At 36.5% G+C, this 72089-nt stretch overlaps 3 protein-coding genes across 4 annotated transcripts; 1 reads left to right on the plus strand and 2 right to left on the minus strand.

The window, feature by feature from the left end:
• Positions 1–10784: 10784 nt before the first annotated feature.
• LOC128559306 (uncharacterized) lies at positions 10785–17214 on the minus strand. The gene is made up of 5 exons (XM_053550605.1): positions 16764–17214; positions 15808–16704; positions 15368–15496; positions 11584–14442; positions 10785–11215 (listed from the first exon to the last, which is right to left on the minus strand). Exons 1-5 carry the CDS (start codon positions 17212–17214, stop codon positions 10785–10787), a joined length of 4767 nt encoding a protein of 1588 aa, XP_053406580.1.
• Positions 17215–27572: 10358 nt separating this feature from the next.
• LOC128559552 (uncharacterized) lies at positions 27573–31622 on the minus strand. The gene is made up of 2 exons (XM_053551565.1): positions 30528–31622; positions 27573–30421 (listed from the first exon to the last, which is right to left on the minus strand). The coding sequence occupies exon 2, from the start codon at positions 29045–29047 to the stop codon at positions 27608–27610; it is 1440 nt and encodes a 479-aa protein (XP_053407540.1). The 5' UTR covers positions 29048–30421; positions 30528–31622; the 3' UTR covers positions 27573–27607.
• Positions 31623–42782: 11160 nt separating this feature from the next.
• On the plus strand, positions 42783–67737 carry LOC123547290 (sodium- and chloride-dependent taurine transporter-like). Of its 2 annotated transcripts, XM_045334270.2 has the most exons (14): positions 42784–43286; positions 51581–51715; positions 53520–53664; positions 56615–56719; positions 57162–57294; positions 57613–57747; positions 60109–60212; positions 61268–61392; positions 61866–61978; positions 62933–63070; positions 63627–63729; positions 64230–64330; positions 65088–65258; positions 65775–67737. In XM_045334270.2, the coding sequence occupies exons 1-14, from the start codon at positions 43061–43063 to the stop codon at positions 65832–65834; spliced, it is 1794 nt and encodes a 597-aa protein (XP_045190205.2). In that variant the 5' UTR covers positions 42784–43060; the 3' UTR covers positions 65835–67737. The 2 variants fall into 2 exon arrangements, with proteins under 2 accessions (XP_053407541.1, XP_045190205.2); XM_053551566.1 differs by lacking the exons at positions 65088–65258; positions 65775–67737 and having other exon boundaries at positions 42783–43286; positions 63627–63798.
• The last annotated feature ends 4352 nt before the right edge of the window (positions 67738–72089 follow it).

Here is a 72089-nt window from a genome sequence, read left to right on the forward strand (position 1 = left end):
TGATAAAAACGGCGTGTTACTCGTTCTTGCAAGAAAGCCATGGTCAAAAAGAGCTTAATGTGTGAACTAAATCATTCTACCACATATCAACCAAACACAGAATACCTACTTTCGTTTCGGTTATATCTGACAGATCTCCAAGAAAGCTGTATTTGGGAGATGACTCCTTTCCACAGCTTAACATCGACCAAGAAAATAAATATTGCATGAAAATGGCTATATATTTTATTACACCCAAGACGATATATTCAAAATCGATTTGCCTGAAAACCACACCTTTTAATGTAACATGCTGTATGCTCTAGTTACATAATATATCATAAGATTGTAACTATTAGACATATTAATTTTATTATATTATTTATACATGCTAGTATAGACTTGCTGAATGTACGAACCGACACATACCTTTAAAACTGTAAACAGCGCATTCAGGATGAACGCATCAGTGTTTCGCTAGAGAGAGTGTGAAAAAAAAGCACTTGCATCCAATTGGGAAAACGTTTGCATAAATCTTACCTGTAGTTAAACATTCATATGACACATAATCAAGCAATCTGATTTGCCAACTAAGGTGCGTGGTATAGGTCATTTTATGTCATGAAATCGAACATAATACGGCTGCGCCGAAAACAACACTACACACTGTAATCATACATGAGACTCGATAAACTTGACCAAATAAAGCAACTGATCTTAGTGGATCATACCCGGAAATCTAAGTCATTCTGACTTATTTGCGAAATTATCTCCCTTGAAAACAGTTGATCGAGTGTATCGATTAGCCCTTATCGGTCAATTATGCCTTTGGAAATCTTTAACATATCAAATGACATCAAAAAAGTTATCTGACAATATTTATTAAGTTATTGAAGTAATCTGCAATATTCGCACTTTCTTTCAATATTATTTTTAATAAAATAAGGAATGACATTCTTGAAATAAGTAACTAATATTGATCCCTAGTCCCGTTGATTTCTGTAGGAAATAACAGATTTTAAGCTTTACATGGTATTTTTAAATGATATATTCTCATATTCATACTCATCTCACAATATTTATTAAGTTATTGAAGTAAATTAGAAAAGTCAGTCTTTCTTTCAATCGGTTTATTATTAAGTTTTTTTATGTCTTCTTGCTTCGCTAAGCATTTGAATATCACTGATTTTACTGATGTTGATATTTTTGCCTGTCTTAGTATAGTACACGGGTGCTGATGACACCGGATAAACTGGTAAATGTATTGTATATTACGACAGCATTTAATCAGATAATAATGATAACAGATGACGAGAAAATTGGTTACTTATTCCTTGTTCCTTTTTCGAATAAGTAACTAGATACTTTTTGTTACTTATTCCTTATTCAAACGCGAATGAGAACAGAAAAATTAATACCAGATAAAGACTCATCTCGTTCACCATTTCTTCAACATGATTTAATTACTCACTATAAGACATACAAAACGTGTTCTGAACACATGTCATATCTTTTTCGCCCAGAAATGATATAAGTCGAATAAGGAATCAGTAACTGGTTTCATTTTGTTACTTATTCTTTATTCAAACGCGAATAAAGAACAGACACATTAATACCAGATAAAGTCTCATCTCGTTCACCATTTCTTCAACACGATTAAATTACTCACTCTAAGACCTACAAAACGTGTTGTGAACACATGTCATATCTTGTTCGCCGAGAAATGATATAAGTCGAATAAGGAATAAGTATCTAGTTTCATTTTCTTACTTATTCCTTATTCCCTATTCGAACGCGAATAAGTAACAGAGAAATAAACACCAGATAAAGACTCATCTCGTTCGCCATTTTTTCAGTATGTTTTAGTAACACACGTTTTAACCTACAAAACATGTTCCGAACACATGGCATTTTTCTTTCATCAGAAAATTGCAGAAGTCGAATAATTGGAACTCGAATAAGTTAAAAATGAATGAACACCAAATAACATCTCATCTCGTTCACCATTTCTTCAACGTGATTTTGTTACCCACTATAACACCTACAAAACGTGTTCTGAACACACGCCATATCTTTGTATGCCCAGAAATTATATAAGTCGAATAAGGAATAAGTAATAAGTAACTAGTTTCATTTTGTAACTTATTCCTTAATCAAACGCGAATAAGTAACAGACAAGTTAACACCAGACAAAGTCTCACCTTGTTTACCATTTTTTCAGTATGTTTTAGTAACACACCTTTTAACCTACAAAACGTGTTATTCGCACCCACTACACTTACAATATGCGACTTCATCTGGTAGTATATATTCTGATACTTATTCGTGGATGAAAGAATAACAAGAAACGTACGGGTTAGATATAATTCAGACATGTTCAAAATCAGTTATAAAGGTCTTATTGCTGAACATAATTATGGTCGATTTGGAATTTCATCTGGTGATATTTCATGTTACTTATTCGCGGCCGAATAAGTAACAAGTAACGTGCAGGTTCAATATAATTCAGACATGTTCAAAATCGGTTTTATACGACTTGTTAAAGGCTACTAAATCATGCTGAATATAAGATTTAGTACTGCATCTTGTGCTAGTACCTGTTTTACTTATTCATGCCCAAGTACGTAATAAGTAACGTACGGGTTCAATATAATACAGACATGTTCAGAACCAGATTTATATGTCTTGTTATAACATACTTAATCATACTGAATAGAAGTGTGTTCGATTTGCGGCTTCGTCTGGTGGTATTTCATCTGTTACTTATTCGCGGCCAAAGAAGTATCAAGTAACGTGCAGGTTCAATATAATTCTTACATGTCGAAATCGATTTTATACGACTTATTAAAGGCTACCAAATCATGCTGAACATAAGATTTGGTACTGCATCTGGTGCTAGTACATGTTTAACTTATTTGTGCCTTAATAAGTATTAAGTAACGTACGGGTTCAATGCAATACAGACATGTTAAGAATCAGATTTATGTGACTTGTTATACCTTACCTATTCATACTGAACAAAAGCGTGTTCGATTTGCGATTTCATTTGGTGGTATTTCATCTGTTACTTATTCGCGGCCGAATAAGTAACAAGTAACGTGCGGGTTCAATAATACAGACATGTTCAAAATCGGTTTTATAGGACTTGTTAAAGGTTACTAAATCATGCTGAACATAATATTTGGCACTGCATCCGGTGCTAGTACATCTTTTACTTATTCGTGCCCTTATAAGTAATAAGTAACGTACGGGTTGAATATAATTCAGTGTGGTTCAGAACCAAATTTATATGACTTATTATACCTTACTTAATCAAACTGAACATAAAGGTGTTCGATTTGCGACTTCATCAGGTGGTATTCCATCTGTTACTTATTCGCAGCCGAATACGTAACAAGTAACGTGCGGGTTCAATATAATTCAGACATGTTCGAAATTGGTTTTATAGGACTTGTTAAAGGCTGCCAAATCACGCTGAACATAAGATTTGGCACTGCATCTGGTGCTAGTACATGTTTAACTTCTTCCAAATAAGTAATAAGTAACGTACGGATTTAATATAATACAAACATGTTCAGAACCAGAGTTATATGACTTCTTATAGCTTACTTATTCATACTGAACAGAAGTGTGTTCGCTTTGCGATTTCATTTGGTGGCATTTCATCTGTTAATTATTCGTGGCCGAATAAGTTACAAGTAACGTGCGGATTCAATATAATTCAGACATGTTCAAAATTGGTTTTATAGAACTTGTTAAAGGCTACTAAATCATACTGAATATAAGATTCGGTACTGCATCTGGTGCTAGTACATGTTTTACTTATTCATATCCAAAAATTAATAAGTAACGCACGGGCTCAATATAATACAGACATGTTCAGAACCAAATTTATATGATTTGTTATAACTTACTTATTCATACTGAACATAAGTGTGTTCGATTTGCGATTTCATTTGGTGGTATTTCATCTGTTACTTATTCGCGGCCGGTTAAGTAACAAGTAACGTGCGGGTTCAATATAATTTAGACATCTTCAAAATTGGTTTTATAGGACTTGTTAAAGGCTACTCAATCATGCTAAACATAAGATTTGGCACTGCATCTGGTGCTAGTACATGTTTTACTAATTCGTGACCTAATAAGTAATAAGTAACATACGGGTTGAATATAATTCAGAAATGTTCAGAACCAAATTTATATGACTTATTATAAATTACTTGATCATACTGAACATAAATATGTTCGATAAGCGACTTCATCTGGTGGTATTTCATCTGTTACTAATTTTTATTCGCGGTCGAATAAGTAACCAGTAACGTACGGGGTCAATATAATTCAGACATGTTTATAATCGATTTTATACGACTTGTTAAAGGCTACCAAATCATGCTGAACATAAGCTGTGGCACTGCATCTGGTGCTAGTACATATTTTACTTATTCGTGCCCAATTAATTAATAAGTAACGTACGGGTTCAATATAATACAGACATGATCAAAACTAGATCTGTATGACTTGTTATAGCTTACTTATTCAAACTGAACAGATGTGTGTTCGATTTGCGATTTCATTTGGTGGTATTTCATCTGTTACTTATTCGCGGCCGAATAAGTAACAAGTAACGTGCGAGTTTAATATTATTCAGACATGTTCAAAATCGGTTTTATAGGACTTGTTAAAGGCTACTAAATCAAGCTGGACATAAAATTTGGCACTACATTTGGTGCTAGTACATCTTTTACTTATTTGTGCCCAAATAAGTAATAAGTAACGTACGGGTTGAATATAATTCAGATATGTTCAGAACCAGATTTATATAAATATACTCTATACTGATGCTATGTTACAAAAAACATTATATTGTTTAAGTTACTGGAAGTAAAGAATATGTTCTGTTCTGTTTCTGTATATGACTTGTTATAACTTACTTAATCATGCTGAACATAAGTGTGTTCGATTTGCGACTTCATCTTCTGGTATTTCATCTGTTACTTATTTGCGACCGAATAAGTAACAAGTAACGTGCGGGATCAATACATTCAGACATGTTCAAAATCGGTTTTATATGTCTTATTATAGCTTACTGCATCCTGCTGAACATAATTTTGGGACTTTATTCCCCTTTTGTTACATGATCGTGCCCGAATAAGCAATAAGTAACGTACGGGTTCAATATAATACGGACATGTTCAGAATCGGGTTTATTTGACTTATTATTGCTAACTAAATCATACTGAACATAAGTTTGGTCCATTTGAGACTTGATCTGGTGTTTATTTGCTGGTTACTTATTCGTGTTTGAATAAGGAATAAGTAACAAAATGAAACAAGTTACATATTCCTTACCCGACTTATATCATTTCTCCGCGAAAAAGATATGTTATGTGTTCGGAACAAGATTTGTAGGTCTTATAATGAGTAATTAAATCATGTTCAAGAAATGGTGAACGAGATGAGAATTTATCTGATGTTAATTTGTCTATTACTTATTCGCGTTTGAAATTGGAATAAGTAAAAAATGAAACCAGTTACTTATTCCTTATATGTAGTCTTGCACCAGGTGTAGGCTGCAATTTTGTCTGCTCTGCAAAATTGGATTATTGTGCAAAAACCAGTGATTCTAGAGATTGGATTTTTGGCTCAGTTTTTAATAAACTGGTGACCAACATACTGCAGAATTTCTTTTGTGGAATTATCATTGGATTTACGAATAACTTTGATGTAAAACAATTGTAATTTGACAAATATTGGAGTAACGTTTCAATAATTCCATTCATTTTTGGTGAACAACATCTCACCCGAAATTATGGCTAATCCGTGTGCAGGTAGACAATACAGTAGAGACCAATTACTGGATTATAGAGATATGCCTAGGAGGCATACAATACAGAATAAAGAAACATTAGCTACGTTGCAAAAGTATAATCTTTTGAAATACAGAGGTAAACGAGCTGGTCGCCCGAGGATAAAATCTCAAGCTGATATTCACTTGACAAATTCGACCCAAATTAAACTAGATCATACATTTATATCCAATGCACACAGAAAGAAACAACAGGAACGTTCAAATTTGATCCAAATTAAACTAGATCATTCATTTTTATTAAATGCCCAAAGAAAGAAACAACTGAAACTTTCAACTGTGAACAAAAGGTCTGTGCGAGGAAAGTCTGCTGACCTTCTCCAGCACATATTAGAGGAGGAAACTTGGCTACAGCCGGATTGTGATGACGTTGTCAGGGGGGAATTGTCTCCGGATGGTTACTGCTTTGATGATGTCCCGAGACCCGAACGTAAAGGTGGAGGACTTGCCCTGTTATACAGAAACAATCTCAAAGTGTCAAGATGCCCAGCAAAAACCTTTCAGTCCTTTGAATGTGCTGAATGGAAAGTATGTAGTCAATCATTCATCCTCTACATCTTTGGTATATATAGACTGCCATATTCGGAGAGACACCTAGTAACTCAGGCTATGTTTATGACAGAATTCACTGAGTTTCTTGAACAAATAACGACAAGATCTGAGTCTCTGGTCCTGTTAGGTGACCTTAACATCCGCATGGATAATAAGTCAGACTGCTACACAAAACAATTTCAGCAGTGTTTGAGATCTTTTGGACTGGTTCAACATGTCAATGCTCCTACTCATTCTTGTGGTCATATTCTTGACCTGATGATCACAAAGCTAGAAGACAAACGTGTGAATGTCTCAGAACCTTTGCCAGAGTATTATATCTCTGACCACTGCTTTATTAGTTGTAACATTGAACAGTGTCGTCCTCCCTTGATCAGGAAAGAAATCAAATCTCATAGTTCGAAATCTGTATTCAGTGACATGTTACAAGCAGAATTCGGTCAGTTAAATAACATTGTAGTGAACTCGTCCAATGTCAATGATCCTGTGTCTGAGTCACGTCAGACATTGTTCAGAAACATGCCCCTCTAAAGGAAAGAATTATTCTCTGTAGACCGACAGTTCCTTGTACTCAGGATACCTAAAACAGCTGAAACAATACAAACGATCAATAGAAAAAATCTTTATGAATGACAAATCTGACCTGTCAAAGAAAGTATATAGTGGTGTAAGAAAAATATGTAGTGCTGAACTTTCTAGGGCCAAGGATGAGTACTACCAGAACAAGATTGGAAAAGCAGAAGGAAACATCAAAAAGCTATATGCTGTAACATCCGATTTACTTGGTAGGTCGAATGACAATCCGCTCCCATTACACACAAGTGCAGTATCCTTGGCAAATGACTTTCTACGATACTTTGCTGATAAAATAATCAAGTTGAGAAATGATCTTGACAACATATCAACTGAAACACCCAGCAATGGTAATTCTTCCTACTCAAATCCACCTGTGATTATGAATACATTTACTGCGTTCAAACCACTTTCCGAAAACGATATTTTGAAACTTGTATATGCATCAAAATCTACAACTTGTGAACTTGATGTGATACCAACTAAGAAATTAAAGGAGCATTTTTCACAGCTTGCTCCCGTTGTGACAGAAATTGTAAATCGATCACTGCTATCTGGTGTGTTCCATGAGGAATGGAAAAGTGCTGTGATAAAACCTTTGTTGAAGAAGAAAGGTCTCCCACTTGAACTGCAAAACTATCGCCCAGTGTCAAATTTAACATTCCTCTCCAAAATGCTTGAAACCGCTGCACTAAACCTAATCAATAAGCATATTGAAGCTAACAACCTCCTCCCAGCTTACCAAAGTGCCTATAGAAAATATCATGGGATTGAAACAGCAATGGTCAAAATGTATAATGATCTTTTGGAAACCAAAGATGAAAATCAAATAACAATCGTGGTCATGATCGACTTGAGTGCAGCGTTCGATACCATCGATATCCCGATACTGATTCAAATCCTTCAAGGTGAATTTGGTATACATAGCACTCCCTTGAAATGGATAGAATCTTATCTCACGAACAGAACAATGAAAGTTTTAGTCGTCGAACAGTCAGCATCTGACACGGAGCCACTGAAGTTTGGTGTCCCGCAGGGTTCTTGTGCCGGACCAGTGATCTTTGACCCTGTATATATCGGCTCTCATACGAGTGGTGCAGAAATATCCAGCTGATCGCTATAGATACGCGGACGACCACAAGATTGCGTTAAAAATTTAAGCGGGAAATTCTAAAAATGAGACAACAGTTCTTCAACAACAGTCTAAAACTGAAATAATTATGTATGGAACCAGACAACAGTTAGCGAAATTGAACATCACAAGTGTAAACGTTGGTGGGTGTGACGTAAAATGCGTCGATCATTTCAGAGACATGGGTGTAACTATGACCAATACACTCAACTTTGACCATCACATTCAGAAAAAGTGTCGGATAGCTCATGTGCAGTTACGAAACCTTAGGGCTATACGGAAACATTTCACACAAAAGTCAACTGAATCATTAGAGCATGGATTGGTTCATTCTCACATTGACTTCTGCAACAGTTTTTTTTACAGAAATTTCAGCCTACCAAATCAATAAACTACAGCGAGTCCAAAATCATGCCGCTAGAGTAGTTAAGAATGCTTCCTATGAAACACCAAGTGCCGAACATCTGAAAGAATTACACTGGCTTCCAGTTAAGGCTAGAGTCATGTTCAAAGTTTTAGTAATAGTCTTCCGTGTCATAGTACAGCTCCAGTATATCTGAGGGAAATGTTTGTACCTACTCGGCGGCGATACAAAGTGACACTAATTTTAACATCCCTAGACGGCGAACAAAATTAGCAGACAGATCTATGGCAGTCGTTGGTCTCAAATGGTGGAACGATCTACCTAGCTATCTGATAAACATTCAGTCTGAAGCCAGCTTTAGATCAAAACTGAAAACATATTTGAACAATGAGTGTAGTCTTGTTAAAATACAAAATATCAGAAGTGGTGTAAAATAGTATTTGTCCAAATCTCTAAATCTAAGTTCTAGAATCCTGTTCATATTTTGTATGTATATGTTTCAAAGGTGTTTTATGTAATTTTGAAGCGCAATAGAATATTTTATAATTTTTGCGCTATATAAATGCGATGTATTTGTATTCGCCTTATATGATTTTTCGGTGAAATAGATATGACATATGTTCAGACCACGTTTTGTAGGTGTTATAGTGTGCAACAAAATCAAGTTGAAGAAATGATGAACGAGATGAGATGTTATCTGATGTTCATTCATTTTTAACTTATTAGAGTTCCAATTATTCGACTTCTGCAATTTTCTGATGAAAGAAAGATGCCATGTGTTCGGAACACTTTTTGTAGGTTAAAAGGTGTGTTACTAGAACATAATGAAAAAAATGGTAAACAAGGTGAGACTTTATCTCGTGTTAATTTGTCTGTTACTTCTTCGCGTTTGAATAAGGAATAAGGAATACGTAACAAAATGAAACTAGTTACTTATTCCTTATTCGACTTATAGCATTTCTGGGCGAAAACAGATATGACATGTGTTCTGAACACGTTTTGTAGGTCTTGTAGTGAGTTATTAAATCATGTTGAAGAAATGGTGGACGAGATGAGACTTGATACATGAACAAAATGAAACTAGAAGATGCTTTTGAGAAAAGCGCATGTCTCCCCCACTGCATATTAACTGGAGGCTGGACGCAAGTAGTGGCCAAGATGCTGTAAAGTGTTAAGGAAGGTGTGGAGTTGAAGAGGCACATTGTGGCGTGAAAAGGTTATAAAATGCTCTTTTATTAGCAGTTTGAGCCTTTTCCCTTTGTTAATACTTGGTTACAGATAAAGAGTGAACACAGGAGTGGAATATATCTATTTATTTCAGAAGTTGACAAAGTTTTACTCTTGATTCAGAAAACATAGGGTGAAGAGAAAAAATGCTTACAAAATGAGTAGCACAGTATTAAACATCAACATCGCGGAGTCATCAGAGATGACGTAGATGGTACCTGTTCCAAATCTGGAATGGTGAAAACTGCGTATGTCATGTCATGGTAGCTGTAATGTGTCGGAATTACACCACATTCTTTGCAGTTCATGTTGTTAATATAAATGTGATCTAAAAGAGTTCTAGTTGCAGTTGAAGGCTGTTGGATGATCTCCGAATAGTTTTGCAAGCACATGTTCAATTCAGTGTTAGTGGTATTTGTTTTAGATATGTCAATATTGAAATCACCAACAAGTACAGCTCTGTGATTTTGAGTGTTCTGTAGGAGATTGGCAAGCTGGTTTGCAAAATGCTTACGTGGAGTGCTAGGTGGTCTGTAAACACAATATACATTAACTGATATATCTGTAAGTTCAACTGCCACACATTCAATGGAAGCTGTGCTTGTATCTATTGACCTACAAGTGAAATCTTGATGGATGTATAAAGCAACTCCTCCTTTAGCACATATACCTCCTTCAGGTGTTTGATATTGCCTGCAGACCAAAAACTGTCTGTGGAGTGGGAATGGATTTGTAAATGTAAGTTGCGGTTTCAACCATGTTTCCTGTAGAGCTATAATGTCCATGTTTTCAGTAAGAGAGTGGAGCTGATATCTGGAAGATGAGGGATTAAACCTTCACAGTTATGACTGGCAATGTAAATACAGCTATTGTGATCAATGTCTTTCTTTGGCATTAGAGTATTCCAGTAAGGCAATGTTTTGGCTTTAGGCATACTTGACAGTTTGTCCTTTATGGTGTGATCAGAGTAGATAGCATCGGTGTTAAAATGGTCTTTGAACAGGTGGAGACCAGAAGAGGAGGTTACACGGCTAAGTGCAACATAAGCCATTTCTGGTTTGAAGGCACCATCAAGAGAGACAACTGCTGAATCAGTAGTAGCGCCTTGAATTTTTATGGGTTGTAACAGCCCAAGCAAGCATTAAAGGATATTGGTGTCTAGTAACCTGGAAGGGTCGGCTTTGAATAAGTTCTGTTTGAGGCACTATAACTGTTGAAGATCTGTCAACATTTTGAGGAGGTTTTACAGATGTTCTTGACTTAAGTCCAACTCTTTCTTCTTGGAACAAGACACAAACTGCATCAGGTAGTCCTAGGGGACAGGTTTGTGTAATGACAGATGTGACTGTTCCCATTGCACCATTGGTAAGTCCATCAGCTACATCGATATTCATGGTAAGCATCACTCTAGCTCCACAACAAATAATGATGTTTGCACGCAAGTTTGTGTTTTTTACATCAAGTGGCTGATTTCGTTTGAAAGTCTTTTGTGTTTTACTATCATGACACATATCTACTGCCTCTATGTTGTAGAGTGTTTGTGTTTCAGACTTTTTTGTAGCATGAAGTCATTGTGCTCCCTCAGGTGCCTATGAAGGGGTGCAATATGAAGTGTATTTTCCGGATAATTAGGATCATCTTTAATAATGATATGATCCTTGAGAAATTGGTCATCTTCTATGGAAAGGGGTTCGTCCTTCTTCCGCACTCGTAATCTATTTAGCAATGCTATAAATTCTTGGTCACCTTTTTGGCGTACAACTTCAGTGAGCTCCCAGATATGAAACAAACTCCAAAGGTCAGTAAGTGAAGTGTTGCTGGAGAGAAGTGATTTCTTAGCAACTGGTGGAATCTGATAGAAATCCCCAACCGCTTATATGGAAAGATTACCAAAGTAAGCAGATGACGAAAACGGCTGTTTTATCTGCTGAAGTCTACAATGTATTAAATTCAGAAGGTCTGCGGGAAACATAGATACCTCATCGATGATCAAGAGTTGGAGGTCTTGAAGGTTTGATCGTAATGTGTTCGCAGAATCTTCTGGTAATACTTTTGACATTCCTCTATTAATGGAGAAGGCAGAATGAATTGTCTGACCATTAATGTTGAACGCGGCTGTGCCTGTATAGGAAACTAGTAATACGACAGGCAAGTCTGGATTTCCACTTGGTCTGGTGAAGGTTCTATTGACTTCATGATAAATAGATTTAATGGTGAATGATTTCCCGGTACCTGCTCCTCCAGTTAAGAAAATGTAGAAAGGTTTTACATTGTCACCATGTTCTTTTATGCGTGCCCATGTCCTTACGAAGTGAAAGATCTGAGCCTGTTGATGATTGATATTTCTAAGTCTGTTCCTTTGTTCTATATGAGAATTTGAAGGAGCATGTTGGGAATCAATGTGGTAAGTGGAAGTAGCAGCTGTGTGGTTTGGAGAAAAGTCTGGTATGTCTTCTTCCGGTTTTTCTTGAGCATTATCTTTAAAAAGCCTCAGTGCATTTTGCAATTCTTCGTCGTCTTCACGTCTGGATGGTTCTTGATTTGGCGCTACATCTGCCCAGGCATCCTCAGGGAAACCGCGTTCTTGTAGCGACCTCCAAGCTTCATCAAGATCTTGTGAAAGTTTTTCAAATTGTGCTATCATTGGTAGCAGAATAGGTGACAGTTGTTGAAACATTTCTTCAAAAGTTTCAAAGTTGATAGGCTTCAGTTCTTTGGAACGGTGAGGGAAGTAAAGTCTCAAGATGTTGTGGTAATAATCTTCAGATTTTTTGTCCTTGTTCACTTTCATGTATCTAATGACTGCAGGTTTTTTCCTTTTCATGATGGTGCCCAAATTATTTTGTAATGTGTAGACATTAGATTCAGCAGTGTTTGTGGACTGTTCAGGGAGATGATCAGTGTTCTGATTAGTTCTGTCCTTTATGCAATAGTCACGAGCAAATTTGGCAAGGCATATCTGTTCAAAGTCAGATGATGTGGGCCTGGCAAGGTATCGGTCAGTCAAGCTGGTCATCCATATATTTTCATCTTGTTCTCTTAAGTATTTCAGTGGTTTGCTTAGTTTGATTGAATGTCTGTCTACAGGAATGAAGACTTGGCGTGAAGATTGCTTGAGATGCATTCCAGTAACACGATAAACTGCCTCCATGATGCTGACCTCTCGGGAGTTTAGGTAAACATTACCCAATTTTCTGAGTTGCTTAACAGGTTCAAGATGTCCTTCGTTTGCTTCTTTTTGGGCATTTCTAAGCAGGTCTCCGAGTTCTCTTTCAGCTTTTGAAATATAACTGACAATGTACATGATGCAACTATACACATCTAGAACTGGTTGGATATCCATGTTCCCATTCCATGCTCTTAGTAAGTGACTGTTATATGGGTTAACCCAGCATTCAGTAATGTTCCTCTTGAAAACAACAGTATTTTTTGTTGCCAAGGCGCAGTGAGCAGCTCGATATTGATCTGGAGTAATATTGACAGCTTCAAATATGGCAGACACTGTTACTTGAGTATCTTCTTCCTGGGAAGAGTTGATCATATCCCAAACAGCTGACAAGGTGTTGGTTGCAGCTTTTTTGTATGTTCCTAGTGGAATGTTATCAGGAGCATCTGTTGGTACAGCAATAAAAGTGTTTAAAGAAACTGGCCGAGGGAAGTTGAATCTGCACTGCTTGCTTCCTTTTCTGCATGATTTCGAGTGCCTTTTTGAGTGCATCTGGACACTTGTAACTATTTCAAACAATTCTGGATCTGACTGTTGGTCAGGAATGTTGCAAGTGATGTACTTATCAATATAATTAATGAAGTCTTCATTATTGCTAGTGTTTGGATCGAACGAAGGGGCATCAGAACACCAAAATAAGCAGTGAATATGTGGCCATCCTCTACTTTGGAATTCAGTTCTGTAGAAGAAATCTGACACTTCTCCAATAGGCTGTACTAGGGAGAGAATGAGGTCTGTAATGAAAGACAGGACACGATTTTGGAACATGCGGCATGCAGTCACTGGGTTACTGTTAATTATGTTTGTGTATGTAGGCCAGTCTAAATCTTCCGGAACAGGTTTACCTTGCTGTGTGCAAATAGCTGTTACAATCTCAGGCCAGCGTCTATCAGCAGCTGAGAAACTGCAGAAACATGTTGGATTGTTAAATTGTTTCACCATAGCAAATAAGTCTTTCAAAGTTTTCTCCCAGTATGGAGGTGAGCCTCGAGATGTAGACAGGAATTGATAACATTTATCAGAAGAGAGTATCTGCTTCCTTGTTTCAGGATCTCTCAGCTGGGTGGCTGTAAGGTGCTGTTGATCAAATGTAGTGGAAGAACTTTTCCGCATAGCTATTGAGACAGAGCTATTAATTGTGTTCAATTCAGACACATATTGGCTGTAAAAGATATACTGTGGGTCACTAGCGAATCGTGAATCAGCACTGAACAATCGATTGTTGAAGTATCGATTGAGTCCAAGCTTTATGTTTCTACTTTGACTGAAGGTGTTTTTGCCTGTGGGGAACAAATATGGAAATGCCTGAGATTCCATGTTAAAAACAGTCATTGGCAGGAATCCTTGGCCAGATGCAACACAGAAAACTGAATCTGGTGTTTCTTCAGGTCCTAAAGTTTGAGTTAAATCTTCTGGCTCTAGACAGGATACCATAGGGGCTGAAGTTTCATGGATGTCATCACTGATGTCATCTGAATCTGCAAGATAAAAGAAGTTAAGGGAAACAGAATTGATGGCAGGCTCTGTAACAAAAGGGAAAATTTGAAAAATTCAGAAGTATGAAATGGTTGTAAATGTTTTTTAACTAGGAAGCTATTCATTTTCAACTGCAATGAAAGAAGTCATAGTGCTTTAAAATTTAGACAAAGGGCATATTTCAACTGTAGGTATAGTTTCCTAAAAAAACAAAATCTACAGTGGAATCTCTGCAAACTAGTCTTCCTTCAAAATAAATTGCACTCTGATCCAACCACATTATATTTGTAAAATGTAACTGTTTTGATATAAGGATGAGTTCTAGTGAAAGAGTGACACTATTTGAAGTAAATGTTTACTGCGTAGAAATCACTTTTGGAGAAAAAAAGCCAATGATAAACTTGTCCAGTTTATATGAGTTCCACTGTAGAAGTGTTACGGAAATAGCTTTTGCATAAATGAAAGGGAAAGAAAGAAAAAAATACTAACCATGTGGACGGTTTTGTTGGTCAGCTGAATTTTCTGTTAATGGTTGTGTCACAGTAACAGGAACATGAGGAGGTGAAAGTAGAGGTTCTGTTGCGGAAGTATTGTTACTCGACTCTGTATCAATGCCTGCCTGGAAATATATTGTAGAGGATGAAGTACCAAGAGGTTCTCAAGTTATTGATCGGAAATGCCTGAAAATATATGGCAGAGGGAGGTAACAGTTAGAAATGCTCAGGAAGAAGGAATGCTGTAAAGCCATGGAAACACTGCGTTTTATGTGTGTAATGCGGTGTTGAATGCTGTAGCTGCGTCGAGAAGACATAATAATTTTGTATAAACGTACGTAAATCATTCAAGTAGCCACAGAAGTAGACGCTGAGAATAAGAAATATTGTATTTAATAATTCAACATACTAGCAAAATATGAATCTTCTGATTAAAGTAAAGTACAGCTATATTTATTAGAAATGAAAAATTACTAACCATGTTGAGAGTTTTGTTGTGTTGTTGGAGTACTGATTGTTTCTGGATGTGTCACTGTAACAGGAACATCAGGGGGTGCAAGTATAGGTTCTGTTGTGGATGTAACATTAGTCATTTCTATATCAATGCCTGAAAATATATGGCAGAGGAAGGTCATAATACTGAATTGATCTGAAACAAGAAATTTTGAAGATGTAATTAGTCAGCATAATGTACAAAAAAACAAATTCAAACAAAAATGCCACTTTCTACAATAGTGCAGTGATAGCTCTATAGTGAATTAAAGAAATAGTTTGCAAGAAGTTTCTAAATATTTAAATACTGTAGCTACTTTGATAGAATATTGAGCATTTTGTATAAAACAATTAGGAAAATTTCTTAAGTTGCAACGGAAGTTGCAGTTGTGAATTTGAAACATTCTATTTACACAACAAACATACCAGAGAAATGTGGACTCTTCTGCTTTAGGTACAGTAGAGCTTCGTGTATTTTGTTCACAGAAACTTGCTGGTAAAGGTGGTGGCCCTTATATTCTAACTTCCTTTTCAATTTCACTGTAATAATTGTACTGTCTGTAAACTGGCGTGGTAGCGTTTGAACAGTACTTGAAATATTTGATGGCACACAAACAACTGGACCATGTATTCCCTTCTGACTACCTTTAGGCAATGAAACGATCTTCATAAAAGGAATTACTGATGATACTAAATGTTTCTCTAAATTGTTTAAAGTTTGTAAGCAGTTTGGCTGTTTATCCAAGTTTAAATGGTTGAGAGAGGATTGATTCGGAATATTATTTTTCATAAGGTGGTGGTTACAGATGAAACATATCCACTTTGGACACTGTTTACAATCTTCTTTACATGTTGTTTGAGGTTTGTGCATGTTATTGGCATATATGCAACATAGTATAAGTTCTTTGTTTGGAAATTTCAGTATATTACAGCACTTTACTTGTTGGCGAAACAGAAGCCGGTTGCAAACACAGCATGTAAAAACTGGCATTTGAGAACACTTGTTTCTAAACTGTTCAATAGCTTCTTGAAAAGATGTGACAGATCTATTTTTCTGTTTTGACTTATTGTCAGTTTGTTTCTGTTTCTGATGTTTATCAGGATCAGCTCTATTCTTTCTTTTTGACTTTCTATCTGTCTGTTTCTGATTGTCGTGTTTATCAGGATCAACCCTATTCTTCCGTTTCGAGTTATTATCTATCTGTTTCTGTTTCTGATGTTTATCAGGATCAGCTTGATTTTTCCGTTTTGACTTACTATCTGTCTGTTTCAGATTTTCATGTTTATCAGGATCAGCTCGATTTTTCCGTTTTGACGTACTATCTGTCTATTTCAGATTTTCATGTTATCAGGAGCAGCTCGATTTTTCCGTTTTGACTTACTTTCTGTCTGTTTCAGATTTTCATGTTTATCAGGATCAGCTCGAGTTTTCCGTTTTGACTTACTATCTGTCTGTTTCAGATTTTCATGTTTATCAGGATCAGCTCGATTTTTCCGCTTTGACGTACTATCTGTCTGTTTCAGGTTTTCATGTTTATCAGGATCAGCTCGATTCTTCCGCTTTGATGTACTATCTGTCTGTTTCAAGTTTTTATGTTTATCAGGATCAGCTCGATTCTTCCGTTTCGAATTACCATCTATCTGTTTCAAGTTTTCATGTTTATGAGGATCAGCTCGATTCCTCCGTTTCGATTTACTATCTGTCTGTTTCAAGTTTTCATGTTTATCAGGATCAGCCCGATTCTTCCGTTTCGATTTACTATCTGTCTGTTTCAAGTTTTCATGTTTATGAGGATCAGCTCGATTCTTTTGTTTTGTCAATTGTTGTGTCATTTTTTCACGCAGGTATACATCTCTATTTTGTCTTGATGCACGTTTAATGTAGTAGCTGAAAGTTTACATGCCAGTTTCTTTTGTTGATCAGACAAATAGGTTTGCAGCCAATTGAAATTGTTATAATGTCTTTGACAGGGAACGAAATTACTTGTGCAGTAGACAGGCAATGTTTCAAGTGACGTCTAGCCCTTGTTATATCGTATTGTACTGTTTCTGGGTCTTGTCCTAAGAAACAAGTGAATGCATATGCTATAGCCATGACTCCACAGATTGGATCAGTACTTTGTTGGGAGACGGTTGCATATTTCAGGGCACTAACGATATTTTCTGGGTACATGCATTTCAACTGGAGTGTTACTTCCTTAAGATGGTTATCAGACTGTAAAGAGTCGTAGACATACAGTTCTTTTGTACAGGTTTTGTAAAATGAAGATACCCAATGTCTGTTCAGTGGATGAATATTCAAAATGTCTTGGTTCAGAGGGGCAGACGGCAAAACAATTGACCCAACTGATGCAAGATGTAACTGAGCTGGAATGTAAAGTCCTACACAAATGTTTGAATTCAGAGTGCAGTGGGCTTTCATGAGGTTCAATGAAGCAACGATAATATCATCTGGAATTTCAGAGTTGTCATCAGCAATCAAGTGTAGTAAACTTTCACAACTATAGGGAAGAGACATAGCATCCTGAAAAAGTATAAGGTCTTGATTTAGAGGCTGATCCAAGAAAATGTATCATCAGGTGACAGCCATGGGTCAGAGTTTGCATTGCTACTTAGATTTGTATCTTAGGAGAGTATGCAATTTCTTACCTACATATTGATCTACAATAAGAACTAAAGGCATTGAATTCATTGACTGAACAGTGCACATAACATTCTTTTCTGAACATGTGTTGAGAAAAAGAGAAATTGATTAAATGTGATACAGTTTTCTTAGAGAAGAAGGTAGTGTAAATTAATTAGAATCTAATTTTACCTGTAGTTGAAGAACTGTGGAAGTAGGTGGACCAGTACATGATTGACATTTTCTTTTCCGTTCAGGAGATTGAGAAATGGTACTTGCATTTGGACATTGTAATGTAACATCTCTACCAGTATTTGGACATTGAAATGTAGCTTCAATACCAATATCTTCTTCACATGAAAGGCACTGAAATGTATGGAAAGGTTTTATTGTAGGCAAATTAAAAGTAAGATATTTTCAACACATTATATATAAGGAATGAAAACTGTACGGAAGTACAGAGAATTGTCATTATGTGCAAGTTTCATGATGAAAGGGTAACAAATGTGCACTCTAGAGTGTAAAGAAGGCAATTGACGACAAACAACAATGTACAATAACAAACAATGACTGGTAACAGTAGCTGACGTGAGCACTTTGTGCTCTAGAGAGCTAAAAAGACACGAAAGATGAAATAAACCCTAAGGAATACTTAATGTTTAAAAAATTCCTACGTTGAACTGAAGTACAAAGGCATTTCTTCATGGATAGGAAATGACTGTAAGAAGTTTGTCAGAAATGTGGGAATATTTAGGAGAGCAGTATTCATGTGACAACCTGCAGTGGATACTATTTATCAAAAAGATGGCAAAACAAATTTTGGATCTACATGTATGGAGCTATTACCTGTCTTTGTTTCCGTAATCTGTCAGCAGCTTGCTGTTGTTGAATTGATTTTCTTTTTGTTTTAGGCATCGCTGTAGGCTTCACTTTGCTTTACAACACCTAAAATTTTATTTACAAATTGTACAAATTGTCTAATATTAGAGATACACTAAAAGTGAATACAAAAAAGTGTCTTACCAACCCATGTTACCACAGAAAAATGTATTTACTTTTTACATAGACCTTATAATAAAAAAGTTAGAAAAATACCTAAAATATTGAAAATCTAAAAATAAGATTTCTAAAAATAGACTAATTCCTGGAATTTAATGGGAAGAAACGCAGTACAAAAGTTAGAAAAAAGGTTATTTCCCTTTGGCTCTAAGCCAATCAGAATGAGATATAGTGAAAATGTATCAAAATTAACCTTAAATTCTAAGTAAAAGAGGACATAATTCAAGACAAATTGGTGTCAGAGTTATGCACCTTGTGTCACATGATGTGGGTGATGAGGTGGGACATCTTTTTTAAGTTTGAATCAAATCCATTCAATAGTAACTGAGATATAGTGGAAATACATCAAAATTAACCTTAAATTCTAAGTAAAAAGTGGCATAATTCATGAAAAATTGGTGTGAGAGTTAAGCACCTTGTGTCACATGATGTGGGTGATGAGGTGGAACATCTATTTTAAGTTTGAATCAAATCCATTTTGTAATAACTGAGATATAGTGAAAATACATCAAAATCAACCTTAAACTTAAAGTAAAATGGGACATAATTCATAAAAAAACTGATGTCAGAGTTAAGCACCTTATGTCGACCACATGATGTGGGTGATGAGGTGGAACAACTATTTTAAGTTTGAATCAAATCCATTTAGTAATAACTGAGATGACGCGACGTGACGCGACGCGACGCGACAAAACTGTCTGGTAAAAGTGATATAAAAGAAGGCTCAAAATATAATAATGCAAATTTTCTAAACCTAAATTAATACTATGTTTACCAAAGTATTTTATCGTAGACATCTTTAATCTGAAATGATGCAATGTGAAATGATAAAATATTTGATAACTTTTCATTAGTAACAGTTTAGGTTAATATATACATTCTTACCTTTTACAAACCATGAATGCAATGATTAAAATAAATACAAATTCCAATGCCTTTGTTTGAATACGTCGTCCCGTAACGCTGGCCCCTCTAGCTACTGCGTCTTTCACCCATTGCTTCTTTTTCCATTACATAACTAGGTCGTTTCCGAAATCTGAATTCTGGATCGTCGCTAAAAACCTTGCCTGAATGATCCATCATCGCAATGTTGGCAGTTAAACACAGTTATTTGCCTTAGAGGAAGGGATCTTTTCAAAGACGTTTAAAATGGGGGACCAAGTCAAAAGTCTTTAAAATAGGATAATTTGACAGGGCTGCAAAATCGGGGGACACTTGTCTCATAAACAGGGTTTCATTTAAATCAGCCAGTTTATATAGAAAATTACAAAAGGCAAACTAAAACCCAGTCACATAAGACAGGGCGTGACAGAGCGTGATTTATTTAAGTTAGTGACTCTGACAGTCTAACTTCATGTAAGAATACAAGTAGTAATACCTTGATGGAAACCTGCACTGACACGATGGTTAGTTCCATAATTAAAATATAATTCAGATCATGTACATCATCCATATAGAAATGTTGTCTTTTTTCTCTTTTTTTTTTTAAGGTTCAGGCCTCTGCATGCTTGACCTTTGATCAAGTCACCCCATATTCAATAGGGGTCATCTGCTCTGCAAGTCCAATCATGATATGAAGTTTACATCCAGTGTCAAGTGGTTCTCAAATTATCCATGATATCGGGTTTCATGATATGAAGTTTCAACATCCTGTGTCAAGTGGTTCTCAAGTTACTGACCGGAAATGGTTTTCAATGTTCAGGCTCCTGTGACTTTGACCTTTAATGGAGTGACCCCAAAATCGATAGGGGTCATCTACTTTGCATGTACAATCATCCTATGAAGTTTCAACATTCTGGGTCAAGTGGTTCTCTAGTTATTGATCAGAAATGGTTTTCAATGTTCAGGCCCCTGTGACCTTGACCTTTGACGGAGTGATCCCATAATCAATAAGGGTCATCTACTCTTTATGACCAATCATCCTATCAAGTTTCAACATTCTGGGTCAGGTAGTTCTCTAGTTATTGATCGGAAATGGTTTTCAATGTTCAGGCCCCTGTGACCTTGACCTTTGACGGAGTGACCCCAAAATCAATAGGGGTCATTTATTCTTGATGACCAATCATCCTATCAAGTTTCAACATTCTGGGTCAAGTGGTTCTCTAGTTATTGATCGGAAATGGTTTTCAATGTTCAGGCCCCTGTGACCTTGACCTTTGACGGAGTGACCCCAAAAACAGTAGGGCTCGTCTACTCCAGCAGCCCTACAACCCTATGAAGTTTGAAGGTTCTAGGTGAAATGGTTCTCCAGTTATTGCTCGGAAATAAAGTGTGACGTACGGACGGACGGACGGACGGAAGGACGGACGGACGGACGGACAGGGCAAAAACAATATGTCTCCTGGGGAAGACATAACTAGTTACTTATTCCTTATTTGACTTATATCATTTTTCGGCGAAAAAGATATGACATGTGTTCAGGTCCCGTGTTCACAAAACATTATTCGACTGTAATTATTGTAATCATTGCATTTCTGTACATGATTAAACCCCAAATCAAGGCTTAAGTTATATTGACTTTCAAGCGGCTTAGTCGCTACTTTATTTTACATTCTATATTAGAATAAAACTTTTCAAAAGGAATTTTCAAATTATCAGTTTCATTGCTTAGATACTTATTTTCCCGCATTTTCACACTTCGACAAAATATCTGGACAGCCGTGTTAAAAGTTGTCATTTTAGACACGCTGGAAAAAAGAAATATGATTAACCGGACTAAATCCTCTTGTTTAATGGCAAAACGATGAACAGAGATCTATAAAATATGCTGGAGGTAGTTCTCATTTACAAATAAAGTAAACATGTTAACAAGTTTATCTCGCCAAAAGCATGCATTGCATGAGTTAACTTGGGCCATATAATAATAAGTTAATTGAATCATTTCTGTAATGTGGTGTGCGCTAAGCATATCTGTCCGGCAAAATATTGGATTTTGCACGAAAATCACGACATAGCCGTTAGCTCTGACTATAACGGCGGAAAGGAAAAATGGACCGTTACAGTAGCTTTGGGGATAAAAACATAAATTACTGAAGTTTAAAAAATATCAACTTCTTTATTACTGAACAGAATTTAATGAAATTTACATGGAAATCTAAGTTATAAAATACAGAAAAACATGAGAGGTATTTTATGCTTAAAATCTGACACTTACCTCAATAACTCAAAAATTTACAAAAATATGATGCAATACCTGCCCTTATACAACAGATACTTTGAGGCCCGTATGTCAGTTTGTGACACTAATGATATACTGATTTTTAAGTGTCACGGATACTCGTGAGTTCTGCATTTAGGGAGAGGGAGAATAGGGTCTGGAGCCTGCAAATATACCCAGGCACTAATAAATTGTCAGAGAGATGACAAAAACACGGCTCTCGCCATAACTTCTATAATATCAGTGCAATCGAAATAATACGTAAACAAACCACACGAAAATATACGCATACAAATATAATGGTTAACTGAAATCTTGACAACAATATTTACCTGCAAATATACCCAGGCACTAATAAATTGTCAGAGAGATGACAAAAACACGGCTCTCGCCATAACTTCTATAATATCAGTGCGCAGGCGCATAGAAAAGCGTGAATATCGTGCCAAATGGTAATCAATAAAGTATGAATGAGGCCCGTCACCTTAGTTATTGGATGGTGAAATGAAATGAAAAGTGAATAGATGAAAAAATGAGACGAAATGGACTGATGGAAGGAACACATGACAAAGAGATAACACATGACATACAGATACAGGATACACAAAAACATAGACTCGGACACATGCATATTGTCCCTGTGACATACTTCCCCGCCAGGAGTAAAATGGCGTCCCGACATTTTCAACCAAATTCTTAAATCCAATTTAACTGCCGTTAAGCAAATAAAGCAAATTACCCTAAGAGACAATAGCTGGCTCCTACATATTTACAAAGCTACTGCAAAACTACACTACACTCATTATGTAGCAATACAACTTAAAGGCACGGTACTTGTGAAAATACTTTTGCCCTATAATTGTGTACTCTATGAAAGTACAATACTGTCTGAAAATGCTGCAAAGCATTTATAAACAGGACAGTGCTTAATACACTGTTAGTAAAGGTGAACGCGTTCAGGATTAAAGTAGAACATGTACCTGAAGTACATTATTTTGCACCATAAAATGGAAAATTGTGTGATGCGTTAGCATAACACAAATACAAATACATCTACCTGCTCTTGCTGACAGAGACAACTGTTTCAAGCAGATACTTAATTTGTGAGCTTTCCTGAGATAGGAAACCTTACAAAAGGGATGCATACACAGCCCATACTGACACATGTAATGAACCCGGACTTTATATCAATACATTCCATCTTTGAAAACCAGTTAAGTATATACATGGTACTGGTACACAAGAAATACACAAGTGGAAATAGATGGAATAGAGAAGTTTATTTAGATATTACTGCTAGGTTGCAACACAAATACTTGCAGTAATATGACATTTATATAAAAGATAAGATCTGTACAACTGTGACACTGAAATAAAAATAACTGTACAACTGTGCTACTTCTTATCGAGCTGCCAATCAGATGTCATCCAATGAGGCTCTCTTCTCACCCTGTTAGTCCGTCTTGGGATGAATGGTGGGGCTTCGGGTCTAAGACTGCTATTACCTGGGCGCCTTGCTGGAATGACATACCGGTCTGTCCTAGGGAGGTCTCTTGTCGAAACAGCTGGAGAAGCGTCTAAAGGGCCCGATGTGACAGACATAGAAGGACGGTTGTCATCGTTGCAGGTAGAAGTATAAGAGTCATTCTGGACATTACCTTCGACCACAGGGACAGATGAAGTCGCAGATGGGCCAAGGGTTCTTGGTTCCTTGAGCGGAAGACCCATGAAAGGAAGTAGCATGTTCCTGTGTAACAACTTGCAGATATCGTCACCATGCTCTGGCTTGACCTGAAAAATAGGTAAATCGGGGTTAGGCTGTTCAACGACAACATGAATGTCCTTACTCCACCTGTCAGCTAGCTTGCACTTACCTTTCTGACCAACATTCCTCACCAGCACGCGATCACCTGGAACAATACGTACATCTCGGACACGGAGGTCATAGCGTTTCTTGTGACGCTTAGCTTGGCGCTTTGCTTCCTTACTTGCAACCTTATATGCAAAGTGTAGACGCTTCCTGAGCCCGTCAACATATTCGGCATGTTTCTTAGAACGAATAGTGCTATCTGGTTCAATACCAAGAAACGCATCAACAGCTAATCTGGGATGACGCCCAAACATGAGATAATGGGGTGTCAACCCCGTAGTCTCATGACGTGTAGAGTTGTAAGCATGAACAAGCGCTGGAATGTGAGCTTTCCAATTGGTCTTCTGCCTGTCTTCCAAGGTACCGAGCATGTTCAGAAGAGTCTGGTTGAATCTTTCAGGCATTCCGTTACCTTGGGGATGGTAAGGGGTTGTCCTTGACTTAGAAATGTTTGCTAGACGACACAGCTCCTTAATGACTGACCCGTCAAAATTCCGGCCTTGGTCACTATGGAGACGGCTGGGAAATCCATAGTGACAAATGAAGTTCTCGAAAAGGACTTTGGCGGTAGTGCGGGCAGTCTGGTTCTTTGTTGGCACAGCTTGTGCGTAATGTGTAAAATGGTCAGTGATAACTAACACATTTTCGTATCCACCAGCAGACATTTCCAAAGTAAGGAAATCCATACAGACCAATTCCAGAGGATATGATGAATGTATGGGGATGAGGCCAGCTGCAGCTGATACTGGTGTCTTCCGGCGTATGCAACGTGGACACTTCCTTACCCTGGTCTCTACAAAGCTGTCTACACCAGGCCAGAAGAAGCGGAATTTGACAAGTGAGCCAGTTCGTTCAATACCCTGATGACCTGCATTATTATGAAGCCCCTTGAAAACGATATCAAAGAATGCTTCAGGCAGAGCAAGCTGGTCTACCGCATGACCACAAACATTACCGTGCCTGTACAGGATTCCTTCCTTCAAGAAAAGGTTCTGCCACTCCCTTAGATACCTACGAACGGGCTCAGGCTCAAGGGCACATAACCTCCTGGTTGGCTTATGACCTGTTAAAAGTATCTGTACTACCCGGGACACAGTCGGGTCCTTTGACTGCTCCTGCTTCCACTCTACATCACTCAGATAATCTGAAGGTCCACACTGAGTGCTAAGATCTAGTACCTTCTGACTTAAGGAAATACATTCTACGGCTGGAGAGCTGTCGGCATGAAGACACCCTTGAAAAACAGCTTTAACAGCTTCACTGAAAATGACGGTATCCTGCTGATTTGGAATCCGAGACAGAAAGTCTGCATCAACATTTGACCTCCCTGACCTATACTGAAGGCTGAAGTTGTATGTAGCTAGTGCAGCAAGCCATCTATGTGAAGCTGCGTCTAACTTTGCCGAAGACAGTACATATGTCAATGGGTTGTTGTCAGTGCGGACCTTGAAAGAGTTACCATAAAGGTAATCACTGAACTTGTCAACAACAGCCCATTTCAACGCCAAAAACTCCAGTTTGTGAGCCGGGTAGATACGTTCGTTCTCACGGAGGCCTCTACTGGCATACGCAATGACCCTCTCATGACCATTCTGTTCTTGGTAGAGCACCGCACCCAATCCTGATCTACTTGCATCAACATTAAGTATGAAGGGCTTTGAAAAGTCGGCATAAGCGAGGACCGGAGGTGAGGTCAACTTCTCAATAAGCTGATCAAAGGCTTGCTGTTCGACTTGGCCCCATTTCCAGGGTGTGGCACTTTTGTTGCTCTTGCTATTAGCATTAGTAGGGTGTCCTACTAGCAAGTCATTCAAAGGTTTTGCGATGCTCGCTTATCCAGCAACAAACCTACGATAGTATCCCGCAAAACCTAGAAAACTTCTCAGATCCTTTATGCAGGTGGGAATGGGCCACTCTTTTAAGGCCTTAATCTTGTCAGGGTCCGTTTCTACGCCATCAGCGCTGACGACATGTCCAAGATAGGTCACACTGGAGAGGAAGAACTCGCATTTACTACCCTTGAGCTTCAAACCTGCCTCCTGTAGGCGTCTGAAAACGGCATTAAGGCGGTCAAAGTGTTCGTCTAGAGTGCGAGAAAAGACAATAACATCATCCAAATATATTAAACACTCTTTGAGGTGTAGCTCCCCCATGCACCTCTCCATTAAACGCTGGAACGTAGCGGGGGCGTTCGTCAACCCGAAGGCCATCCGTTCGCACTCGTAAAAACCGAGTGGGCCAACTGAAAAGGCAGTTTTTTCCTTATCGGACTCTTTCATGGCCACTTGCCAGTAGCCTGATCGTAAGTCAAGCTTACTAAATAATTTTGCCCCCGCCAGAGAGTCAATGGTCTCGTCTATCCTTGGAAGGGCGTAGGCATCAGAAACTGTACGACTATTCAACTTCCTGAAGTCAATGCAGAATCTGAGGGAGTTGTCTTTCTTCCTGACAAGGACGATGTTACTCGAGAATGGACTTTTGGATTCTCTGATTGCCCCTGCAGCCAGCATATCCTTCAAGTGTTCCCTGACCTCTTCGTACATACCAGGGGGGATGCGGCGGTACGGTTCCTTGAACGGTTTTGGATCTGTCAAGTTTATTTCGTGTTCGACGAGATTAGTGCAACCAAGGTCAGTGATACCTGTGGAAAATAAACCCTTCCACTTGTTTAGAAACTTCACAGCCTCCTCTCTGCGATCTCCAAGAATAGGGTTATGACGGATCTTAATACCCAAATCCTCTAAGGATTTGCTCTTAGAAGACTGATCGGTGTTAGTACTCTCGGGAGGGTCAATGGTGCGAACCACATCTACTTCTTGCAAAGAACAAAGTAAGGACTTGGGCAAGATACGGACAGGTTTTACAGACATGTTACAAATACGGACTGGAACTTTCGAAAAGGTTCGATCAGGGTGGACTTTAACCAGACGTGGACATACATTGAAAGAGTGGGTATTCTGATCATCCTCTGTCACACCATGAGTCATAGTCTGTAGACCACGAGCAATACCCGGAACTGTGCAAGTCTGAAATGGCTGGAGAACCATAGGCCTGTTCAAGAATGCCCTAACTGGGACAGAATTACTATCTGTTACGGAAGAAAAGACTTCACTCCATGGAGATGGCACTTGCTGGAGTCCTTCAGCACATTTTCTGAAATAAGTTATCACATTGGTCCCAACAATAAGGGTAATAGTCTGTGTATAGGATGTGTCCGGTACAATCAATACTGGAACAGAAACAGACTGTGGAGACAAGTGCTGGACAGTTATATCAAGGATGGAGTACCCGACATAGGGTACAGCTGAATCATTTGCACCTTTAACACAAAAGTCAGAAAGACTGAGTAACTCAGGGACAGGGTCTAAAGACTCAAAGAACGACTGAGACAGAGTAGTTACCATAGACCCAGAGTCAAGGAGAGCAACGGCGGGTGTACCATTAACAAGCACATTAGTTTCATTGGAGTGTCCAACTAAAGGAACAACTGGTGGGCCATTTTCCTTACACAATCCTCCTACTGGCCCTTTGGAGGAGGATTCTGTTGGTTTAAAGGCTGCTCTTGGGAGGCCGATGAAGTAGAATCCGGCTTATCATTCGAGCTGGTTCCCTTCTCTTGATTCCTATCTACTGGGCGTCTGTTACCCCATCTTCTTGAAGAATTCTCTGGCCTGTTCCTATTCTTCTTAGCCTCTTCAAGATCTTTCTCAATATTGCTGACTCTTGTATTAAGACCTTTCATTTCTGTAGTTAAATCCTGCAGCTGTTTCAATAGCTTTGACTCAAAAGCTGTACTACACTGCCTGGCATCTGGCTCTTTAGCTTTTCCAACATCACTATCCTTCTCGCCAAAAGTAATTCTGCTCTTGCTACTAACAGACCTATCCACTTGTCCTGTCTTAATATCTTCCTCTACCTGCCTTAGCTCCCTTCTTAACCTTGTATAGTCTTGCACAGACTCGTACTTATATCGAGTTGCATTCTTCAACTCTTGGTCCCTCAGACCTGACCAAAGCCGGTTTCTCAACATGTCCTCTCGCATGGTTCTATCGAGATCAATTTGTGAATTACAGAGGAGATGCTCTAACCTCAGACTATAGTCAACTATTGACTCGCCCTCTCGTTGAGTTGCTGAATAAAACTGCTCTTTAAGCCTCTCAGGAGTTGCCACATTTCCATATGTTGCATCCATCTCCCTCATGATTTCTGGAACAGTTGCCCATTCACCCAAATGAAGCAAAACTGATCTGGCCTTGCCTTTTAAGCTATTTCTAATTGACTCCAGAATGCAATACTCTGAGTAAATGCCACATTTAAGGAGACAATTCACCTCATATTTCCATACTACAAACTCTACATCCTCTTTCTTACATTCCCCAGAGAACTGTGGGAGTTTAGGAAGTCTTTGTGGAGGTATAGCATAGGAACTTGTAAAAGATGGTGAATACATAGGAGGTAAGTTGCCAGGAGGCCTCATACCTACTGGTGTATCTGAGCTTTTGTTCTTCTGTGAGAAATCACCAATCTGTTTCACAGGGGGATTTGTGTCTGAAGCTGTACTGGGGCGTTCTGGACCAAAAGATACACGATAAGACGTTCTATCCCGAGGAAGTGAATAATTAGGGGTAGTATCACACCCGGGTCTAAAGGAGTAATGTCTACCTTGAGTTTGTGAAAGACCAGTTTCTAAAGAAGGGCGTGCATTGTAAGGGTACAATGTAGGTGGAGAGCAGTCATACAAACTACGAAACTCTCTATCTGGGGTTGGTGTACCAAACCCGAAGCCCGAATGCACTGGAGTTCTATCTGAGGTATTACGGGCTGTATCAATTGTATAACCAGAATTAAGTACACGTCTTATGCAATAATCTAAGTCTACATCATCACTTTTATCCGCAGTTTGTGATCCTGAATTACATGTACTAGTGCCCTCCTCCATGTTTACATACACCGACATCTTGCAAACAAAACAAAACTTGCGAATAAATGTTACCAAACAATTTTATTTACAAGTATGTTCGCACTTATCTAGTGAGTACATACTATAAATGCAATTTAAAAGTGGTCCTTTCAGTACACCATACAATAGTACTGTCACAAAACACAATATCAAATCTAAACTTAAGTTCGACTTATCTGGCTAAACAGTCTGTCCACAGAGAGATTTCTAAATTTTATGGACACAGGTTATGTCCACTACTGTACACCGTAGGAAAAGTCAAACTCTACTTTCTTGAAAAAATTGAAGAAACGCACACTAAAATATTCAAATAGTTAATGCAGCTTTTATGTGCAAAATCCAATCACAAAAACATACAAAATAATATCAGTCTTGTACTTAATGATGGCACTCTATGTACGCCATACATAACTGACGGGATGAGCAGTGATCACACGCCTGTTCAACCTTAATGTGGTATGGTTCATCTATACTAGATACCTAATATCAGAGATTGGTTCAGCGGACTCTCAAGTAAACTGAAAAGTTGTCTGAATAACTAGTGGCAACTAATGCCCAACATACTTATAACTGAAATATTCTGCTGTTATCGAATTATAACCACAACTTCTCAACAGCCAACACTAAATGCTCTGTGTATGGTAAAGTTATTTACAGACAAAACCGCAACTCACCTAATTCTACCCAATTACCTGACCGCAACCGATTTCCGCATAAAAATCTTCTGCTTCAAAATAGTTCGTAAAAAATGCCGTGTTTGCATGAACAGAATACAATCTACACTGTACAACACCGTAGATGTATTCTGTTTGAACCTATGAATTTATCCAAGCTCTAAAAATAAATCAACTGTAAAAATTATTTCATTTTTTTTTTTTACAGTATAAATGTATAATCACTTTTCAGCCCAATGTATTTTCAACCTGTTCAGTATAATTAATTATCAGCAGTATTTTTAAATACTAATGATAATTTGGCTAACAACCACAATGTATAATTCTGGTACACAATTTTAGGGTTCAAGTTGTAAAATTTACAAGTCCAACTATGGTACTACCCCGATTAAATACTTGTACTACTTCTAAGAAAGTGACTAACTAAATGCCAGCTCTCAATCAGGTCTCTGGTTCCCACTAAAGTTTTTTTTTTTTTTTTTTTTTTTTTTTTTCAAATGTCACAGGATCTATATACTACATGCAGGACAATGATGTAATAGAGATGAAAAATGAAATGTTAGCTCACCAATCACCTGGCAGATTAATGGTAACTCATGCGAAAGAGATAGCTGAAAGCGGCTCTGGTGTTAATCTGTAATCTGATGTAACTGTGAAGTGCACTGTGCAGCTGGACCTCAGATTCTCAATCTCAAACCTGTCACAACAAAATATAAATAGATGACAATTGTCAAAAATTAAATAATGTATAAATAAATCTCAAATAAAGTCACATAAATTTACTGAATAGTGTCACTATTTACCTAAACAATGTCATGAAGATTAGATACTTAAATCACTTAAATGTCACTTTTATCACTAAATTCACTGAATGTTTATGCACATTCCACCGCACAAAAAGTAAACAAACTGTCCGGTCCAGTAATCCCACGGCGAACGAAGATGATATACGTAATGACAGGTGTTGGCATGCCACTCATTCAATTAAGTGAACTAATATGTAAACGTCTAAAGCGTTTTAAAGTTTCAGAAAGCTTTCAATATAATGAAAATTACGACAAACTTTTAAAACACATGTGTATTGGAATACGGAAATCCATATTGATACGGTCTGTGACGTCAGCACGGGGTTCCCCAATTTTCATTGGCTGTTTTTGAAGCGGGAGGTTAATCCCGGAACACGGCTCGTATTCGTCCCTAGACTGTCTCGCTCTGCGTTCCCAAAATGTTACACTGGCCACCAAATGTCACGGATACTCGTGAGTTCTGCATTTAGGGAGAGGGAGAATAGGGTCTGGAGCCTGCAAATATACCCAGGCACTAATAAATTGTCAGAGAGATGACAAAAACACGGCTCTCGCCATAACTTCTATAATATCAGTGCAATCGAAATAATACGTAAACAAACCACACGAAAATATACGCATACAAATATAATGGTTAACTGAAATCTTGACAACAATATTTACCTGCAAATATACCCAGGCACTAATAAATTGTCAGAGAGATGACAAAAACACGGCTCTCGCCATAACTTCTATAATATCAGTGCGCAGGCGCATAGAAAAGCGTGAATATCGTGCCAAATGGTAATCAATAAAGTATGAATGAGGCCCGTCACCTTAGTTATTGGATGGTGAAATGAAATGAAAAGTGAATAGATGAAAAAATGAGACGAAATGGACTGATGGAAGGAACACATGACAAAGAGATAACACATGGCATACAGATACAGGATACACAAAAACATAGACTCGGACACATGCATATTGTCCCTGTGACATAAGGACAGTACTTGTTCAGTATACTTTTAAAGATTGAAAAAAATGTTTACGAAAAATATCGTAAATAAAGTTGATGTTACGAAGAATTCACTGACGTTGGTTGTGCTTCAACAAATGACTACAAAACAAAAATCAATATGCAAGGTAGCATTTACGGATCTTGTAAATGTGTAGCAGAAACAGTATTTTGTAGCATAAAACAAATTTAACAGACGTCTTTTTTGGATAGTACTGAAGCTATAGCATCAGTCTACGTACTTTGTGAACGATCCTTGTGTATCACGAATTACATAAAGCCTTAAATCTAAAATGAAATCAGCTGTTAGAAATACTTTAAAACACGTAAATTCGCCAGCGTTATATTAGTTAACAAAAAACTCTCGTAAAGAACATTTTATATTTTATTTAAAATACCCTTTTCCATGAAATCAACTTATCCGCCCAATCATTTTCTAAAAGCTTTGACTTCTTTAGCTTCAAAATGCTTATTAAGCATTTGAGCCGCACCATGAGAAAACAAACATTGTGCATTTGCGATCAGCATGGATCCAGACCAGCCTGCGCATCCGCGCAGTCCGGTCAGGATCCATGCTGTTCGTTTTCAAAGCCTATTGCAATTAGGGAAACCGTTAGCGAACAGCATGGATCCTGACCAGACTGCGCGGATGCGCAGGCTGGTTTGGCTCCATGCTGGTCGCAAATGCACTATGTTGGTTTTCTCATGGTGTGGCTCATATATATTTTAGCCAGAAGTCCATTCTTGTACCGGTTTATCCCATATATGCTAATATTGCTTTTATAGCTTGACATTGAGGATTTTATTTCAGTGTAAGATTGAAATATCTGTCACGAGTGAAACACTAGATGCAATATTTTCACGAGTGATATAGCCACGAGTGAAAATGTTAGATATTGTGTTAATGAGTGAAATATTTTATGATAAAACATGTAGAATAAACAATATTCTTTTTATTTGATGCTATGTCTAAATTTACCCATTTTATAGTTTCTTACCACAAAATATCAAATTATATTTTCACTATGAAAATACCAGATATATTTCCATCTAATATTTCTATAATTCACTGAAAAATATGTAATAAAATTATATACATAAATCGTTTGAAACCAAAAAGTGGATCAATTACCTCTTTACGAATGACATGTGAATGGGACAGTAACTGCAATTGGTATATAATGCATAATTATACAATTACTTTGATTGCACTAAAATGATCTATGAAGCCTTGACAGAGTTCAATATTCGTCAGTGCAAAGAGTGCATATAAAACATTTTTTTGACACACTAACACAGTTTCTAGCCACATTTACGAATATATACAGTGTATTTTATCAAGTCTTCCAACTATTAAATAAAGTTTTAACATCGTTATACCCTTTAATAAAACACAACACAAGTCTAAAATTACATTTAAAAACATGCAATACATTTTTAATTGTATTAATATCAATGATATTTGATACTTCATTACATATTTAATGGCATCGGTATCATAACACCCAACAATATATCACACATTGAAAGACATATACATTCAAGATCTAATATTGCATTTAAAGGAAGGACTGTTGTGAGTTATCACTGAAATAAGAGGAATTACTTGTTAACTGAAAAGCATAAACAGAATGATATTGGTTTGTTGGGTTTAACGGACCTCAGTGTGTGATAATTTTCAAGTTCTTTACCGGTGGTAACCTTTTGTTCTGCAAGTAACTGATAATTCCGCTGATATTTCAGAAATTGACGAAGAATGGTCTTAAACATTTCGTCTTTAGTAAAACATCAAGGATAATATTTATGTTATCCTGGGTGAGCTGAAGGAATGCGGATATAGATGTATACAAGTTGTCTATCCGACTTAGACCACGTGACATAAAAAACTGCAATTACTTAAATCTCTCCCGCGCGTTCTATATAAATTAGGATTAACGTGTTTTTATAAGAGTAATATCATCTTTGTACCGTTAGCGCTTAATTGTCAGTAGGGCATATGAAAGAATGCAGGTTATTTGTATAAATTCAGTTTTACTCAAATACCGGATTTACTAAGATTTAACGTTCATTAACACTTTGAGTCATTTGCAGTCACATAATTCATGCTAAACAGTTAAATATGGATTTCTCAAAAATACTCAAAATTGGACAATTAGTTTTGTGAGGAGCTTGCATGTTGGCGAAACAGGATGACAGATACGTTGATTCAAGAAGATAGCCAGGCTATTTATTTATTTATTTAGTTAGTTAGTTATTTTTTTATTTGTTTACTTTGTCTATCAGGATATAGTTAGTGCGTAGATGCTCGTAGGACTACGAATACCTTTTACTATATTGTGCCCTTCTTGTAAGAATGACGTAGTTGTTTTACTTTCTAACTGGCCCAAGTTGTTCGAAACTTAACGGGATGTAATTTAGTTTAGTTTAGTTTATACTAATTTGTTTTAGCTCGATTGTGATGAAAGTTTTAACTGTTAAAGCTTATTGTAACCACTCTCGAGTCCGTTTCCTATGAAAACTAGTACTGGGGTCATATGAGAAGTCATGGTCGTGACCCCAATGATGCTCGAACCCACGACCACTGCATTAAACTACTAAACTAACAGCCTGTTAAATTTCTATTCAGGATACTAGTCTTGGTGGGTGGAAAACACTAGTATGATGTTTTAATTTTACTGTAAAGATGATTTAGTGTTTATAATCTTTAACAAGTACATCTGAGGTTTCTAAACTGTCGAAATCTACTGATAAAGTTAATCGACCGTTAACTCAGTCGCCTGTTAAAGTTTCGAACAAATGGATCCAGTTGTTTGCAAATGTAAAGATCGTGCTGACATGTCTTTTTTTATAACAAGTGAACATAAATGGTTACAACTGTTGGAAACGTTTCAGTGAATGTGTAAATTAAGTTTTTACCAAGTTGGTTCCACACTACAAATATGTAGTTTATTGTAATTCAATTTTATTGATATCTAATAACATGGGGTCGTTTTTACGATATTAATATCTAGACGTTGTCAACTTAATTTACCTCCAAGTCAGTCTTAATTTTTTTTTATCCCATTGATAACTGGTGAGAATATTGCAAGGTCATTTAACTCCGGCGTTAGCCTGTATTGTTAGATAGTAAATTGACACGAAATTCACGCGTTTTTGCCCAAGTTTCCCCCGATATATATACAACGCTACTGTTGTAAATGAAATATAGACGGGTACAAGTCTGCTTTGCGATTGGCTATTTACGGATTATCGTGGTCTAAAGTCTGATGACACATTAAATTTTGCTCGATCGAGGTAAGAAATTTATTTGATAGATTTTTGTATGAGTTTTGCTACAGAATTTTGTAAAATGGTCAACGCTATCCCACTGAATTTTTTCTGACTTTTGTAAAAAAATTTTTTCGAAAGAGGAACCTAAAATGTTTCATTTTTATAAGTTGTAAAATGGGGAGCCAGAATAGGGTCAGAGTTTTCGCGATTCAATGGGACAGTACCTTTACTAGTGATAAACATTTTGGTGCTACTCTAAGTTCAAAGTGAAATCGAAACATCTGTATTACAGTCACAATGACTTTATATAAATAATCTGAGAATTGAACATCTTTTTTAACTATCAGATATTGAGCTATATATTTAGTTGTTGTTGTTTTTTTATTTCTAATAGTATAAATACTCATTTGATTTCCTCACTAATTCTTGCTTGACATACATTTAGGATAATTTCGGTTACTTTCCACAACTCGCCCTCATTATTAGACTTTTTGTCCATTAAAATTCTAAAACCAGTCTAAAAAGAACCCATCTAGAACCGGAAACGGTGTAAGAGTAGAACAATACCCACAACAGTTTTACTTCCGGCGACCAAGACGTGATTCCGACAGTGTTATTAATCTTCCGTCGCTGTCGGAAAAGGGAATTCTTCTAGGTCTAAAGAAGATGCGTCCTCTAAATAAAAAGAAAACGCAAACTTCCGAATGTTGATCAATTGGAACAAAATGTGAACAGTACATTTAGCACTATTGGGGCTAAACTGGAGAATTTTCATTTTTTGTTGGAAAAATTGACAACATCCCGCAATTTACCTCAGTATGGCAGGAGTGAAAGAGAGGGAAGTGTTTCTAGCCATTCAGGGGGAAATTTGTCGCCTTATAGTGGCTTGTCTCTCGATCCTGGACAAAAGATTTTATCACGTGCATGTTCAGACTCGGACGATTCTGATTTGTCGGATGTTGATACTAGTCACTTATCAAGTGGTAACAAGTCTGTGTTGTTGGGATTATTTAGGGAAGATCCAAACCCAGATCTGTAAAAAAGGACGGGATTTCTTTAGAGACTTGTCAAAAAGAATTTCTCGATTCAGTTTTACACACAAAACGTCTGAAAACTGTCTGCTTTTCAGGAAACTACAAAGGAGTGTTTTCTTTTAAATGATGAAACTTATACTTTTCTTAACTCTTGATCCCATGATTAAGACACTGTTGACTAACAAGAGGGCCAAGATGGCCCTAGGTTGCTCACCTGAGAAACACACCATAACACAACATATTAAACAGAGTAAACATGTTTGACCTAGTGATTTCATGGAAAAAAATATTCTGACCAATTATCATTAAAATTGGAGCAAAAATCTAGAGTATAAGTAAGTATTTTCTTTGATTTGACCTAGTGACCTAGTTTTTAAACCCAGATGACCCATTTTCAAACTTGGCCTAGATTTCATCAAGCTAATCATTCTGACCAAACTTCATGAAGATTAATTGAAAAATACAGCCTCTATCGCATACACAAGGTTTTTCTTTGATTTGACCTAATGACCTAGTTTTTGATCCCAGATGACCCATTTTCAAACTCAGCTTAGATTTTATCAAGGTCATCATTCTGACAAAATTTCATTAAGATCAGTTGAAAAATACAGCCTCTATCGCATACACAAGCTAAATGTTGACAGACGATAGACAGACGACAGACAGACGCCGGACATCGAGCGATCACAAAAACTCACCTGAGCATTGCTCAGGTGAGCTAAAAATGGATCAAACAAAACTACTTTTTCCAAATCTGGGGCGTCTTTAGTAAGCCAACCTCAAAAATCAATTGAAAAAAAAACAGCGTACTCCGGACAGATTGCTGCCAAAGTGGGTATTTCATCAGATTTGAATCTTCTTCTCACCAGTGACGGAGTTTTGGATAAAGAGTTTGAACTTCTGCTGCAAGAACGTAAAGACAGGAACAAAAAGTAAGTGAAAAAAATCCTACAGGATGAAGAGCTTGTTTGACTCTTCGTTAGATGCTAAACGTTTTTAGCCTGAAACGTCTAGAAATTCATCATACAGTTCTTTTCGTCCAGATGCCTTTAGGTCAGAGAAAAGATACCATTCTCAACACAGGTTTGATGACAGACCAAAATCATCAATGACAGGACAATCAAGAGAAATGTTCAAAACGCCATCAGCACTTCCTTGGTGAGGGTGAAGCAAAAGTTACATATAGTGACTGAATAAGTGTATTAACAAAATATCCGGAGATACCTGTAGGAGATCGTTAAAAAAATTTCTTCAAAACTGGGAAAGAATAACTCAAGACAAATGTGTTTTATCAGTAATAATGAAAGGTAACAAAAACATGTTTCAGAGGTGACAAAGAAACAAAAGTCACTACAAAAATCTACCAATTATTCAAAAAGAAATAAATTCTTTTTTATAAAAAGGTATGATAGTTCCTGTACCTGTCAACAAGACATTGGAAGGTTTCTACAGTACTCTTTTTTCCGACTTCTGAACAAGTATCTCATCTCCAAAAGATACATTTCAAACACCTTGAATACAGTACTCAATCATGCAATCTTCATAGATCTACGAGATTCTTACTTTCACATTCATCCAAAACATCAAAAGTACCTCAGATTTTGTTTTAAAGGCCAGGCGTATCAGTTTACAGCCCTTTGTTTCGGTCCAACATCAGCACCAAGAGTGTTCACCAAAATAATAACAGTAGTTGCAGCATATTTAAGAATATGGCCGATAAGACACACATCTAGACGGCTGGTTTGCACTAAATCAAACATTCAAGGGGGTGATTTTGGGCCGAAAAGGAATACTAAATACATTAGTGGAGCTAGTTTTTATGATCAATCTAACAAAATCAAATCTGATTCCTACTCAGAATTTGGAGTACATAGGGGTTGTTTTCCATTTACATCAAGGTTTGGTATTCCCAACATAAACAAGAGTACTGGCAATCAAAAAGGCTATTTTGAAAATTCAAAATGCTCCAAGCACAGCTTAGGATTATCTATTAGGTCTGATAGCACTATGTCTTCAATTATTCCCAAATGCGAGACTATTCATGCGACCAATTCAACTACATTTGTTGAAACATTGGCATGCATCATTGCACAGCTTGGAGAAAGTAATTCCATTTTCTCGGGGTGTAATTTCCCACGTGAGTTGGTGGTTACAGGAAGTAAATATTCCAGCGGGAAAATCTTTTGTACCAGTCAAAACAGAGACAAAAATAACCACGGATGCTTCGCAGACTGGTTTGGGTGAGCACATGAATAGTCAGAGAATTCAGGGTACATTGAACCACAACCAGAGTTTGTGGCACATAAATTGCTTGGAAATGCAAGCAGTCATTCTAACAGTCAAACATTTCCTTCCACAATTGGTACATAAATCTGTTTTAATAAGGTCAGACAATCAGTCAGTGGTTCAGTTTCTAAACAAACAAGGTGGAACGAAGTCAACCCAGTTGTGTTCATTGACATGGGATCTCTGGAACAAAATTCAACTAAGAGCAGCTCACATTGCAGGCTTGAACAATCAATAAGCAGACAGTCTGAGTCGCAATATTTTGTCTCAGACAGAATGGACATTAAATTTCAAATTGTTCAAAAACTGTTTCAACTTTTTTGGCGGGGGTGGGGGGGGGGGGGGTTTGGGGAGGGTTCCGTTGAACAAATCAGAACAAACAACAATTTTTTGCAGTTGATCGAAACACCCTCAAGCTTATACAGTGGATGCTCTTGCAGTATCTTGGGAAAAGATGTATATGCTTTTCCACCGATCCCATTGATTCCAAAAGTACTGTCACATATGACACGGTTTCAGTGTCAGATCAGTCTCATTGCACCCCACTGGCCACGGAGACATTGGTTTCCAAAACTGTTATATCTTCTTCCAGTTCAGAAAAATCTGTTATCACAGAACAAAATTCTCCATCCAAATCCAGAGAGTCTCAAACTGACTGCATGGCTGTTATTAACAGACGTTATAAAGCAAAAAGGTTTTCTTCAAAAACAAGAAAATTACTGTCACAGTCATGGCGATCAGGTACCAGAAAAGATAACTCCTCCAAATTTAGAAAATTCAGTGGCTGGTGTGGTGAAAGTTAAATTGAACCGTATGCAATTTCTTTAGCACAGACAGCAGTGTTTTAACTGATCTGTTTTATTCTGGTCCACAGTACAAAAACTATTGCAGGCTATAGATCTATGTTATCTGCAATTGCTGCATCTGATGATAACAAACCCATAGGTCAGCATCCAGACATTATAAAATGAGCCGTGCCATGAGAAAACCAACATTGTGGGTATGCGACCAGCAAGGATCCAGACCAGCCTGCGCATCCGCGCAGTCTGGTCAGGATCCATGCTGTTCGCTAATAGTTTCTCCAATTCCAATAGGCTTTAAAAGCGAACAGCATGGAGCCTGACCAGACTGACTGCGCGGATGCGCAGGCTGGTCCGGATCGATGCTGGTCGCATACCCACTATGTTGGTTTTCTCATGGCACGGCTCAAATTATTAAAAGCTGTGTTTAACTCAAGACTCCTGTTTCTAAGATTGTTCCTGAATGGGATTTACCAATTGTTTTACAGATTGAAGGAGTGGCCTTTTCAATTAATGAACAAAGCGCATTTGAAGTACATCACATGGAAAACAGTGTGTCTGGTTGCTGTAACTACATTCAGACGTTGTAGTGATATTCAGTCATTGACACTTGGTGAGGAAAATGTAAGCATACAGAAAAAAGGTATCACTTTTGTCAGGAAGGGACTTAGCAAGCAAGACAGAATTAATCATATTAGTCCAAACATTTTCATTCCTGCTTTTCCTGATTCCAAAACGTTCACTTGCCATTTATTTGAAGAAAACAGAAGAATTTAGACAAAATGGTGGTGATTAAACTAAACTCTTCATTTCATATGTTAAACCACATAAAGCAGTATCTACTCAAACCATTCCAAGGTGGTTAGTCAAGACAATTAAATATGCCTATAAAGAAAAAAACATAGATATGAAGATAAAAGGGCACTCTACTAGAGCAGTTATTCCTTCGTGGGTATTGTATAAAGGTTTGTAAATGAAAAACATAATGAATGCAGCTGAGTGGACAAAGGAGTCCATATTTACAAGATCTTATTTGCGAGAATCAAGAGTGAACTTCCTGGAGTAATTTTACATATCGGTGAGTTGCTCAGAGTAAATACTCGGAATTTTGATAGCTGAGATACTTCTTATTATAAAGAATCTGTGTGATGTGTTGTGTCTACTACAATGTTGTAAATATAAGGGAAAAGGAGTTGGTTTTTCGTCAGCCTTTCAAGAAGAAAGCTGTGATATGTACAGATTATGGTTCACAGAGATTATTTTTCTCTTTGAAGAGGTAAGACAAGTTTTGTTATACCCACCCTTACAATTTTATATTGCTTTGGAATCTGAAATATCCAAAATGTATTTCAAGCAAGTATAAGTGATGAAATGAAATTGTAAATTTTGTTTTCAAAATTACGTTTTATGAAAGAATAATACTTGCTTGATAGTGATAGGTCGACAATCGGCGACAATCAGATAATCGTCGGCGTGGCATTAATGATGGCGATCGGCGACTTCACTTTTCCCTGACCGGTTAATTACTTGGCACCCTAAACGGATAATTTAATTGTTTCTGACCTTTTTCTTTCTGGTATTTACGGTTCTTTGGGGTAATTACGCCAAGAGAACTACTCTACTGCAAAAATGGCTTCCTCAAACGTCTCAGAAGAATTCGAGGTCATCTATGATCACTCAGATTTTGGAGGATATATGGCTTTTACAAAATTAAGCCGGGAAAACCATCATTTCAAACTCTATACCGAAACTATACGAACAATTTAACACTCATTACAATATTTACAAGTTTATTTACAGTGCTTTTTGAAACTGCCTATCTCTTTGTCGCAAAGATCTTCGAATTTAAGAATTGAACCAGGGTTTGTCTTTTGGTCGAATCAACGCCATATATGTAGGGATACATTGTTTTGCGATTTCTAAAAATTATGTATAGTGGATAGTTTCTGTCCCTGGTTCGACCATCCTGTCACAATTAGAAGAATGATAATATTCAATTTCAACAAGATTAACGTAAAATATACATTTAACTGAAGCATGCAGATATAAGCCCCTACCATGCTGGACACGATTGATTCTGCCTTTGCGACCAGTGAAGATCATGAACAGCCTGCGCATCCGTGCAGTCTGGTCATGATCTACTCTGTTCGCCCTTCAGTCAGTATCGTTTTGGTAAGCACCCCTTTTAACAGTTAATGGTTTTGTCCAAATTAAAAGATGGACAAGTTCATTTTAGAAAATTAGCAGGGTAAGGGTTAGTGTTTCCCTGGAAATAATAAAACAATCAATCTTTATGTGTATCATGCCTTATCAGATAGTTATCAAAAAGTATTACTTATTGGCGGCTGGGCTAACTATCAACATGTTCGAAATAGGTAAGCTAAAACTCTTGTTTTCTTCACTAACTCCGAAGTTTCAGTCGGTGTCTACCCAAGTTCTTCCACCATTTAATATTTTGATTAGAATTCTACATGTTCTTGTGACGTGATTTTATATCAGACCATGATTGACTATTCTACACACACACACACAAAAAAAGAAAAATGTTGTTTTTTTATCGGACTAGAATAACCAATAGGCTTTAAATTTAAAGGAGACCTCACTAAAATTTTATGAATTATATCCACGGAGTTTCGGTGATTTTCTACTGCAGAAATGTTTGCAATCTTACTTCAAATTATTGATTGAACACCCCTCGTAGCTTTTTTAAAAAAGGCTGTATTTTTCGCTATGCGTATATTCAGAGATGCGAACTCTTACTTGAAATTATTGATTGAACTCCCCTCGTAGCTTTTTCAAAAAGGCTGTATTTGTTCGCTATGCGTATATTCGGAGATGCGCGTTAACGAGTTACAAATAGCGAATGATAAGATCTATTCAAGTCGTTTCTTTTTAAGCATGCGTTTGATATATTCGTCTCGACTGAACTAAATTATACATTATTCATATCAATGAGCTGCGACACGCTGATGTTTGTTATAATACACCCGCAGGTAATAATACTTAGTTTCAACGTGAAATAAAAGTCAAACAGTAAAACAAAATAGATCTGCTTTATGGACTCATTTTTGTATAAAACATAGCTGAACGATTTGAAATAAAATCTTTCGTGATACAGTTGTAAAGCTATATCAAAATTTTCAAGTTAACGTTACGTACTACGAGGTCACTAAAAAAATAATGACAATCGCGCGCTTTCTCAAGTTTGACACGCAAGAAGCTCGTGTAAAAACACGTCGATGATAATGAATGAATGACTGACTCCAGAGTTTTATTGAAATCCTGTACACTTAGGAAAATTTATTTTGCTATTAAAAACCAACAAAAATCTGAAATTAGAGCGTATGGTTTTTATAAATACCTGCAAGACAGATACTCATTGATCTAATCATCTTATATGGGAAGTCCGCAGTATCAGAGAAATTGTTTACTGGCGGGTAGGTAAACTAAAATATGGTCTCAGGCAGTGTTCGCTAACGATTTCTCTAATTGCAGTAGGGTTTGAGAGCGAACAGTATGGATCCTGGCCAGATTGCGCGGAAGCGCAGGCTGGTCTGGATCCATGCTGGTTGCAAATGCACTATGTTGGTTTTCTCATGGTGTGACTCAATTATTATGTTTATATAATGTAGTTTGATATAATAAAATATATGAGAAAACAGGTCTACATAGTTGATACGAAGCAAATTCGATTGTTAACTTAATCATTTTTCATTTTATAAAACAAGATTACCCGTTTAAAATGACGAAAATATCTTCTTTTTTTTACATTCAAATTGTACAATAAAGCGTTGCGCTATGTAATTTAGATCAACGAATACAAAAGCAAAACAGAAAACGCCCGGTTTAAAATACATTCTGTCACTAGATTTATGTCGTAGTACAGTTACTAGTTTATGCATGATTGATATTACGGATATTTATTTTTGCACATACCGGCACAAACTATTGCATTTATCATTTTACGGCTTACATAAAACATTTAATAGTGTTCATTGTGTAAGTTTAAATCATTTGATTTGATAGATTTTTCAGTAACCAGTAACCATACATTTTATATTTTGACAAAAATCTGGACATTTACAAAATTGGCATTTTAGTATTGCAGTACCCGAACACAAACACAGAACTATAAAATTGTCAGAAATGGTAAAACGCTCGGAGATAGAAAACGAAGATATTTCACTGGATGGAAATTTCTTGTGTGATGGTAAAGGAGGAACTGTTCCATATGATCGAAATAATTCTAGTTTACATTTGAAGAGGGACCAGTGGTCCAGTAAATTGGATTTTATTCTTGCCTGTGTAGGGTGCGCTGTTGGACTCGGAAATATTTGGAGATTTCCATACCTGTGCTATAAGAATGGAGGAGGTATTTTATTCTAAAACAGTATTTAGGCTTATGTAAATGTCACAGGGTGAGAAAAATGAGCAGCCAGACCGGGACTCGAACCCGGGGCCTCGGAATACCGTTCCGATGCTCTACCGACTGAGCTACCCGGCCGCCTACACACTTTCTCCCCGTTTAATATCTAAATTCTATACCGTGACATATTTCCCCACCATTTTGAAATTAGTTCTCGAATTTCAGGGGGTACTTTATGTATAAGCAATTACAGGCGTCGGAGACTAACCAGTGTAATGCCGTCAAGGTCAAATGTTGGGCGCCAAATGTAACAGGCTGAAAATACGTCAGGCCTGACCGGGAATCGAACCCGGGACCTCTCATACCTAAGGCGGACACTCTACCAAGTCGCTATAAAAGCTAGCTCGATCAATAGCAAGGAAGTATAAGTGCACTCTTATACTCTACCAAACTACATACACCCCTCCATTTTAGAATTTGTCCTCGAATTCCAGGAGTTTGAACCTCTGTTGGACGTTCAAAACTGTCCATTCATTACTACTGTTGAGTTATTTACGTTGGGCGCCAAAGGTTACAGGGTGAGAAAAATGTGCAGCCAAACCGGGACTCGAACCCGGGGCCTCGGAATACCGTTCCGATGCTCTACCGACTGAGCTACCCGATCGCCTGCACACTTTCTCCCCGTTAAATATTCAAATAAACCGAAAGTAATGGCGTAACCTCATTTATCCGGAAAACGTAGGAAAACGTAGAGTAATGCTTGGATTCGGCGTACGGAAACGAAAATCAGTTTATGAATTAAGGCCAACCCGAGAGTAAATGTGTTAAAATGGCACTGGTACTATCTTTCTAAAGTTAAAATATGATATTAAAACATCTTACACATTAACGAATTCAAAATAATGTCTTAAAATTAGCTTGAAATAGGCCGTTCGCTTTATCATCCTGCAAATATAGCCAGATAAGTAGATTAAAACTGGTAGTAGGTGGTCTATGAATGTGCACATCAACTTCTGCATACCAAAATGTTTGTCAGAATCTGTAGCTTTCAGAACTGCCTGATGCCAGTTTCTAGTCACTGGGCAAAGCCCTCAAATTCAAGATGGCCGCCAAGATGGCCGCTGATACATGAAAATGACATCCAATATATAACATTGCAAAATAAAAGCATTTATCTGTTGTAAATTCATTTGGAATTATTATAACATTTTTAAAGTTATAATTTGCAAAATTATATGTATACATGTAAATTGATATGAAATAAAACTTGTTTGCACATATTATACCAATTTTATGTGGACTAAAATATGATGAATACTATTTTCTTGAACATACGGTCAATATACTTTGTTTGTGTGCTTCCATTTACTGTTGTACCTTACACTATGCAATCCCGAGTTGAACAAGTGATAATAAATTGTAATAACATTATTATTTTTTGAAGGGTACATCTAAATTATTGATAACAAACATATTTAAATGGGTGGGGTAATTCGATATTAAATATATTTAATGATAGGTGAAATCAGAAAGAAATTAATAGTCATCCTTTGTAATGTATACATCCTACTATATATTATCACTATCAAAACAATACAAAGTACGAAATATATATTTAGACGAAGTTTATTTTTAAAAATGGCTGCCAAGATGGCTGCCACAATGTTTTTGCACTGACTAATATTAGATACTGACAACAACTTCTTTGTAGAATATGCTTCAGCTCGTTGATTTTCGTGCGCTATATCAGTCGTACATCAAATGACTATTCAATTGCATTGTGATTTATAGAGCAAATTGTAATATTTCTTTGACATTTATAAAATAAATGAAACAGCATATAGGTGTATACATGCATACCAGATATAGGTTATAAATATAAATATTTATATACATATCTAATGAATACTTAATGATTAACAGTAGCATGTTGTCTTTTAAGCTCATCTGAGCACAAAATGCTCAGGGTGAGCTATTATGATCCGTCGTCCGTCCGTCCACACTTTCCTTTAAACAACATCTCCTCCTAAACCACCGGGCTAATTTTGATGAAAATTAAAGGGATGTTTTTTTGGATGATCGTCTTTAAAAATTATGTTCAAAAAATTGAATTCCATACGTAACTCTTGTTGCCATGGCAACCGGAAGGAAAAACTTTAAAAATCTTCTCGTCCAAAACCAAAGGGCCTAAGCTTTGTTTTTTGGTATGTAGCATCATCTAGTGGTCCTCTACCAAGATTGTTCAAATTATGCCCCTGTGGTCAAATACGGTACTACCCTGGTGACTTATATAGGGAACAATTTGAAAATCTTCTTGTCCAAAATCACTGGGCTTAGCGCTTTGATATCTAGAATGTAGCATTATCTAGTGGTCTTCTACCATGATTGTTCAAATTATCCCCCTAGGGTCAAAAAATACGGTCCTGCCCTGGGGGTCACTTTATATTGACTTATATAGGGGAAAACTTTGAAAATCTTCTTGTCCAAAACCACGGGGCCTAGTGCTTTGATATCTAGTATGTAGCATCATCTAGTAGGCACCTACCAAGATTGTTCAAACTATGTCACTAGGGTTAAATATGCCCCCGGGAGGCACATGGTTCGTACAGACTTATATAGGGAAAACTATGAAAATCTTCGTGTACAAAACCACAGGGCCTGGGGCTTTGATATTTTGTATGTAGGATCATCTAGTGGTCTTCTACCAAAATGGTTCAAAGTCCCCCACTAGGGTCAAATATGGCCCGCCCTGAGTATCACATGGTTTATATAGACTTAATAAGGGAAAACTTTGAAAATATTTTGGTATAAAATCACATGGCCTAGGGTTTTGATATTTGGTATGTAGCATCCTGTAGTAATCCTTTACAAAGATTTTTCAAATTATACACATGGGGGCACATGGTATAAATAGACTTGTATAGGGAAAAACCTTAAAAAATTCTTGTCTTAAACCATAAGGCCTAGAGCGTAGATATTAAGTATATGGCATGCTCTAGTGGTTCTCTACCAAGATTGTTAAAATCATGACCCTGGAGTCAATATTTGCAACGCCCAGGGGTTCCCTTTGTTTTTCATTGAAATATAGGAAAAATCTTTAAAAATCTTCTTGTCCAGAACCATAAAGCCCAGACCTTAGATATTTAGTGTTTGGTAATGTCTACTGTCAGGTTTGTTCAAATCATGACCTTGGGGTCAAAATTGACTGCGCTCCGGAGTCAACAGTTTTACATTGGCTTATATAGAGAAAAAATATTTTTTGAAAGCAATAGTCCCAGAGCTTAGATATTTGGTATGTGGCATGCTCAAGTGTTCTCTACCAAGATTGTTCAAATCGTGATCCTGGGGTCAATACAGGCTACGCCAGGGTGGTCCCTTGTTTTACATAGACTTTTTTGTTTTTGAAGCAATCGCATAGAAATTTGGATCACAAGTATAATGTTTGATACAGATTTCGATACTCATCTTGAATAGGAAAGAAGGAAAGAAGTTCGATTTCATGGCAAAGTTGAAAACAAGATAACCATGTTGGGTCTCTTGAAAGTGCCGACTGCATATTTTGACGGTATGGCAGTTATTTAACAGCTTTGTAACCCACATTCTACGATATGGCAAAGATATTCCTTGAACATATATTGGTAAAGTCAACATCTATAACAGGAATGAAGCAGATACATATCAGTTTTGATAAATACAACTGCAACAGTATTAAAGAAAGCACCATAATGAAAAGAGGTGACATACACATCTAAAATGTATATTTACAAGAACGCTAACGAGTTCCAAAAGATTAGAAAAGTTTTCTCTTAAATGGACAACACAAACAAAAACTTGCTCGTAATGCAAGGAACAGTCTCACTAACAACAATGGAGTATTAATTAAACCTTGGTGGGCAAGGTGATAAAGCAATAGAAGTTACTGTTGACAGTAACCATGTCATAAATGACTAGGAATCTAAACATGAAGAAGCCCAAAAACCTTCCACCAACAGAAAACACCACCAACGAGAACAGTTTTTACCAGCACTTGCTAGGAGGTTGCTATCAGTTAATGGTATGGTGGACTGCACTCACTTCAGCAGAAACAAGAGCTTCCATGAGCTGGTCCAAAGGTTTTGAACGATATGGTCTGTGATTGTGAAAGCATTTGTACAGACACTAGAGTTCCCAAGAATTCTTGGAATGTTATCTAAAAAACTATTAAATAAACTTTACAAGTTCTCAATACTTTAGAGCACTATATCTGCAAGTGGTTTTTTATTACAGTTGAATATGATGTCAAAAGAAGAGCGGTCAACAATGTACAGTAGCATTTGCTCGCGATGGCAATTCAGATTTGCTCGCGATGGCAATTCAGATTTGCTCGCGATGGCAATTCAGGAGACATAGACTAAAGTATTCGTACTGATGAATGAACTGATAGTATGCCTGATTGTAACAATTCACATTCATTCAGATGTATCTTTGAAAGAATAAACTTTTCTCATATTTGATATATTTAAATATGCAGAAAGGTTTGTTACTTAAACAGAAATAACTATGCCTTACAAGTAAACTTAAAATGGCTAATACAATATCATCTGAGCCGTGCCATGGGAAAACCAACATAGTGGGTGTGCGACCAGCATGGATCCAGACCAGCCTGCGCATCCACGCAGTCTGGTCAGGATCCATGCTGTTCGCTAACAGTTTCTCCAATTCCAATAGGCTTTAAAAGCGAACAGCATGGAGCCTGACCAGACTGCGCGGATGCGCAGGCTGGTCTGGATCCATGCTGGTCGCATACCCACTATGTTGGTTTTCCCATGGCACGGCTCATCTATGTGTGTTATTGGCATGCATTTTGTACAAATCTATCATCAAAATATTTTCAGCATTACCCCATTTATATGTTTTCAGGCAGTATCTTATGAAATGTCCACATATTTTATCAAATGCATTTTTCAATCATAGGAAATGCTTATCCTACATTTCTGCCTGTTATAATTACTTCATTTTGCAATCTATCAGCAACAATATTTACTTAGATATCAGACTGATGTAGCATTTGCGCTGGCAGTGCAGGAGATACAGACAAAGACATGACATTGTAAAAAATATGCATACAATTTTAGCCTGGATCGTATGTGACAGTGATTCAGATGACTCAAAACATCATGTCAAATTGTATCAGTCAACATTTGTTCAAATATATGTTGTTGTTGTTTTTTTGTAAAATGAACTTACCAAAAGTGTTTACTAATTTTTTTTTTTATAAATACAAGTTACTGCAGAGCAGTACATGTATTTTATTTTTACAGAAACAACTTATGCTTTACAAGTATACTTTAAATTGCAAATACATTTTATGTATGATTGTGTGTATTTGACGTATACAAAGATACCCCATTAAAAAGTTTTCAGATAGCTTCCTAAATATATTCTCACAGGCCTTTTTCTACATTTTGTACTGCTATATTTACCTCATACTACAAAGTATGAGAAAACATATGTTTCCTTAAATAACAAATAAATAAAATTATAATGTTGGTATTTCCTGTGTACAGGATATAAAGACAGGATATAAAGACAATGAAATGTGTAAAAATGTATACAAAATACACATCGTGTATGCTAGTGATTTAGATTACTTAAATCATATCATGCCAGTTTGTATCAATCAATTATGTTCAATGCATGTTGTTTTGTTTTTTAGAATTAACATTCTAAAGGTTATTTATTCATATTTTAAAAAGATGTCATTGCAGAGCAGTATTCCATTTTTTACTGATGTTATCATAACTCACAAGCTTACAAATAAACTTAAAATGTCGAAGACTTTATTACGTATGTTGTATTTTTTTACATTCTCTTTTTACAAGAAAATGACCAGTAAGCAGTAAATAACTTTTAAATCGGTATCTTATGTAATTGCTACGAAATATTCTATTAAATGCTGTTTTAACCTTCAAATTTACATTACAGCCTGTTTTAATTACTTTATAGAAAGAGTTAAGAAACATACGTTAACTTAAACATCAAACCTTGTCATAATGTGAAAATAATATATTTCCATCATTTGCAGATTAACCACACCCATTTTTTAACTTACTTTTACTAATTTTGGTATATACCAAATTTTAATCAGGTAATAATTCTTTTTCTCATGTTTGTTCTGTCCAGAAGAAACAGTTTACAAAACCTCCACCTTTGCTTTATAACATGAACTTTAAAGTACTACACATATAATAAGTGCACGTAGATTTACCCCACCCGCTAAGCTGTTTAGCCCTTGTTTGTCGGATTAATAGATAATAAATTAATTAAAAGTTGTCATGTCAAATACTTATCATAAAGTTTATGAAATTTCTGAGCATTATAAAGCACAAAACTTGTAAAATATAATAAAGCAATTAAAAGAGATAGAATTATTAAAGGAATGTATGTAAAACAGTGTTTTTTTCTTATATTTTGCATGCGATATCTCCCATATTTTGTAAGAATATATTTCAATTTACTTGAAGATAAATTATACTATGTTTTAAGCTATTCTGCAACAGAAACTTTTATAAAATTGGGACCATACCTATAAAATTGAAATATATTGTCCAGTCAGTTTGTATTGTATGTTTTTTTAATTTTCGGCGGCAATATTGGCGGCCATCTTGAATTTGAGCACTTTGCCCACCACTTGGATTCTGGCATCAACTGGTTTTGGAAACTTAAGACTGTTACAAACATTTTTTATATATATAGTTTGCGATGTGCACATTCGTAGACCACCTACCCCCCATGAAAGTGAACTCGTTTGCGACAGCATTAATCATAATATAGCCAAATATCTCAAAAATAAGCACACGGACCTATACATTTCATTTCACCATATCATAGGCCATATGTTTATTTGTTTATTTACTTATATAACCTGGATTCCATAGCGTTGTGAACAAAGAATTTGGTGTCGTAATCAATATTATAATGGCAGTTTTTATATAAGTGTAAACTAACGAAAATGTTTAAAATCAAATAACTTCGTCTATGTATTACGTATACAATATTTTTCTGTCTTAGAGTGTGATACTAAATTTAGTCGTCTAATATTATTTGTAGATGTGTTTATTTTATCCACTTCCATTTGACTAACAACTCCACGACGACATGCATGCATACATACATTACATTGATGAAGAACTGTCTATTAACTAGATCAATAAAAATGCAAATATACGCCATAATTTGGAGACGGTTGAATAAATTTAACATTCAGACATTTACGAAGCGTGACTATTTTTAATTAAAACAACGAAAAGCATTGACTTATATTCTGCAGTTTTTAATCATAATATAATCTAGTTAATAGACACAGTATGTAAGATTTATGCATTTAGTTTATAGTTCAGTGAAGCTCATTAGACAACCGTACGATATACATATCCGTGACTAGTGATAAAAGATACTGTGTCTGAAAGCGTGTGTCGCTTACCTGTGACACAATGTGGGGAAGTTGAAAATAACTTGCGGTGGACAGCCAAGTGCTTTCTCTGAATCAAGGGCACTGATAAGGTTAACTTCCCGCCGTAACATTGATGAAATGCTGTTGAAAAATGGCGATAACCTCACCCCAACTCTTCGTCCCATCCCCTCTTACAATTGGGGATTGAAACTTTTAAAATCCAAGTTCGATCTCTTCCTTGAACATGAGAACCATTAATTGTATTTTTGGTTGACACTTCAAACACGTCACGAGGACAGCGGATATCCTGCTATGTTGCATTGAATTTAATGACAGTCGGAAGGCAAAGAGAACCCTACTGGATCCATCATCGCAACACCTTACAACCGATAAGCATCAATAAGGGTGATATAATGACCGTTGTTTATAACCTTATGTATACATTAACACCTTACAGACTGCTTCAGCACAATGCATCACACAGAGGTAGCTTAAGACGAAAATATCATTCTTTCCAGTTTCTCATCTTAACACACAAGTTTCTGAAACAGCAAATTCTATCTATATATCTAAATGATCAATTCAATGTTTAACGTTTATAAGTTAATTATCAATATATTTCAGATTTTACATCATTGAAGACAACAAGATCATCCTCGCCCTTTAAAGGAACTTATTTCAAACAATATATTGGTTATGTAGGAAATGTAACCCACACCACTACCACTCCATACCCACTAAAACGAAGTAAGTATAAGAGCGAGTCCTTCTTTCGATCACTGATATATTATTGCATTATTTAACATAAAATAAAACCTATTTGACTTTCATGTTACGCTAATTTGATATTTCAATGTTGTTTTTACAGGGGCATTTCTGATACCGTATATTATATGCCTTGTCACGTGCGGTTTGCCGCTGTTTATGATGGAACTGGCTCTCGGACAATATATGAATATTGGCAGTGTAGAAACATGGGCTAGACTGATTCCAGCATTTAAAGGTAAGTACGCTGTTCTTGTTATGTCGTTGGCAATAAATATCTTTTTTCTAGCCTGTACAATGTAAACTATTCTCCATGTGTTATGGTTCTGTTCACAAAAAGCCGAGATAGCCGATTTCTTTGGAGTATGGAAGAACCCAAAGCGATTCGAAGTCGGTGGCCTTAACCATTCGGCCACGGAGGCCCCTATAGCTAGAATTTAACGGAAGCAGATACATGTTAGATAATATCTCTCAACTTGTTGGATCTGTAAATTGATACGAATAGAAACAGCTTTATATATTAAGTTACGTAAGGCACAAAGGAGATTTATGAGAAGTAGCAACTCTAAACGGTTTGTTGGTCTGGAAGAATTATGCAGTATCATTGTAAACAATTTCACGGGCTTTTTTAGCAGTGTTTTACATTGTATGTATCAATTGAATTTATAACGTTTATATAATGCTTATACATGGGGTACACCGGGTGCATTCCATTTAAAACATCACATGATTATGACCCGGAGTGAAATAAAAAAAAATAATTCTATACTCAGTTATTGATATACTAAACATCTAAACATCTTGTTCTTAATACTAGTATATCTTTAGTATTTAGTGAAAAGTGCCCTCTTCTTGATGTATAACTTTTTTGACATGTATATCAGTGTATTAATATTATAAAAATAGCTATGATAGCCTGTACGAAAAGAGAACCTGTTTTACAGCTGTAAAACGTCTGTAAAAGACCTGTATTTTGAAATTACAGCTGTAAAAGACCAAAAATAGATTTGAAATTTAAAGGTATAAAACAATTGCAGGTCTCAAGAATACAGCTGTAAAAATTTCAGTTGAAAGTTACAGCTATAAAATGGTCATGTCTCAAAATTACAGCTGTAACTTTTTCGAGGGAAATATGAGTACTTCTAGTCATCTTTAATGAATTGTGGCGGGAAATAACTGAAATTCACAGAGACACCACATCATATAACATATTGGAATTTTAGCCATTATGGAGTAAGTCCAAATGTTTTATTACTAATACAGTTGTAAAAAAGGACATGTAGCAAATGCATAAACAATTTACTCTTTATCTGAAAATGATAAGTTTAAAGGAAATAATTACCAAATTGTCATACGTTTTCGTGACATAGAAAGTTTTATAAACAAAATATGATACATAGTTTCTACTTTGTATCCTACTCTTTAACTTTGCAAAACATATTCATATTGTTCTTCACTTACTACGTAATTTATTTCGGCTTTTGTGTAATAATTGCTACCCTTTCTAGAGAATAACAATTCATCCTAAAATATTTTTGTACGTGTGCTGTCGTCCCTTAAAATAATGTTCTCTTTTTCAGCACCTGTTATATTTCTACAGCTGTAACTTTTAGGCATATTTACAGCTGAAACTGTTTTCATGTTTACAGCTGTCATTTTTAGGGCTGTATATCATTTACATAATTCGACCTGTTTTAGTCGTTTTACAGCTGTAAATAAAAATCTACAGCTGTAAAATCAATGTTGTTCTAAAAAATCTACAGGTGTAAAATTGAAATAATCATGACAGTAATTTTAAACATTTGCGGGTGTTTTACAGCTGTAAAATTTTGTACAGGTCATCAGTGTTGTAAAAACATCAGAAGTTCCAGGGAAGAAATAGCTTTACTAACGGGATTACCCAGCAACTCTTAAGAGAGGGATGGGGTTTTGACAAATACAATATTCATTCAATGTACCTGGCACAAGTAAAGTAACCATTTATAGGAATGGACCACAAATGACATTGATTATGAAAATAGAACTACAAAATATACTTTCAGGAGTAGGAATAGCATCGTTTGTTGTCACTTTCCAAATGAACATCTACTATATCATAATCTTGGCTTGGGCTGCCTACTTTCTTGTCATGTCGTTTACTTCAACACTTCCGTGGTCACATTGTAACAATGAGTGGAATACCGAAAGGTAAAGTGTTGTTTTTTTCTTTTCTAAAACACGCTGTAACAACGAATTAAATGCTTAAGTAAAAACTCATTTTTACAAATTACATGCAACAAATTATGGGTAAAACAAATTTCATCACTTGCATGGTCAATATATATGAGCCGTGCCATGAGAAAATCAACATAGTGGTTTTGCGACCAGCATGGATCCAGACCAGCCTGCGCATCCGCGCAGTCTGGTCAGGATCCATGCTGTTCGCTTTCAAAGCCTATTGCAATTAGAGAGACTGTTAGCGAACAGCATGGATCCGATCCGCGCAGTCTGGTCTGAATCCATGCTGGTCGCAAAGCCACTTTGTTGGTTTTTTCATGGCGCGGCTCATATAAGCTTCGTCACATTATAACAACAAATGAAATGCTTTAATGGTTTCAGAGATAAATTGCTGATAAAGAATGCAACACTGAATATTAAAATCAGACAACAATACTGAGTTTTTCACGTTTATGTAGATGTAGTTTCCGTCTGAATTCATTGTAAATTGAGTTGGTTAAATAGCTCGTGAATGTATTCGGCTTCCACAATATCAAAACAGCTCAGTTTATCATATACCAAGTGAGTAAGTTCAAACCCAAACGTAAAAATGTAAATCTAAACTTTACTGACACAAGTTTGAATGCATTACTAAAGCGTTCATTTAATTACCATCTTACTTGCTAATTTCACTCCATAAATGTAAGGGCGAAAAATGCATTTCATTTAGATTTGTTATTGACCAAGTAGATAAATGTTACCTTACAGTCTACTAATTTCTTGCTGTTTAATTGGTCAGTTCGCGTCACGTGAAAACCATTTGTTTTGGTTGTCAGATCCATATTCCTTTCCAGAGAATAATTTTGGAAGGGCTTATTCATACCATGAACATTTGGCAAGATACTTTAAGGATTACATGGTGTAATAGCCATATTTCGTATCTTGTAACTGGATGGTAATATCTAAATGAAATTTGGTCACTTTAAAGACAGTCAAAATTAAAAACGTTTCACCGAGAGATTTTTCGAATTTTGTCATTTTTAGGGGAGATAATCGGTATTGAAGTTAAAATTGATGCCTATGGGAAATATCTGATTTCTTTGATTATGAGAATCTGAGCTTGAGTTTCGAGAAAATTTTGCGGTAGAAAGCTGCATTATATGATTCTGATACAAATATAAAAAAAGAAATCGAAAATTCACCGTAGGGAAAACGAGAAAATTATTTTTTCTAGTTTTCAGGGGAGATAATTCATGAAAAACCAAAATTATCAGGGGAGGTAATCTAAAGGAAATTTTTGAGAACTGCTGTCACTATATAACTTGTCAATATGCACCTTATTTCTTTCATTTGACATTTTCAAAGCTTACATTATCAAGTTGTATGTACACTTTTGGTGAAATTGAGGCCTATTACGGGTAGTCATCCTTAAATCCTTATTCGGCCAATAAATCAGAATTAAACTATTAACAGCTGCGAGTTTTCCAGTTTTATTGTTTTACTTACGGCGGCAAAAATTTTAGATTTTACTTCACGATCATTATATAAGAAATTACGTACTCATACGTAAGGATGTATGATCAAACTTTTTCTACAGTTAAGAGTTTTACTCTGTGAATTGAAGAACATTAGTTTCTCAGAACAAGTACGGGGTACTTTATCAGACATATAATACCCAGCTTAATGCTATAGGAATGATTTTATTTTATTTTCGCAAAAAGTAAATTCTGCTTGGTCAAATGGTAAACTATTACCCATATTTTGATGATTTAGAGTTTATTTTCAGTGTAAATGTTGTTAGAAAGAATATTCAAAGAAATATTTTTTTTTAATTCAAAACTATGGATATCCTGAAAGAAATTCCTGTTTTGTTTCGAATTTTACTGCTGTGTGACTCCAAGATCGGCTCAGATCAATTTTTGGCGTGCTTAAAATCATAAAAATATGAGAAGCAAATAACAGCCAATAGCGGTTAGATAAAATAAACAATGTGCAGTTGACCTATTATTGAATATACACGATGACTGTAAAGTCCATGCGAGGATTCGCACCACTTACCCCCACCCCCTGCACCACCAGCCCCAGTATGAAATTCACAAGCAGTGTATTTTCCATATTAAGTACACCACACACTGTGTAACTAATGATGTAACAATAGAGAGATAAATAAAGTACATTTTATCCTTTCCGTGGTCATGTTGCAACTTTGAATATAATACTTATAGTATAATACTTATAGGTTTTGTTTGTTTTGGGTTTGGCAACGTTTTCAACAGTATCTTGATTCTATACCAGTTCTTACCTGTCCTAAGCAAGTAACTACAAACTTCCCCAAAATTAATCAGAGTTAGAGGAAGAAAAATTGCATACACAATGACTTTCACCAGTCATCCTGGAGAACATACGCATTACCCGGGGATCTAACTCACGACCACGTGATCTTTAGATTTGCATTCTCCATACTGACCTGATTACACGGACATACGAAGAGTTAAAGGGCAATTTACCACTTGAGTAGTTTATTTATTTATTTTGTTGGGTTTAACGTCGCACCGGCACATATTAGGTCATATGGCGACTTTCCAGCTTTGATGGTGGAGGAAGACCCCAGGTGCCCCTCCGTGCATTATTTCATCACGAGCGGGCACCTGGGTAGAACCACCGACCTTCCGTAAGCCAGCTGGATGGCTTCCTCACATAAAGAATTCAACGCCCCGAGTGAGACTCGAACCCACATCGACCACTTGTGTAGTTATAACAATAAAAGAAATAAAGATGATTATATTTCATTGCATTTTGTCACATACGTGAGCTCATAACAACCTGTTAAATTCATAGATAATTTATTAGATAAATTCATAGATGTTTGTCTTATACATTCCTTGACAAGATTATCAGCTATGTTTGTCTTTAAATTATATAACTTTTCTTAATTTTTCAGATGTTTTCCTCAACTGAACGTTACACCAAATATAAATGCGTCCGCTGTGATGGTGAATGTATCAACAAGTGACAAGAACGTTGACGCTGTTACAGAGTTCTGGGAGTAAGCTCAGCCTAACTATAGGAGTACAAGACCAAATGGCAACGTTGACATTGGTCAATTGAAAGATCGACATGAAGACTAGCCTAACAAAAGCTAGATTTTTAATTATACTGAATTCGTTTTTGTCAGCTTGTATTCTTTTATCATATTTACTGCATTTGCAGATAAAAGGCCAATATCCTGCTTGAAATGCGGAAGAGAACAAAAGTGACCTTTTAGTATTTTTTCAGTAAAGAACGAACGTAAGGACGGCGCATAACATACATCAGCTTTATATATGTATATATTTTAATTTCTTGAAACTAATCGTCTGGTATTTCGGACATATCCATCGTACATCTAACTGAACAACTTTTGAACAATTTGATAATAGTAATGACAATTTTATGAATGTGTTATGGATGAATCATTGATTGATATCCCAGCATGCTGTTTGTTGCAGAAGAAAGGTTCTACATATTTCGAAAGGTATCGACGAGCCTGGAAGCATAGTTTGGGAGTTGGCTATATCTCTACTGGTTGTTTGGATCTTGGTCTATTTCTGTGTTTGCAGGGGTGTCAGAGTGAGTGGAAAGGTAATTGTGTAGAACAAAATTGATTGTTTGAAGTGCAATATCGAACTAGTTTTCACCGAGTAAACACTAAATGCAAAATTTCCTTTGCCACGGGTGAAAATGTAAGGTCTTTTCTTTTTTATCTTATGATTTTAATGGTTTTAATTTGTATAATATTTGGTTTTATGGGAAATTATTGCTTTAGTATTTTACTTATTCACTATAGCCTGTATTAAAAGGTGACAATCATTTGTACGTTTATAAGTTAACAATAAACTAATTGTCAAATTAAAACTACCTTTTAGTTTGTGCTCACAACCATTTACTGCTCTATTACAGATAGTTTATTTTACTGCACTGTTCCCATATCTTGTTCTAACAATCCTCCTGATACGTGGAGTGACACTAGATGGGGCTAGTGATGGCATATACTTCTACCTGAAGCCGGACTTCTCTAGACTGACAGATCCACAGGTTAGAAAAAGATTCTTGCCACGTTTGGTGTCTCAAAGCATGAACAATGGGTTTAAGAGCACAACAAGCGTCTTGTTTGCAGATTTATATATACATGTACTTGTAAACTTTATGTGCGAAGGCGTTGTTTAAAATAATGGCACACTATTAAAAAAGATATTGTTCAATATACAAAGTACCAATTTGTCGGACTGTGAGTTTTAGTTAATTAACCTTTAGCCTGCTGGCTGCAAGGGGAGGCTTTGGTCAGTTATTTCCCTTTCATACTCTTTAAAGTAAGTAGGTCCTTTCATTTGGATTACTCTGTTGTTATCGCTATTTTATTTATAACAATATGATGTAAATGAAGCTAAATTATTGATCATCATGACTGTTGATTTAAAAATGCCTTCCGCTACATATTCTATAAAGACACAAGTGTCTAATTTTGACATTCCAGACATGTAGAATAAAGAACAACAACTATTTAGTGTGTTATAACCTATAAGGTGACATTGGTGAAAATTGAAATCTGGCCAGATGATTGTGAAAATGGTCTAGTTTGATTAGAATTTGATAGAAAATGACAAATTTATTGCAATTTTGTTGAAAATGAGGATAAAACCCCAAAATGTCACATTTTCACTGTTTTGAGTGTATTTTTTTTTTTTTTCAAAAACTGCATATTTATAGCCTGCTGATTGCTAATTTATGGCCATCAGAGGTAAAAGTAAACATATTTAACAGTTTAAATGTGTAATTTGTATACAGATCAGAGTAGAAGATGTCAAAAAAGGGCAAAACAAGGCTCCATTCGGGGTAACTGCTTCAAAATGATGTTGCGACAGCTATTTTGGACAAAATCTGACGCTTCGTCTTATGGTACTGAAAATGCCATAAAACCTTAGAAACTGTTGATATCAAGCTAAAACCTTGTATTTTTTCATGTATTTAGGTTTCTTGTACATTTCAAATGAAACTGGCACAGTGTCAGAGAAAAACGTTTTTCTTATCAGATGACATTGGCGAAAATTGAAATCTGGCCAGATGATGGTGAAAATGGGCTACTTTGATTAGAACTTGACAGAAAATGAGAAATTTATTGCAATTTTGTTGAAAATGAGAATAAAACCCCAAAATATCACATTTTCACTGTTTTGAGTGTATTTTTTTCAAAAACTGCATATTTATAGTCTGTCGATTGCTAATTCATGGCCATCAGAGGTAAAAGTAAACATATTTAACAGTTTAAATGTGTAATTTGTATACAGATCAGAGTAGAAGATGTCAAAAAAGGGCAAAACAAGGCTGCATTTGGGGTAACTGCTTCAAAATGATGTTGCGACAGCTATTTTTGACAAAATCTGATGCTTTGTCTTATGCCATAAAACCTTAGAAACTGTTGATATCAAGCTAAAACCTTGTATTTTTTTCATGTATTTAGGTTTCTTGTACATTTCAAATGAAACTGGCACAGTGTCAGAGAAAAAAGTTTTTCTTATAGGCATATAGACACTAAATAGAAAAACGGCGCGAAAAAAAATGGTAGTCGCATAATTGCGGATACAAATAGTCCTCAGTTTTTTTGCTCTGTAGAGCTATTTTTCTTACTTTCATTGCAATTGGTTTGCTAAAACAACATGACAGATCTATGCTTGACATGTAGTTAGCATTTTCATAATGGAATAACAACATGACAAAAATTTTCATGGAAACTTAGATCATACACCACCAGTATAATTTGGGGTCATATTTTTAGCTGATTTTGCAGTTTGTGTTTCTGACTGAAATTAGTTTTCTTGCATCAAATATGACCTCAACTTTTCTTCTGATTTTTATTAAGCACTGACAATATCCTTCAAGAAAATGTAGGTTACAGACATTTAAAATGGGTCCTGATATGTGCTGCGGCCATTGGAAATAAGTCAGTTTTATATAGAATAAAGAACAGCAACCATTTAGTGTGTTATAACCTTAGAACTAAGATATCTCATAGAAAAAACAGCGATAAAGAGGTTTCAAAATGATGGGACCTACTTACTTACTTATTATCTTGGACGTTATCCAATAAGGGAGACAATTTGAAACTCACCAAAGTCCCTCAGTAATTATGCCTTTGCGACCAGCGCAGACCAAGATTAGTGCAGGCTAATCATGGTCTCCACTGTTCGTCATTCAATCAGTACATTTATAGTGAAAACCGCTTCGAATAATAAATGGTAATATCCAAATTGAATGATGGAGCAGTCCATTTTAGAAATTAAGCAGGGTAAAGGTTTTTATTTTTCCCTTTCTGTAACCACGGGGAGATGAATGGCGAATAATGGACGGAAAGTTAAACAATGAATTAAAATTACGGTACATTTAAATATTTCTTTCTAGGTATGGGTTGATGGTGGCACACAGATATTCTTTTCTTATGTTCTTGCCACCGGTATTGTTACAACACTGGGCAGCTACAATAAGTATAATAACAACTTTTACAGGTATATAATGTATTTTAGAAATTTGTCTTGTTATTATGGATCTGATTCTCAAGTACCTTTGAATTTATTGCTGTTTTACGTTGTTGTGTTTAAAGGCATACTGAGCAAGGTCGATAGGTATATGTTCACCTTCAACAGAGACAAGCGACACCGGATGACACTCAACACATCATTTTTTTCTGACCCGGTCTTACATTTATAGACAAATATTGAATGTACGACAGTTGAAAGTTCACCAAACTATTTGAAAGATTTTACGTTTCGTCTCCGTTGACATTCTCAATTCCTAGAAATAACATAATTATGTCATGTGTTGTTGTTCTATATAGTTTACAAACAAGCGACACGACGTACTGCTGTAACAGTCTTGCTTTTAGTATGTAGATATCCCTTAACAGGTTTCAATAAAATATGAGCCGCGCCATGGGAAAACCAACATAGTGGCTTTGCGACCAGCATGGACCCAGACCAGCCTGCACATCCATGTCAGGATCCATGCTGTTCGCTTTCAAATCCTATTGGAATTAGAGAAACTGTTAGCGAACAGCATGGATGCGCAGGCTGGTCTGGATCCATGCTGGTCGCAAAGCCACTATGTTGGTTTTCTCATGGCACGGCTCATATAATGAAAACAACTTTAAAATACTTTAATTGTCAGCCCCGGAAATTCAGTGGGTGAGCACACGGCTATGAATTGAGAGGTAGACAATCCAATATCCAATTGTAGGGAACAGATAGATACTTGTACTAAATCTAGGAATACTTGATACGTTACATAACCCGAGTTCTGCTGAAAGACGACATTGAATCCATCAGTCAACCAAAACGAACTGATATACATAATGAATCTGGCGGCAAGAGATTCTGCCTTTTTGACCAGTGCAGACTAAGACCAGCATGCATATCTGTGCAGGCTGATCATGGTCTGCACTGTTCGCATTTCAGTCAATAAATTTTCAGTGAACACCCCTTTGTGTGGTACTGCCCAAATTGAATGATGGACCTGTCCATTTTTAGAAAGGTAGCAGGCTAAAGGTTAAAATAAAATATTTTAGGGACAGCTTCATCATATCAGCTATCAACAGCTGTACCAGTTTCTACGGAGGTTTTGCTGTATTTTCCGTTCTTGGTTTCATGGCAAAGGAACAAAATGTTACAGTTGGAGAAGTTGTCAAATCTGGTATGTTCCTGTAAATTTATCCTTGTAAGCGGGTAACACTGCATTTATACTTTAATAGCGTATCGTCAGAACCTTATAGAACAAAGCAGGTTTCTAGGGACAACGTAGACATAAATGGTCTTTTGATCATCTTTGTTGTCAGTTCACTTTATTCATAATTTCTTGAAAATGATCTAGCATTATCTATCGCTCAACAGGTTGAACTTGCAAAATCTACATCGATATTCATATCGATACTTCCGCTGTTTATTTTAATAAAACAACGACGTTCATATTATGCATACTTTATTTGGTAGCAAAATTCTTCGCCAGACTAAATAGGACTTATTATAAAGTGAAGCTGAACAGCGGTTATTTAATGTCATAATTTTTTTGAGACCAGTAGTCCAGTCCTTGCACAATACATATTTACTATTGCAGACAAAAAGTTTGAATACTTCTAGTGACCTATTGAATTCAATTTTTCTTTCCAGGTCCCGGCTTAGTGTTTATTGCATACCCCAAGGCAATCACGGAAATGCCACTGTCGCCTCTCTGGGCGATTGTGTTCTTTTTCATGATTTTACTCGTTGGGTTCGATAGTCAGGTCAGTATAGCACTGTTTAAAGTTTTGTAGCTCTTGTTCAAAATAGTGGAATACAATCTATTCTAGTCATTATTTCAAATGCATTTAAACCACATTCGCTGTTACCCCTCTAGATGTGTTCAAATCCGATAGTTTACTTCTTATAGTTTTTGGGCAAATTTGGGCTCCCCTGTTGTATGTGTGTGTGTGTGTGTGTGTGTGTGTGTGTGTGTGTGTGTGTGTTGTTGTTGTGCTGTTGTTTTTTTGTCGCTAACCGTTCCAAGGCGGTGACCTACTACGAATATTTGTTCGTTTTGTCCTCGTATATTTACCTTGTACTGGTCTCGTACACGTCAGCGTGTCACAGGATGGGGTGCGCTTTTGGGAGGCCGCGTTTTTGGAACGAGACTTTCCCTGTTAGATATTCATCGTTGTGTTTCAGATGTAAGTAATATTTGTAAATTCATTTGTCAAATTATTTTGGCACAGTTTAAGGATCCAGGTTATTTTATTCTTTTTTTCAAACGTTAAAACATGAGCAATTATATCTAATGATACCAACGTTAAAATAAAATTATAATATAACTCCATATAATTCCATACCCAATGCATTTCATGGGTGCAAATGAATGTTCCGTCTAAACTGATACATACACCCGGAAATAGATCTGTTTTTTGATATAAACTATGGACATGTCATTTCATTGAATTATAGATTTTCTTTTGCAAATACATTAATTTAATTGAACCCGCAAATGAAAAGTGAAAAAAAAGGTGTTCAGTAAGCATTCATAGTATTTCTTTATGAAACTACTCCGTAACTCCTGCTGTCTACTGTATTAATCACACAGCTATAAAGTAACGTATAAAAATGTTATAAAATATCTACTAGATTTTGTTGGTCAGTGTTTTAGATATTTCGTAACAGAGATTGATGTATGCTTTTATAATCTGATGTCCCTTATATTTGTACAGTTTGTGGATGTAGAAGCATTTTTGGCGCCAATTATAGACGCTTTCCCACAATACCTGTACCGGAAAAGAAATAGAATGATCCTTACCGCAGTATATTGTCTACTTTCTTACTTAATTGGATTAACAATGTTAACAGAGGTACTTTTGATTTTCCCAATCTATGAAAGCTAAACGTAAATAGTAAATAAAATTGAAATATTACATTTACACAAAATAGCACAATACGCTTATTCAAAGACAGTATGCCTTTTGTTACCTTTATAAATTCGTATTATTCTGTTAGTCATTTTTCAAAATATACAAGACTATACATTTAGCATAAAATGAGCCGCGCCATGAGAAAACCAACGTAGTGGCTTTGCGACCAGCATGGATCCAGACCAGCCTGCGCATCCGCGCAGTCTGGTCAGGATCCATGCTGTTCGTTAACAGTTTCTTTAATTGCAATAGGCTTTGAAAGCGAACAGCATGGATCCTGACCAGACTGCGCGGATGCACAGGCTGGTCTGGATCCATGCTGGTCGCAAAGCCATTATGTTGGTTTTCTCATGGCGCGGCTCAAATAACATCTATGCACGTTCACATTTAACGGATGACGAATCAGAAATACTTACAAATGTGATGAAAGTGACTGAGTGTAATTTTTTTATCCTAAATATCGCCAATTAAACTTAATTAACAATTCTGTTTTCAGGGTGGAATGTACGTCTTTCAAATTTTTGACTACTACAGCGCCAGTGGACTCGTCTTGCTATGGATTTGTTTCTTTGAGGCGATTGTTGTCTCATGGGTGTTTGGTATAAATGTTCTTAAGATATTCTTTCCTGTTTTCGCAAAAGAGAAAAATCAGCATAATCTATTTTAAGGTTAATAATAAAGAAATAATTCCTTTCAATCTTTATTCGGGATAAATAACATATTTTACAGAAACAAATTAATTGATACATTATATTTGAACAAACATCTCGTTATTAACCTGATTAAAATACTCAAAATAGACCAGACGTATATTAATAGTTAATAAAGGTATTTCATATTTCATTGCTTCTTATTTTAAGGACAGTTGTTCTAAAACCTCGTATTAATAGCTTCAGTAGAGGAAATTATATACAATTTATCACATTAAATGAATGCTAGTGCATACAATGTATGCTGTTTTCGAATAACAATTTTATAAAATAGCTTTCTTGTATGCATTGTTTTCTATAGCATTTTATTATATTACTTCTAAAAAACAAGATAAGTCCAAATAAATACTAAACTGATTTTTAACATCTTGTTTATTTCATTCTTTCAGGAGAGGAACGTTTCCAGGAAGCAGCTGAGCTAATGATAGGACGGAGATTTCCATGCTGGTTTTTTATATGTTGGAAATATATCATACCAGTCATAACCTCTGTATGTCAGAAATTTCTTTCCTTGTACTGCATAATTAAGATTCTTTCACTGGTTATAGATGCAGGTGGGAATGTACGGCGTGAGGTTAACTGTTTAAGCAGTAACGAGGCTCTGAGGAGTTACCGCGTAAACAGGCACCCGGGAGCCGGATATTACCAAACACACCTACAACCTGTGATAGACTCTTTTTCTTGCATCCCATTTTCAACAAATAGTAGTAAATATAAAATTAAAAAAAAAAACTTTCTTGTAGTTTTTTCCATACAGTAGCGTATTAAACAAAGCGTTTCTAATAAATTTTGGCAAAATATATACTTTTCAATACTTGACAAATTTAATACAACAGTGCTTATATTCATCTTATTCCTTCAGCAAAATATATTTATTGCTAAAATAATTCTATCTTGGTTGGGCAACCAGGATAGGAAAAAACAAATTTTAAACATACTTCCAGTGAAAATCTAACATGCATTAAAATACAGTGAACACAAATAAATGTAATGATTAGTTGTTACAGTTTTGAAAAAAATCCATTAGTTGCCCAAAAAGTTCCAGGGGGAGATCCCTCCATAGCCCCACTTACAGGAGAGGGGGTGTACCCACTCCCGTACTTTCCCCCACTCTGTGCTCTGCGCCTAGCCGATAACGCCTTCGATTTAAACTGGTGCCCCTCCCTCCACCACCAAATATTTCTATTAGCAAAATCATCTGCCACACTTCTTTTACCTATTTTGTATTGGATTTGTTTTTATTTCAGGCGATATTTATTTTCTCAGTTGTTTCGTTTACACCGCTGACATATGAGAAGACGTACATCTATCCACGATGGGCTCAGGCAATTGGGTTTTGTATGGCTCTCGTATCAATGTTTTGTGTCCCGTTAGTTTTCATTTACACACTTGTATCTACAAAAGGAACACTAAGAAAGGTATTGTAACACGCTTATATCAAGTTTGTTGTATTTCTACATTATATATGTGCAATTCTCTGTAATTTGCCTATACACTCACAATTGAAGGGAGAATACAACGAAAAGTGCAGTTTGACTCTTGTATCACTGAGTTGTGTCCCTGTAGTTAGATAAATGAAACCCAGTATACTTTCTATTGTAGTTAGATAAATGAAGCCCAGTATACGTTCTATCAAAATATTTAAATGAGCATGTAGCATGTAAAAATAAACAATCTAGGCCTTTATGTGGTTTGTCGTCTTGTTTCATCGTATATATGATTAGTTATCAAACCACTCGGGCTAACAACGTCGTCGTTTAATCGCTATGCATCTAAACTCTTAATCAGGTAAGGCCTTCATTATTTCTAATCACGCCGTTTAATCAAAACCATATTTATTTATTATTCTGGGCTAATTCATTACCCGGAGATTTCTAAAGCTGTTCTATATATTATCATGTATACTATCTAAAATACATTTCTTTTGTTTACAGAGATGGCAAGTTATGTTCACACCGCTGCTGCAAACACATCAGATTTCAGTGAAGCAGTAATCATGAAGAAGGATTACTGCATAAGATTTTGCACACGAAAGACCTAAGATTTTAAGATCCGTCTAAAAGTTTGTGCATTCGTACATACAGGCTTTCCTTTATGTAGAAAATACTAACAAAATGACCAGTTAGTCATAATTGACCAACTTGGACCTTATTTTTCAAATTCAAACTTTGGAGCACTATGTGAAAATGTAGAAAATACATGTACTAACAAAATGGTGAGTCATCCATAATTGGGGCATTATTTTTTCTGAAGCAAATTTGAATTGTCTTCTTTTGGAATGATTTGCTTTATTGTTTTCTTTTAGTCCTAAATAACACTGAATTCGAAGTAGTTTAATGTGGTAGGACATTGGGAATACACCGAAACACTTTGAAATTTGAGGTTCTCCCAAGATTTATTCGGAATATTTGAACAAAGTCTTCGATAGCATGCTATCAGACCTATTACGCATAATTTCTAATGTTTAATTTTGAAATCATTGATGCGTGAAACTGAATTTGATGATTTAGAGAAAATCTTACTTTCCACCTGCGATGAGTTCCTAATGTAAAACTGAAAATATTTTCTCTTGTAACTGTACGCATTCCCACCTCTTAACAGATATAGGTTTTTGACGAAGAGGAAGGATTATTTTACAAAACAACTTCAAATCTCGAAGTCCTTCATTCCAATAAATTATTTTTTTTTATGCATTTAATTTATTTGACGATACAATACCTGATTTTTCCAGTTAACTGTTTTAAAAAATCATGTAAATCCAGCCTCATTTTCAAATCGGACATTGTAATAGGGTTAAGGAGAAATCATTATAGCGAATTTAATATTGCATCGACCTTAAAGCTGTTTGGTAGGCACCAACAACTACAAAAAAAATGTTATTTGGACTATTGGCTTTTGCTGATTTGCTCCGCGTATCAGGTGAAAGTATCATAATCAGTTTTGTGTTATTTTATGACTTTTGTTTTCGTCGTGGCTGTCTTTAGACGAATACACCTACGTGGCTATGTGTCTTTTTATGAAAGTTTCCAAAAGAGTGACTGCCAGTACAACAAAATTCAATTTAAACCTATGTTTCAAACTATAGATATCGGGAGTTATTTGAGGTGTGTATTTTTTAAAGCAGTTAAGTGCATAAGAAGCGACAATCTCATTTCCTATTAGACTTAATTATATTATAGTAAGTAACATAGGCAAGTAACAAAACGTGATTGAATGCTTAACTTTATTACTATATTATCATAGATTGTTACCAAAATATCATGCCATATTGTGCGAAATATATCTATAACGAACTATAAATTGGAATGCATACAAAAAAAACCCCGAAATTATAACGATGCAAAAGCTTCGTGATAAGCAAAACGTTCACTAATTAGACAATGGAGCAGTAGGCTGTGGATAAAATGATGCTGATAAGATGGTGATTTCACAGGAAACGATTATGACCTATAATATAATTACTAAATATCGTGCGAATGAATAAAGTTATGTCATACAGTTTAGATGCTTTCTTTGGAAATAAAGATTGCAACCAGGCAGAATGGTAGTAGACTTGGTTTGACTGAGTCCGTTCATAAGAGGGAATGAATTCTGCAACACCTCTCACAACCACAAGCACCACCTAAGGAGGAATGCTATCATAGTAACATTTAATGTATATCAACACCGAGTCCAAATACGGGAAGTCTTACAGCCGCTACACGGCACTTAAAGACTGATTTTGTGGAATTAATGTGATTTAATTGAAACAAAATTTACCTGTTAACGTGATACTTTGAATACTAGTTACTAACATTATTAGCATCCTAACTGAACGTTTTATTTTTAATTGCTAATGCAAAATTTCATTGATATAACCTTTCGCTGTGATTATAATAAACATTAATGCAAAAACGACATGTGTGCAGTTATTTTTTATTTCTAATAAGATACGGAGATGTTGAATTAGTTAGATTTTAACCTTTAGCCTGCCAAATTTCTAAATTGGATTGATCCATAATTCAGTTTTATCAAAGGGGCTTTCACCGCAACTTTACTGACTGAATAGCGAACAGTGCAGACTATGACGTACTCTACACTTACTTAAACTTGACCAGGCATACCAGTGATTGCTAGTGCATACAACTAGCGTATCATTATTTCTCATTTCTGTAGCACGAGGATCGATATGAAGTTGGCAGTAGCAGTGGCAGCAGATTATTTATCATTTCTGTAGCACGAGGATCGATATGAAGTTGGCAGTAGCAGTGGCAGCAAATTATTTTTCATTTCTGTAGCACGATGATCGATGTGAAGTTGGCAGTAGCAGTGGCAGCAGATTATTTATCATTTCTGTAGCACGAGGATCGATATGAAGTTGGCTGTAGCAGTGGCAGCAGATTATTTTTCATTTCTGTAGCACGATGATCGATGTGAAGTTGGCAGTAGCAGTGGCAGCAGATTATATATCATTTCTGTAGCACGATGATCGATATGAAGTTGGCAGTAGCAGTGGCAGCTGATTATTTTTCATTTCTGTAGCACGATGATCGATGTGAAGTTGGCAGTAGCAGTGGCAGCAGATTATATATCATTTCTGTAGCACGAGGATCGATGTGAAGTTGGCAGTAGCAATGGCAGCAGATTATTTATCATTTCTGTAGCACGAGGATCGATATGAAGTTAGCAGTAGCAGTAGCTGCAAGTAACAGCTGCATCAAATTTTGCAATTTCATGTTTTTGCTACAGCTACTGTTGCTACTACTACTGCCACATTTGACGTTTTTGCTACTACTGCTACTGGTAGTGACACGTTTTTACCACTGCTACTGCAACTGCCACTTACTCGTTTTCGCTACTGCTGCTACTGCTAATGCTGGTACTGCTTCTGCCAGCTTAACGTTTTTGCTACTGCTACTGCTACTGTTGCTACTGCTACTGGTTGATCAACGTTTTTGCTACACCTGCTACTGCTTCTGCTGCTACCGCTTCATTTGTTACTTTTGCCACTGCTGCTGCTGCAACTGCTGCTTCTCCTGCTACTGCCAGTTTCAATGCTGCTGCTATGCCTACTGTCGTTTTCATGATTCAGCTAATAGTACTGCTACTACTGCTACAGCCAGTGTCACGTTTTTGCTACTGCTACTGTTACTATTGCTACTGCTGCTACTGCTACTTTCATGTTTTAATTACTGCTACTGCCAATTTCACATGTTTGCTACTGCTACTGCTACTGCTGCTACTGCTACTGCTACTGCTACTGCTGCTACTGCTACTGCTACTGCTGCTTCTGCCAGTTACAGGTTTTTATTGCTACAACTGCTGCTACTGCTTCCGCCAATTTCACGGTTTTGCTACGGCTACCTGCTGCTTCTGCTACTGCTTCTGATGATACTGCTGCTGCTACTACTGAAACTACTGCAACTGCTATTGCCAGCTTACGTGTTTCCGCTCCTGCTACTATTACTGCCAGTTTTACGTTTTGCTACTGCTACGGATGCTGATGCTTCTGCCAGTTACACGTTTTTGCTGCTACAACCGTTGCTTCTGTACTGTCAATTTCACGTTTTTCCTACTGCTACTGCTGTAATTGCAATTCCAAGTTTTACGTTTCTGCTACTGCTGCTACTGCTACTGCCAACTTCATATCGATCCTCGTGCTACAGAAATGATAAATAATCTGCTGCCACTGCTACTGCCAACTTCATATCGATCCTCGTGCTACAGAAATTGATAAATAATCTGCTGGTACTGCCAACTTCTTATCGATCATCGTGTTATAGAAATGATAAATAATGTTACTCTAGTTGTGTGCACTAGCAATCACTGGCATGCCTAGTCACGTTTAAGTCAGCACCAACTGTTAATGTTAATGCTGCTACTGCAACTCCTACTACTGCTGCTGTTACAGTTGCTACTGCTGCTGCTACTGTTACTATTCCTGCTGCTGCTACTACTACTGCTGCTACTGCGTCCAGTGCTACTACTGTTATTGCCACTGCTGCTACTGTTGCTGCTGGTTTTGCGACTACTGCTACTGCCAGTGCCATGTTTTGCTATTTCTACCGCTGCTACTAATACTGCCAGTTTCACGTTTTTGCTACTGCTACTACTGCAATTGCTTCTGTTGCTACTGCTGCTACTGCGTTTACTGTTTATCAATATGAACTTGACAGTAGCATCAGCAGCAGTGGCAGCAGTAGCAGTAGCAGCAGCGGCATTAGCAGTACCATAGCTGCAGCAGCAGTAGCAGTAACAATACTAGTAGTAGCAGTAACAGTAGCAGTAGTAACAGCAGCAGTAATAGTAGCATCAAAAAATGCCATAGCAGCAGCAGCAGCAGCAGCAGCAGCAGTAACAGTTGTAGCAACAGCAGTCGCAGTAGCAGCTGCAGTAGCAGTAGCAGTAGTAGTAGCTGTAGAAGTAGTAACAGTATCAGTTGCAGCAGAAGCAGTAGCAGCGGCAGTTTTCATCCAATTTCATCTTTTTGCTACATCTATTGCTGCTGCCGACTTCAAGTTTTTGGTACTGCTACTGCTGCTACTGCTACGGTCGATTTCACGTTTTTACTATTTCTGCTGCTACTGCTACGGCCAATGTCATGATTATGCTACTGATACTGCAGCTTCTTCTACTGCGAGTTTCACATTTTCTAATTTTGCTACTTCTATTGCTTCTGCTCATTGCATTGCCTGGGCACCAAAATTAATTCACATGTAAGCTATGGAACATTACTGAGGCATAAAATACATCTTGTTTTTTACATGTCTATGTTAGATGCTGCATTCATTATATAATATTGAAATTTAAGTGTTATCAATCAGATGGCACAAATGTTCTTGATTCAGAAGATTCCGTAAGGCGGACGGCGTCAAACTGTGTCTAATTGTCCGGCAACCTAATGCATGGCCTAGCCTATCCTTATCTAGGCGTCCGGTAATCAGCATAACAAAGGCTGGTGTATTATTAACCTTCAGGTGTTTTATTTTATCACGTACGGTCGTGAGCATGAACCATTTATCTGCAAAATATTGTAAAACACTAATTACGTTTTCCTACATTCCAATGTCAATACACTTACGCACATGTCTGTTTATGTAGTTGGCTAGAGTATATGGAAGCAATTATACTTTTTTGTTAAATAGCTAGTGCCTATATGTACCGCGAACTACGGAGGGCATATATAAACCTTATCTCAATGTTCGATCGAGATAACTCCAAAGACTACAATAATAATCACACTACAATCACTAGACATACGTACGGCGAAATAGTGTCTAATTGTGTAGTTGGGTAGAGAATATTGATGAACTTATACTTATTTTGGTAAAAAGTTAGTCCTAAGATACTATTGAATAATTAGTTTGGTGACCGGATGCATAGGAATATGGTATATGTCGGATCAAAGCACGTGTAACCACGAGTTTACTGAGGTAGTACGTGTATTTCCTTGCTTCTGAAAAAAGCGTGTTGTTTTTTTTCTTTTAATATTTTAGATTTTTAACGAAATTCAAACAGTTGTATAAATGACAATTGTCACAATTCACAATTACCGTCAAACACATCGCTAAATCTATAAGTATGCATAGGGGAAGGCATGATGCATGTTTACCATTTACGAATACAGTGAATCTGCAGGTCACTTTGTGGCATGACCGAAAACATGATGAAAAACATAAACTAACGAAGAAGGCACGCGGTTGACAAATGAATGTAATATGTAAGTTTTCAATTATCGGATAGGCCCTATGCAATTTGCATGGGCGGGCACCTGGATAGAACCAACGACGGCTTCCCCGCAAGCCAGCTGGACGGCTTCCTCACACGAAGAATTCTACACTCAAAGCGGGGTTTCGAACCCAAATCGGTGACAGGCAAGTGAAATACTACCCCGAAGGGACGGACTTGCATATACAGACGAACAGAAACGTGTACGTACAATTCAAGAATAGACATTCATCCTATCCTATTTCTCCAAGGGACAAATGTCAAGCGAACTTTTTGCTATAACTGGGCCATTATATTGCAGACATATTTCGATGATAGTCGTACTTTTGTATATATTATCAAGTTATCTGTTACTTCACGATTTCGTAAGAATATATCGTCCAAAAATACGAAAAAAAGGTGTTTAAAATTTTACCAAAACGAATTATCTCAACTGCCTTCCTAGCATTTATTAATACCAAATTTAATGATCATGGTGAAAATCAGGATGGAAAAGTTGTATTTAAATAATGATATTTAATTAAATGTGATTAGTAGCAGAC

The sequence above is a fragment of the Mercenaria mercenaria genome, chromosome 9 (genome assembly GCF_021730395.1).
Source record: "Mercenaria mercenaria strain notata chromosome 9, MADL_Memer_1, whole genome shotgun sequence".
In the NCBI taxonomy this organism is placed as follows: Eukaryota; Metazoa; Mollusca; class Bivalvia; order Venerida; family Veneridae; genus Mercenaria; species Mercenaria mercenaria.

Excerpts from the sequence above, each read along its gene's own strand:
- LOC128559306 (XM_053550605.1), bottom strand. The coding sequence starts at position 17,214 with ATGACACAACAATTGACAAAACAAAAGAATCGAGCTGATCCTCATAAA. Across the intron at positions 15,497-15,807 it reads GAAGAGTCCACATTTCTCTG|GCATTGATATAGAAATGACT; the intron begins GTATGTTTGTTG and ends ATATATTTTCAG. Across the intron at positions 11,216-11,583 it reads TTCGTCATCTGCTTACTTTG|AGGCAGTAGATATGTGTCAT; the intron begins GTAATCTTTCCA and ends TCTACAACATAG.
- LOC123547290 (XM_045334270.2), top strand. The coding sequence starts at position 43,061 with ATGGTAAAACGCTCGGAGATAGAAAACGAAGATATTTCACTGGATGGA. Across the intron at positions 60,213-61,267 it reads TATAATAACAACTTTTACAG|GGACAGCTTCATCATATCAG; the intron begins GTATATAATGTA and ends AAAATATTTTAG. Across the intron at positions 63,730-64,229 it reads TGTTGTCTCATGGGTGTTTG|GAGAGGAACGTTTCCAGGAA; the intron begins GTATAAATGTTC and ends TCATTCTTTCAG.
- LOC128559552 (XM_053551565.1), bottom strand. The coding sequence starts at position 29,047 with ATGTCGGTGTATGTAAACATGGAGGAGGGCACTAGTACATGTAATTCA.